The sequence below is a fragment of the Lactuca virosa genome, chromosome 3 (assembly GCF_052849685.1).
Source record: "Lactuca virosa cultivar CGN04683 chromosome 3, Lactuca_virosa_CGN04683_v6, whole genome shotgun sequence".
Taxonomy (NCBI): domain Eukaryota; kingdom Viridiplantae; phylum Streptophyta; class Magnoliopsida; order Asterales; family Asteraceae; genus Lactuca; species Lactuca virosa.
The window spans coordinates 225,660,419-225,732,507 of record NC_136428.1 but is presented as its reverse complement, the minus strand read 5'-3'; the positions used below and the strand labels follow the sequence as shown (position 1 = coordinate 225,732,507).

The 72,089-nt window shown below is 35.0% G+C and overlaps 2 long non-coding RNA genes across 2 annotated transcripts; one reads left to right on the top strand and one right to left on the bottom strand.

Moving 5' to 3' along the window:
• The first annotated feature begins 52,388 nt into the window (after positions 1-52,388).
• Positions 52,389-53,935, top strand: LOC145162855 (uncharacterized). Its single transcript, XR_013739385.1, has 2 exons — positions 52,389-52,462; positions 53,767-53,935. It is a non-coding gene; the product is annotated as an uncharacterized LOC145162855 (long non-coding RNA).
• Positions 53,936-62,647: 8,712 nt separating this feature from the next.
• Positions 62,648-65,613, bottom strand: LOC145162854 (uncharacterized). Its single transcript, XR_013739384.1, has 3 exons — positions 65,494-65,613; positions 63,794-63,885; positions 62,648-62,768 (listed from the first exon to the last, which is right to left on the bottom strand). It is a non-coding gene; the product is annotated as an uncharacterized LOC145162854 (long non-coding RNA).
• Between the last annotated feature and the right edge of the window lie 6,476 nt (positions 65,614-72,089).

The following is a 72,089-nucleotide window of genomic DNA, read 5'->3' as shown; positions in this document are numbered from 1 at the left end:
TATGGATACTTGGCTCGCACTATGAAATCGGTTATTGCTCTCTTTAGTGTATCCACACTAGCCACTAGCATAATTTCATGAACCATAAGACCCTTTATATAGTGTGGAGGATTAGGGTTAAACCCTAATACCCATGACCTTTCATTTCCTAGGATCCATGGGTTAAAGCTCCATGGACTATCCATGAAGACTTAGCCCAACCTAAATGAACTTGGCCCACTACACATATATATATCTAAGAGTCCATATTTAATTAGTTCCTTTTGATCACTTAATTAATTATAAATTAATTCTTGATCAATACTAATTAAATAATATGATTATATATTAATATATTAGAACTTATAATATATTAATATAAATCATAAATATACTATTCTCAAAAGACTATCCATATAAATTGTGTCGGTGAAGTGCAACCCAAATGGACCATGCCGGGTCGGGTCAAGTACATACCAAAATAGTTATGGACTGAGACATGGATTATAATCATTCTCTCTGTCCATTTGTTGTTTCCCGATTTTCGATTTATGATGACTGACTGATTGAACAAATCAAATCAGTCCTGGCTTGGCCAAGCACTCACATGTGTCATTGCTAAATCATCGAGGGGCCCACAGATATCGCTTTTATCCTGAAGGTAAAAGGAATGGATAAACTTCAACTCATATGGCTTGTTCTACTACTTGTTGAATCATACACAAAGACACGTTTTATAACATCGAGTTACCAAATGCGTTTTCGTGCAATCAATGTATAACCAACTCATAGTAACAACTCATATCTCTAGGTTTGAAGAATATAAGATATTATCGTCTCATGATCACTCGTGATAAAATCCTTGAAGTGATTCAAATGAGCGCGGGTTGAATCCAATACTTAGAACTTATGAGCACTCATGAGTGTTGTAGCACCACTTTGTCCACCAACTTGGACCTCTACAAACCAACCCATGACAATCTTGATTCATATCTACTTCCAACATATGACCGACTGTGGATGGTTTGAATAACTTAATCATTCAGGAAGAGCGACTTAGTTATTCTGGAAGTCAAAACATGCAAAGTGAAGCACAAGAATAAATGAATCAAATATGGTATCAAAACCTATGAATATAAATAAACACTTTTATTTATCACCATACTGATTACTCATTATTCATTGTTTCGGTTTTATCAAGTTTATACTTGAATTAAAAACACTAGTTGTCCCATGCTCCAAGCATGTACACTATGTTTTTCTTAAACAATAGCTTTGCCATACACCAAGTATGCACTCTATGTTTGTCTATGATCCTTACTTTGTGAAATAAACCAATTGAACATAATTTCAATGATTCTAATTTCATACTCCCAAATCCTTATCGAAAAACGTGAGAATCTCAAATTCCTATCATTTATCGAAATCTGTTTAGATTTTAAACTTATATGCACTGACCCTCCTGTAATGAATATGTATAAAGTCACAAAGACTTGTCAACAGTCATTATAAGGTATTCCAATGGAGATCAACTCCATGGAAACTAAGTCTCATATTCAAAGTAGATTGCTTTGGACAAGCTTCTTGCATTATGTTTTCTAATCTTACATAAATAACTTCCACCTATGGAGACAACTCCATATTCTCATTTTGACTATCACTTCTGAATAAGAGATGCCTCTTTTCAGAATATGTCAATATGGTCCTTCCAAAATTAGCACTATACTTCCAACTGTCCCTGAGCAACCAATCTTTGGTAAACCTCAGATTGTCCTCGACAATTGCTTAATCATTTTAGTCATATCCAATTCTAGACCTTTTCCCTTCTTAATGCCTCTGGGCATTTGGAAAAATTTAGAAATGACAAATATTATAGCACATGCAATCGATCCTGTACCCAAAGCAAATGGTACACGATTCACGATGTCTCACATAAAGACATGATTCTAGACCAGTCTTTTGCTACAATATTTTTATTTGCCATGTTTTCAAAATTTGACTATGAAGAGGGATGTCGTAATCATAATCGAATTTTGAGAACGCAATATATAAAATTTCCTTAAGTTGAACCAATCCAACATGAAATTCATATATATATTCTTGACTAAAGATGATTAAGGTGTCAATCTAAGCCTTTAGAACTGAAATGAAGTATATCCCCTCCTTTAATTATAGCAAAACAACTTTTTCAATCCCTGCAGCCTCACGAATTGAAACTTTTGTTTTCTATAATTAACATTGCTAACTTGCAACACTAACAATAATTATCATGCTCCCACTAACATGATGATTATTAGCATAACACTTATGCTCCCACTAGCTTTGACATGTACTCAGAAATCAGCTGGATTTCTGATACGAGATCCTTTGATAAAACTTTATCAAAATCATACACCTTTCCTTAGATAGCATGCATGTGTGTCTAAACAATTTCAGAACTATGAAAAGGGATGTCGTAATCATAGTCTCAATTGTTTAGACCTTTTGCCATCTGCTTCAAATCTACTTGGTGGAAGTGTTTCCTCACCATCATTTTCATGAATCGGAGAGGAACCTTATGACCCTTAGATTTTATGGTGTATGTGTTCTTATCCATGTGAATCGTCAAAACCATAGTCACAAGACAAGGATAATGACAAATCCAAACTCATATGGACTGAACTTATGCAATCTTAACTTCTTGCCACCTGGCAGTACAGGGCCTGCCATTGCTTCCAAGTTGTTATGCAACCAATTGAGAACTTTTAGAACTCCTATGCAAAGCCAACTTTAACTGGAATGGGCACAGAATATGTCAACACGATAGGTTATAAACCTCAAGTCGTGTGCTAGTGAAGAACCTCAGGTTTTATTCTTGATTAGTTCTTGAAATTCTTTTTAGGATCTTTAAGACTCCCACTATCCTCTTGACATATAAGACTATCTTGCCAAATATTCAAGAGATAGTGCGGATTCTTTATCAAGACAAACACTTCACACAATTGGCCTTAGTTGGTCTTTGTTTTATCCAAAACATCACAACTTACCAATTTCAAATGTACAAGAGTAGGACACTTTTACTCTTACATTTGACAAGTGTTTTAAACCTTTCTTTAAGATATGTCACTCAAGTTACAATCTTGGAGTATGACTCTAAGAATTGTTTTGGAACGAAGTATGACTCATCTTCCTGATCTAACCATTTCAACAATTCATGACTCCTCTTCTTAGTCATAAGAATGCACTAAGATGACCTTTAGAGGACTAATTGTGATATGATTTCTAAATCATTAAGATGATCACAAACATGATACTAAAGTACTCTCCCATCTTTTCAGATTTGAGAAACTTTTATCTTTCTGCCTAATTTGATTCTTCCCATTCGTTCTGCCATACATTGAGACTTTTCCAATGTTTCAGAATTATACTTAAACTTGTAAGTATAACCACATTTACTAAACTTTAGTAAATCAAATAGTCTTAACGAGCTTTGTGGTGGACATGACCAGTGCACAAGAATGTGTACTCGATCCCCTTAGTCCTTCACTTGACTCACACATCCATGTGAACAAGTAATTAGTCTTGATTTTCCAATGCTTGAAAGTTCTCATTCATCATACTATTCAACTTGCATGATTCCAAGTTTCGGTCCAATTGAAACTTGGGCGATGAGGAACTTTCCTGATTTGGTAAATTTAGACACTACCACAAATGAAAGAATCAAATCCATTTTCCAATATTGTTGTCAGTGGAATCATATAAGCAACAATTTTCCACAAATGCCATTGTAAGGATACTTCAAATAAATAAAATTAAACAATTTTATTTTATTTTAAAACTTTACGGAAAAACTTATCCTTACAATTCACATGGAAAATTGTTGTTATCTATTCCTTAGCAATATATCATAACTTCTTAAGCAACTGCTCAAAATTCTGATGCGATCGAAATCCACCTTCGCGATCAGAATTAGCATATACTTCCTTTAAGATTTCTCTCTATTCTTTGATTCTTAAAACATCAACATGTGACCCAGTCACATCATGTAATGAGGATCTCAGAATAGAACTTAATAGAGTTATATAATGGGCTCTACCTGATGTAGAGTCAAACTTATTGACTTTAACATCCTTAGGTAAATTTGGCAGCTTTGCAATCAACGCCCCTTCCTTTGGCAAAATAAACATATGGACCCTTTGGTAATGGGACTATCTCAGACTTAGCCTTTCTCTTTACCATTTGGTCAACCGGGTTGACTATGGCCAATCCATTTCCATTGGGGAGAGAATGCTTTTTCTGGATTTCCAGTGTCACCATTGTCACTGTCCATAAAGTTTTTGGGAAGTTGATATTCTAATCAAATTTGCTTTACTATCATTCCAAATCATTGCTGATTCAGCAGCACCAAGCAAATAGATATGATCATTAAGGTTCATGTCATAGTCTGTTTCATAGTAGTCCCAAAGGAACTCACTATGTGACTTAGAAAGTGATTGAACATCCAATTTTCTCAAGACTTTGACACCCAACTCTCCCGGCTTGTCAATATATAACTTCATCTCTAAGATGTGATCACACATAGACCTTGCTTGCCATTAGGGCTTGAGTGACCTTGAACTTGTGGGTTAGGGAGAATAATTGGAGGAGGTGGAGGAAGAGAAGTATGACTTCCATGAGCCAAACTCGGGAAGTCATATTCATTAGGAAAGCTTGGTTTGGGAAGATCATTGTTGTCTAAACCAGACATCAACAATGGGAGAAATTCACGTAAAGTTGATTTAAGTCCTTAATATAACACCCAATATGATATATTAAGGCTAGGACCCAACAAACTATTTCATAACTTGGAAGAGGGATGCCGTAATCCAAGCTATAAAATATTTGAAGGTAGGTGAATGACGATTCACCAATTTCCACCAAGATAAACGAAATGTATTATTAGGTTTTAATTGGTTTTAAAACTCCTAGATTCTTTTGAGATTCATTGAACTTTTCAATGGCATGTTTCAATCTCGAGTGTGCCCTTCAGGTTTTGTGACTGGGATGTCGAGGATCACAAAACAAGGTGTGAAGTAACCATGCAAATATACTTGGTACCCTTAATATTTATCCCTCAATCGATGTGCCGGTTAACCACACACGCTCCAACGATACTATGATAAACATTAAGTTACCCTTTGCCTACCTTGTTAAGTCCAGGTTAGTGTGCCGGTTAACCACACACGCTCCACTAACAGCTTAAACAAAGTGCAAAGTGTAATTTCATGGATTAACACCTTATTCACATTTTCCTAAGTAACTAAGATTGGGAATTTATAAGTGTTTAGTTACTTATTATTTATCATTATACTTATAATGAAGGGAGAATTATAGTCCTTGTCCTACCTGTTCGGCTAACGACCCTCCACCAGTCAAGGAAGCGGTGGGTGAGAGTGGACACCCATTAAACTGCCATTTTATAGGCAGTAACCTTATACCCCCCTTATAGACCGGCTTCGTGAATGAGGCCTACTAATGGTAAGACGACTTGCTCTTATACATATAATATATTAAACTTTTAATATTATAATAGTATAAGGGTGTATTTTAGACATTTAAAATACTTGGTGGTTTAATCTATTAATTAAATTATACTCTTAATTTAATTAAATTTAAACCATGTCATTATGGAATTATTAATTCTCTTTTAATTAAACACTTTAATTATCTATTAATAAAGTCCATAAGAGTTAATTGAATTATTCAATAAAAACATCATAATTCCAATTATTAAATTCAAAATTAAAATCATTTAATTAATTCTTTAAGTTATGAACCCAAGAGTTTAGAATTCAATTCTTTTTTTTTATCATAAAAAAACTTTTTCCAAATTCCAAAACTTGAGGGCAAGTTTTGTAACTCTTGAAAACTTTTGGATTCCATAACTTATGGAGTTAAATACTTGTTTTATGATGAAACTTTTCATGTTCCAGAACAAGTTATGGAATTCTTTAAAACATTAAGACCAAGTTTTGTAACTCCATAAAAAACTTTGAATCAATTTTTTTAAAAAGCTTTTCATATCCATAACTTATGGAGGTTTCAAAAAACTCTTTAGATCAAACTTTTAAAACTAATAAAATAATCATATCATTTTATCTTTTACTAAATTTGACCTAATTCAACTCATATAGCAAATGATTCAAATTTTCCAAATAATTAGTTTTTCACAAAAACAAGTAATTATCTTAAAATTTGACAAACGTCATGTTTTTTTTTTCCTTTTTTTTCAACTTGAAAATAAAACATTTGCATCAATATAACAGAAAACAACTCATGGCTCTGATACCACTGTTGGGTTTTGAGCATTCTAACACTCCTATGGTGTACATGCAACCCTATAAACCTTGGATCTATGTTTTTCTCTATTATACATGCAAATATTAACTATTCCAAGGTTTCATCCTAACTAGCATATTATGAAGCACCTATACTACAAAGTTCTAGTTAGATGACATACCTTTTGATGTAGCTTGATGTCTTCAAGCTTTAAGAGTTTAGCCCCAATAGTGTGGAAGCCTCAAATGGAATCACAAATCACCAAACACCTTGGAAAACCTTTAGAGAATATGGATACTTGGCTCACACTATGAAATCGGTTATTGCCCTCTTTAGTGTATCCACACTAGCCACTAGCATAATTTCATGAACCATAAGACCCTTTATATAGTGTGGAGGATTAGGGTTAAACCCTAATACCCATGACCTTTCATTTCCTAGGATCCGTGGGTTAAAGCTCCATGGACTATCCATGAAGACTTAGCCCAACCTAAATGAACTTGGCCCACTACACATATATATATCTAAGAGTCCATATTTAATTAGTTCCTTTTGATCACTTAATTAATTATAAATTAATTCTTGATCAATACTAGTTAAATAATATGATTATATATTAATATATTAGAACTTATAATATATTAATATAAATCATAAATATACTATTCTCAAAAGACTATCCATATAAATTGTGTCGGTGAAGTGCAACCCAAATGGAACATGCCGGGTCGGGTCAAGTACATACCAAATATAGTTATGGACTTAGACATTAATCCAACACTTATATCACGAGTTGTTACGTGCGACCAATTATTCTTGTATTTTTTTTATATTTATTAGTTTTTGCATCATACTGATTTCTTTATTTGAATGTTCTTATAGGTAAATAAGTCATGGAGATAAAGGTGAATACTTTATCCTTAACTTATTGCTTCTTCAAAGCAGAGTAGATAAAGATGAATATTGTTGTTTTGAATCAAAATCATAATCAGTATCACAAGATGAAAGAAAAAAAGTATATACAAGCTTGAGTTGGAAACAAACGAAATCGAAAACAAATGTATTAATCAAGCTGAACGAGATTAAATTGGCTTCATTTCTAAGATAATATTATTACACAACAATATCATAATACTACACAAAATTTTAGAATAATTCATATCAACACATAGTTTAGTAAATATTATCATAATCTTACCAAACCAAAATGCCTAGAATATTCATGTATTAAACTTTATTTTGATGTACTAGATCATCTAATTAAATAATACAGTAACATTAGAACTTAAATTTTACTAATCATAACAGTTAGAATACTCATATATAAAATGTATTTAATATGATTTATATTTTAAGCTAATTAATCAAAAAGATAATTGGAATAAATCTTCTATGCTTATCATCATAATCATATATTTCAACTGGATATGATTTTTTTAGAGATTCATAATCACATGTATTCAAGCTCTGATTTGTAGTAAAATGAAGTCGCAATTTCCATAATACGAAAAAAATAAGTTTCTTAAGGGATCTCTGGGGTTTTAATCGAGTGATTTGGATTATTTCTATGGTTTTAATCGAGTTCATGTGAGACCATCAAATTTGTGAGACAAGAGGACAAGATCTAAACCATACATCTAACTTGATATAAGGCTGAGATTAAATCATATTAAATGAAGATCAGGGTGGTGACACTTTTGTAAATACATAAAACTTTGAGATTAATGAAGGACACAGAGGGGCAGTACTGTCATTTGGATTTCCATTCTCTCAAGATTCCAAATTGACCAACTCTTCCACTTTCTTTCGCCCAGAACCTTCTTCATGATAAAACCCTAAATCACAATCAAGCTTGTTCAGGATTTTATTGAGATTACATTGGGATTTCTCGTATTTAAAACCCTACAAAACCAATTTTAATTTTAACTTTTTTGGGTTTCATCTCACTTATTTTGATTCATCTCTTTCGAAATTTATCAAGATAAAATCTTGATTACATCGCTTCTCTGATTCAAGCGTTTTTCAAATACATATCCTTCAGATTCGTGTTCTAATTTTGATTTTGATCAATTCTTCATCGCATAAAAGAAATCGACATGTTTTTTCTTCCCTTTTAATCTATTATCATGTAATCACCTAAATCCTAATTTCTTTTCAACCCTAATTGTTTTTCTTAAAAAAATCCATATTATAGCATCCCCATTTTATAATTCCAACAAATTAATGTTTCTTGATAATAATAGATAACATGTGCTTGTTGATAATACAAACCCTGATGATCATCATAATTTTGAAAAAATTGTTGTTGCTTGATAATTCAAGAATATAGCATCCTACAGAATATTGATGTTGCTTTATAATAACGACTTTGATCATCATCATAAACTTGATAATTCCACTAAAGTCTACACATTCTACAATGTTTTATTTGAATACTTTGTATATTTCAGATTGATATTTATTTTATATATTCTTGATTGTTATTATGCTATATTCTAGCCATTCTAATTATTATAATGTATGTTTTAGTTGAACATTCTACATATTCTGAAATGTTATTATGTGATATTCTAATTAGTGTATGATATGAAATGTGTGTATTAATATGAATTCTATATTTATGCTTGCTAATATGTGTTATTGTGAAAATTCAAAACCTTATAAAACATAATCATCGAGCTCAATTTTCATCTCTTCCTGAATCAACATGTTTTTTGTGATTATAATCTGTTTTAGATTTCATCATGATAAAACACTAAACTAGTTATAGAGATGCCTCATTGTAAAGAATTAGATTTCGATTATACACATGATTATTCTTCATTTCGCACAACAAGTATTGATTTTGTCTGTATTTCAACTATATCTTAGTAACAAAATTATTCTGATTTATGTAATTAGGGTTTATGATATAGTTATTCTAATTTATAAAGCAGGAACAATTAATAAGTTTTGTTCTAAATGCTATTGAATTATTCTCGATTTTTATTCTAATTATTCAACGATTATGATTTACGAAGCATTTTTTTCTGAAATTTTATACTATGGCTGGGTTTAGCAATGAATTTATAATGTCATATAATTTTGTTCTAGGTTTGCTAAGATGATATAGGTATTTGAACTATAATTTAATATCATATGTTATTGTTATTTTACTTATTAGTTGGATATTCTAGAAAAAGTTCAATAAACCAATGTTCCATAAGTTGATATTGTAGGTATTCTGATATGATGTCATATGTTACTTCATAAATTTATTTCTGTAAAATTTATGATATAGGTTTAGCTATGAATTTCAAAATTTTCCAATATGTTATAGGTCTGTTTCAACTATAATACAATCTTAGATGTTATTGTTATTTTGCTCATCAATTGGATATTCAAGAAAAATTTTATAAACTGTTGTTTCATAAATTGATATTCTATGTATTATGATATGATGTCATTGTTGGAATAGGTGTCTAAGCCCATAACTATAATTGGTATGTACTTGACCCGATAGTAGCATGGTCATTTTAGGTTTCCTTCACCAAAGCAACTTGACTGGATGAATTATGGAGAAAGAGGTTAATTATGATTTATTAATATATTATAGGAATAATATATTAAAAGAGAAATCATATTATTTAATTGATATTGGTCAAGAATTACTTTAGAATTAATTTTGTGGTCAAAAGAGATTAATTAAGTAAAGAGGACTTATATTGTAATTATAGGATAATTACAAAATGGGCTGAGGATCCCTAAGGATAGGGATGGATGAAATCTTATGGATAACCCATAAGGATTTCGTCCATGATAAGGATTTTGGAAGGATCTTATGGGCTGCTTAGAGCCTAAGCAACCGGATTAGGTCTTTTACTGAAACCCTAATATCTCAGCTATAAATAGACCCCTTCGGTATCACAATTTCGGCCACTTGAACCCTAAGGATCTTAGAGCCGAAATAGTATCCCTTCCCTCTCTCTCTAACACTCTCGAATTGCTTCTTGGTGTTTGTGATTGATTAGAGGTATTACACTTGTGATACTAAGGCTCTCAAAGGTTGAAGATCTTCAAGGTACAAAGAAAGGTATCATTCTAACTTGTTTATTATGTCAATTTCGAAATAAGCATGCTAGATTAGGGTTTATAAGCTGTGGATGATTATTGCATGTACAATTAGAAAAAATAGATCCAAAGCTTTAGGGTTTGCATGTGCATCATAGGATTGTTGTTATGCTCTAAAGCCATCAGTGGTATCAGAGCCTAGGCTATTTTTCGATTGTATTTGATGTTATGCTTGACTGTTCAAAGCTGAAAAAGTTGAAATTCTAAATCTGCTGCATGGACTGGACGAGTCCATATATGAACTCGACGAGTTCACTGTGAACTCGACAGGTCCAAGTCTGACTCGATGAGTTCGCGGGTCTGTTGGCAGATTTTTCGGGATTTTGACTAAAATTGGGTTAGGATAATTACCAAAAACGTTTTTGACTAATAAAATCCGATTTTTATTATTTGGTAATGATTATCCTCATCCAATTAGAAGATAATTGTCAAATAATAAGATAATTATTAGTTTATTTGATAAAGATTAATTATTTGTATTTTTTATTTGAATTATCTTGTAAGGAAAATTGAATTAGGTCAAATTTAGATAATGACAAATTACCTAATTAATTAAATTATTTTAATTTGATCTAGAAGGTTTTGAAAAGTTTCAAAACTTGCCCTCAAGTTTTGGAATTTAAATTTTAATTAAAAAGTTTTAATTTTGAAATATTTAAATTCTAAACCCTAGAGTTTTAAATGTTTAAAATTCTACCCTTATACTATCTATCCTAATAAATGAAAATCAATTTTTTTGAATGTCATGTTCATATTGAATTTGACATATGTCATTTTTTAAGAGTTTTTTGTATTATTCTTTTTTCCACTTGTCATTTTCTTGTATTTTTTATTTTCTTAAATTTAAAATCCCCATTTTAGTGAGATTTATATATGTAATGTATATTATTCTATTAAATTTCATAATAAATGTTCTACAACCTTTCAAATCTTCTACATTATATATTAAATTACTTACTGTATTTATTATATCCTTTGTATTTATTTAAAACTATTACTTTAAAGAATATATAATACTTATAATTTTATATTAAACTTTTCTTTTTTATAAACCCGTGTAATACACGGGTCTTACACCTAGTTATAATATTAAAAGATTAATAATTATATATATGTATAAGACAAGTCAGTCTTACCGTTAGTATGCCTCATTCACGAAGCTGGTCTATAAGGGGTGTTTAAGGAAGCGACCTGTAAAATGAACGCCATTCGGTATCCAATCTTACCCACCGTACTCTTGACTAGTGCAGGGTCGTTAGCCGAACGAGTAGGATAGGACAAACTAATTCCTCATTAATAAGTTTAATGATTATATAAAGTAACTAAATGTTTTCATAAAATTCTCAATCTTAGTTACTTTAGGAAAAATGTGAAAATGTATGCTATTCCATGAAATTGCACTTTGCACTTTGCCAAGTCGTTAGTGGAGCGAGTGTGGTTAACCGGCACACTAATTTGGGACTAGCAAAGGTGGAAAAGGGTGGCTCAATGTTTATCATAGATTGATGGAGCGTGTGTGGCTAACCGGCACATTGATTAGGTGATAAATGACATCGAGAGTACCAAGCACATTTCCATGGTTATTCACACCTTGTTTGTGATCCTCGGTATCCCAGTCACAAACTTGAAGGGCATAATCTAGATTTAAACATGCCATTGAATAGTTCAATGAATCTCAAAAGAATCTAGGAATTTCAATTCATCTAAAACTTAAAATCATTTTCGTTTTTCATGGTGGTATTAGTAAATCGTCATTTACCTACCTTCAAATTATTTGCAATTAGATTACGGCATCCCTCTTCTGAATTGTAAATAATTGTGTTGGGTCCTAGCCCTAATTTCTCATTGGGGTGTTTAATTGGGGATTCTTATCTAATTTAAACTTTGTTCCTTTTCTTTTTCAGATGTCTACTCCAAACAACAACGCTTCTGGATCAACCCCTTCTGGCTCATTCTCACTCATGAACTTGTGTGGGAAGGTGATCTTCGATGGATCCAATTTTAATGATTGGATCCGCAACATTCGCATGGTCACACGTTATGAGGACAAAGAGTATGCTCTCGGCAATGAGCTAAAAGAGATTGACCGAATTACTACAACTCCTGAGCAAATTACTACCTACGAGGCTCATGAAAGGGACGTAACAAAGGTCCATTGCATCATGCTCGCTATAATGATTGTTGAACTCCAAAATTCCTATGAGGACTACTACACATACGAGATGCACCAAGATTTGATGGAAAGGTACCATCAAAGTGCTAGGTAGGAGAGGTACGAGATCATCGCCTCGATGATCACTACTAAAATGAAGGATGGAGAGTCAATCACGACCCACTTGTAGAAATGCAAAGGTTTGTGGACCGCTTGCTGAAGTTGAATGTCAACTTTGATGAGGAGATGGACATAGATATCATTCTACACTCGTTTCCTCCTTGTTATGATCAGTTTCGTATGACCTATCGTATGAACAATAAGGAGGTCATTCTGAGCAAGCTTCAAGGCCTGCTAAGGACTGCTGAGAGTAGTCTGAAAGGCAAATCTTTTGAATCTACTCCTACTGTTGTTGCCCCTATCTTGGCTATTGGGCATGGAAAAGGGAAGAAGAGGAAGGCTCCTTGTAAGAGCCACAAGGGAAAGTCTCATGATGGATCCTCTTCTAGTGGGACCAGAGCTGGTTCTGCTGCCCCCTCTACCAACCCAAAAGAAGTAGAGTGCTTCTACTGCCATAAGAAAGGGCATTGGAAACGAAGCTACCCGAAGTATCTGCAGGACATCAAGGATGGGAAGATAAATCCCACCTTCGCAGGTATTTACACTATTCAATCTAATAACTCATCACATGCTAGTTCTTGGGTCCTTGATTCAGGATGTGGTTTTCACATTTGTTCTGATTTGTAGGGTCTAAGAAGAAGTAGGGATGTGGAGCATGGGAAGATGAACTTGATCATGGGGAATAGGAAAGCGTCGCCTGTCACCAAGATTGGAGTTTATTCTTTAGTTCTTAGTAGTGGGTTAGGTTTAGACTTGAATAATTGTTGCTACTCGTCTGAAATGGCGAGAAACATTTTTTCTTTTTATGGTTTGTATAAACAAGGTTTTAGATTTTCGTTTAATAATGAAATTGGTTCTATTAATGCTTTCTTGAATGGTACTTTCTATTTTGAAGCATTGCCTTGTAATGGTATATATGAAACTGTGATGGTTGTAGAAAACTTAGGAAATAATGTGTTGCAAATCGATTTGTCCAATGGTTTGGACAAAGCATGCTTGTGGCATTGTCGTCTTGGACATGTCAACAAGAAGCACATAGCCCAACTCCAAAAGGATGGAGTCTTGGAGTCATTTGACCTTAGGTCCAAGGACACGTGCGAATCTTGTTTGCTTGGAAAGATGACCAAGTCACCTTTCAATGGTACTTGTGAATGGGGTGAGGGTTTATTGGATCTCATACAGACGGATGTATGTGGGCCCTTTAGATCCACCACAAGGGATGCGAACCGCTTCTATGTGACTTTTACCGATGATTATAGCAAATATGGGTATATCTACTTAATCAAGAACAAGTCAGAAACCTTTGAAAAGTTCAAGGAGTTTAAGCAAAAAGTGGAGAATCAACTGGACAGGTAGATAAAGATGCTCCGATCCGATCTAGGTGGTGAGTATCTTAGTACCGAGTTCCACGAATATCTTAAGGAATGTGGAATTGTTTCGTAATTGACGCCGCCTAGGACACAGCACTTGAATGGTGTGGCTGAGAGGTGCAATCGAACCTTGTTGGACATGGTTTGTTCCATGATGAGTCGAGCTTCATTACCTATCTCATTTTGGGGGTATGCCTTAGAGACTACCGCCCATATCCTTAATCTAGTCCCAACTAATAAGGTTGCCAAAACACCTCACGAGATGTATACATTGAAGGTTCCCTCGTTGGCACATATCAAGGTTTGGGGTTGCGAGGCTTTCATAAGACGAGAGACTCACGACAAGCTCGAACCTCGTAGTGAGTGGTGTATTTTCGTCGGCTATCCACAGAAACCCTTTGAATATCTCTTCTATAGACCGAGCGACAATGTTGTCTTCGTTGCGAGGAGAGGGGTTTTCCGAGAAAGAGAACTCATATGCCAAGAGGACAGTGGGAGGCAAATTGATCTTGAAGAGCTTCAAGAATCAGGCGAGGAAGGAACCTCTAACACTGGCACTCAACCCAAGGAGGAAACTCTTGTTGAACTGGTTGACGAGTCCCAACCTCTTAGACGTTCCAGTAGAGTTAGTGTTCCACCCGTATTATATGGTTTCCATATAACTGTTGAGGGTGATACGTTCATTAGTGATAGTACACTAATAAATGTGGATGAACCTAACAACATCAAGGAAGTGGAAAGAGGCTATGGACAGTGAGATTCAGTCCATGTATGACAATGAAGTTTGGAACTTGGTTAACAGTGTACCAGGTCGTAAGATGGTTGGGTGCAAATGGATCTTCAAGAAGAAGATCGATGTGGATGGGAAAGTACACACATATAAGGCGCGATTGGTTGCGAAGGGCTTTAATCAAACTCCAGGAGTTGACTATGATGAGACCTTCTCACCAGTAGCGAAGATTAAATCTATAAGGGTTATGCTAGCCATAGCTGTGTTTCATGATTATGAAATATGGTAGATGGATGTCAAAACCGCTTTCCTAAATGGGAAGTTGGCTGAAGATGTTTACATGAGTCAGCCAGAGAGTTTTGTCGATGCAAAGCACCCTAATAGGGTGTTTAAGCTTGTGAAATCCATTTATGGATTGAAACAAGCATCTCGCAGATGGAATCTTTGTTTCGATGAGAAAGTCAAAGAGTTTGGTTTCTTGAGAAGTGAGGATGAGTCCTATATATATGTCAAAGCCAGTGGGAGTATAGTTAGCTTTCTCGTATTGTATGTGGATTACATACTGCTCATAGGAAACGACATCCCAACCTTGCGGGAGGTTAAGTCCTGGGTTGGGAAGTGCTTTAGCCACATCGCATATCGACAGAAAATATCACTTTATTTAGACATCGGGTAGAAGAGGGACTCCTTGCAGTGAAGATGATACCGTCATAGGATAACCCAACAGATCCCCTTACGAAGGGACTGAGTAGGGTTAAGCACTTGCAGCATGCTAGGAGTATTGGGTTGAAGGACGATATTAGTTTTAATGATTAGATAGCCTTTAGAAACATGTAATAGATAAATTGTAATTGACATTTGATGATCAAATAAAGGAGTATTATTTATAAGTAATGTTACTGTCTTGTGTTAATTATTTACTATTGTTTCACTTTGCATGTTTTGACTTCCTAAATAATAAGATTATTTAAACTATCCACAGTCGATCATACGTTGGAAGTAAGTATGAAAGAAGATTGTCATGAATTGGCTTGTAGACTGTCTAAAGCGTTTAGACATAGAAAAAGTTTGTTGCAACGTTCATGAGTGCTTCTGAAATAAGATTTGAGTATTGGATTAAACCCGCGCTCACATGAATCACGTCATGGAATTTAATCACGAGTGATTGTGAGACGATAATATCATATAGTCTTTAAACCTAGATATATGAGTTGCTGTTTACGAGTCGGTTGTGCATTGATAATGCGTAAACGCATCAGTAACTTGATGTTATAAAACGTATTGTTGTGTACAATTTGATGAATAAATAGTACAAGCATATAAGTCAAAGTTTATCTATTCCTTTTATCCTACGAGGTTAAAATCGATATCTTGGGCCCCTCGATGATTTGGTTTGACTTATGTGTTGGGCCCGGTCAGGACTAATGTAACAACGTAAATTTTCAAAACAATTTTTTTCATTTTTAAAACATAATTTCATTCATAAGATATCATAAGAATCCATTGTATCACATGTCATCATAATAAAACAAATCCCAAGATCTCTAATACATAAATCCCATCAGTGTGTACAGATCATGTCGGCGCCTTCCCGCGATCCTCACTGGTACCTGAAACATATCACACAAACACTGTAAGCATAAATGCTTAGTGAGTTCCCCAAAATACCACATACGCACATAGGCCACTCAAGGCTATAGCTCTACAAGACCTTCCGGTCCATGTGTCTCAGGGGACTTCCATCCCATAACTCTGATAGACCTTCCGGTCCCACTTCTATGACCTTTCGGTCCGTATCATCTTGACCTTCCGGCCCGTACACCGTTGACCTTCCGGTCCATATCATAATACTCATAACATAACATAGCACATACCTATCATATAACAACATACATCCCATACTCATCATAGCACACAAGACCTTTCGGTCACACATAATTACCACTCTAGGTAAAGTATAGTGAGAAGACTCACCTCGTACGATGTCGGATAACCTCTCGTGCTCGATAACCCGACCTAGCCTCCTCCTATCAACATAATAACATCTCTAATCAATACTTTCTCTTGTCCTCATTTCTAAGGAGTGGGTAGAAGACCATTCTACCCCTCTCAGATCTCTCTCTAGAACTAGCTTGACCAAAACCCTAAGGTCAACTGAAGTCAACTCAAGTCAACGGTCAAACTTTGACTAGACTCGTCGAGTGCACTCGCGTAACTCGGCGAGTCCAGTCCTCTTCCGAATCCTCATAGATCTTCACTCGACTCGTCGAGTTAACCTTTCACTCGACGGGTTACCACTGGACATGAATCGCGGGGCAACCCGACTCGACTCGTCGAGTCCCCTTATGGACTCGACGAGTTCCTTCCATGGCAACACTCAAATGACCTTCTGAGGTCAGATCTATTTCTCTAACTTATAGATCTGACCTTACCATACTCAATAATCACGCAAAGGTCCGACCTTTATACTCATGCAACGTTCAATATGCTTCCTTTGGTGAAATAGCCTCTAAAATGGCAACCTAGGCTCATATCTCTAATGGAATAGCATAAAGCAGGGAGGTTGGGGCTCTCTGGACCTCTCAAGGTCTATATCCAGAGTTTAACACTCAAAGGGACATCATAAGCATCATATCCAAGCCAATAAAGAATAGAGAAAACCCTAGATTCAAGGGTTCTACACCAAAACAGAAGAAGGGTTCGATTTAATACCTCAAAGATGGAGTTTCCTTGCTTGAAACCACAGAATAGCAACCCCCTTGACCTTCTATTGCTGGAATCCCCTTCTTCTTTGCGAAAATCACACCAACAAGGATTAAAATAGCCCTTCTCCTCACACCACACACTCAAGCTCACTAGGGTTTCTCTCTCTGGACTGGTAGCCGCAAATGAGGGCCATAAGGTCCCTTAAATAGGGCACAGGCCCGAGGATTTAGGGTTTCCACCCACAGCACGGACTCGTCGAGTCCACCCATCGACTCGTCGAGTCCGTTCTTTAATCCAGTCAGCAAATCGCGATCCTACTCGACGAGTCTAGGCGTCAACTCGTCGAGTCCCTCCTCATAACTCAAAATAAACAATTTAAATATGGTACCTGGAAATCCGGATGTTACAACTAAGTTGATGTGTTCAATTAAGTTCTATGTCAGACAAATCGGAAATCGGGAAACAAACTGCTAGACAATAAGTGTGACTATGTTCCATGTATTTGTCCACACGATATCTTGAGAACGGAGGACTATACGATCCCTTATCTAAAGGACGTGTCAGAGTTCGACAGCTGCTTTTGAGAGCTACGATTGCTAATCGGATTTTGAAGTCGTACTTGTATTTATAGTTATTAGACGTATCCAAGTGGGAGACTGTTGGACTAGGTGTCTAAGCCCATAACTATAATTGGTATGTACTTGACCCGATAGTAGCATGGTCCTTTTGGGTTTCCTTCACCAAATCAACTCGACTAGATGAATTATGGAGAAAGAGGTTAATTGTGATTTATTAATATATTATAGGAATAATATATTAAAATAGAAATCATATTAATTAATTGATATTAGTCAAGAATTAATTTAGAATTAATTTTGTGGTCAAAATTGATTAATTAAATAAAGGGGACTGATATTGTAGTTATAAGATAATTACAAAATGGGTTGAGGATCCCTAAGGATAGGGGTGGACAAAATCTTATGGATAGCCCATAAGGATTTCGTCCATGATAAGGATTCTGGAAGGATGTTATGGGCTGCTTAGAGCCTAAGCAACCAGATTAGGTCTTTTACTGAAATCTTAATATCTCATCTATAAATAGACCCTTTGGGCATCACAATTTCAGCCACTTGAACCCTAAGGATCTTAGAACTGAAATTAGTATCCCTTCCCTCTCTCTCTAAAATTCTCCAGTTGCTTCTTGGTGCTTGTGATTGATTAGAGGTATTACACTTGTGATACTAAAGCTCTCAAAGGTTGAAGATCTTCAAGCTACAAAGAAAGGTATCATTCTAACTTGTTTATTATGTCAATTTCGAAATAAGCATGCTAGATTAGGGTTTATAAGCTTTGGATGATTATTGCATGTACAATTAGAAAAACTAGATCCAAAGCTTTAGGGTTTGCATGTGCACCATAGGATTGTTGTTATGCTCTTAACCCATCAGTCATATGGTACTTAATAACTTTATTTTATTAGAATATGTAGTGTTTTATAACATTGAATTATAATTGTTTATGATTTCTTTAGAGATTATGTTGTAGTTTTATTGTTGATAGGTTTAGCTTTGAATTTCATAATTTTAGAAAATTCCATGCCAAATGTTTAATATACTTTACTGTAGGCATAATTATCATATACTCTATAATGGAATACAATATTTTGAAAAAATAATATATTACTCTATAATAGAATAAATGAGCTGATAATGTTCTCATTTTTATGTTTTTAGTTATAACTGGTTATGTATTTTGGTTTAAATAACATGAAATAAAATTCTTCTCAAGCTTTCTCGATTAAACCATAGAAATAATCCAAATCACTCGATTAAAACCCCAAAAAAACCCTTAAGAAACTTAATTTTATTTATATTCTGGAAATTGCGACTTCATTTTACTGCAAATCAGAGCTCGAATACATCTGATTATGAATCTCTAAAGAATCATCTCCATTTGAAATAGATGATGATGTTGATGTGCATAGAAGATTTATTCCAAGTATCTTTTTGATTATTAGCTTATAATATTAATTCTGGTAAATACGGTTTATATATGAGTATTTTAAGTATTATGATTAGTAAAATTTAAGTTCTAATGTTACTGTATTGTTTAATTAGATGATCTAGTACATTAAAATAAGGTTTAATACATGAACATTCTAGGCATTCTAGTTTGGTAAGATTATGATATTATTTACTAAACTATGTGATATGAGTTTTTTTTTTTTAATTTTGTGTAGTATTATGATATTTTTATGTAATATTATGAACTTAGAAATGAAGCCAAATTAATCCTGTTCAACTTGATTAATACATTTGTTTTTTATTTCGTTTGTTTCCAACTCAATCTTGTATATACTTTTTTTTTTGCTTTCATCTTGTGATTCTGATTATGATTTTGATTCAAAACAACAATATTCACATTTATCTACTCCTCTTTGAAGAAGCAATATAGTTAAGGAAAAAGGTTTCAAAAGAAAGCTCTCAAAAAAAGTAACATTGTTATTCCAATGAATACCATATAACATTTATTCCAGGTATTATGTTGATTAATTATTTTCTTCTACAAATTTAGTAAAAGGGTTTTTTCAATTTTAATATTCTTTGTATTCTTATTAATATAATCTAAGTTCAAATGTTATTGTGTTGTTTAATGGGATGATATAGTTCAAATATAGTGATATATGTTTTGCTATCTAAATATCATTTTGATCTTGTTTGAAACCAATAATAAGTTGGTTGTGGACAAAGGCTGATTGGAAAGATAATTGTAAGGCTCAATGGATAAAGTTAGTAATGAACGAGTCAATTATGGATAAAGAATTCTAGACATTCTGGTTTTGTTAGAAACTATTGGTTTTGAACATTTTAGAAAAGTAATGTGCAATATTATGGTATTTGATATATTATGAAGTTATGTGAAATATTATATAATTATTATTTATATTCTGATTTTAGTGGAAACAACTCGCTTTCAACCGTTTTCTTCAGTAATGTGTAATATATTATTTTTGACATTATGAATTTATTGGAAATAACTTGCTTTCAACCTTTTTGTTAAGTAATGTGTAATATATGATTTCATACATACCGATTTTATTGCAAACAAATTGCTTTTAACATTTTTGTTAAGTGATGTGTACTATATGATTTTATACATTCTGATTTTTGTTGAAAATGACTTGTATTGATCCTTTTTGTGAAGTAATATGTAATATTTCAGTAATACTTGATTAACAACGAAGTAATGTTAAATATTTTGAAATCATGTATCATATTCTGATTTTAGACTATGTAATATTCTAAAATACAAAATTAATGTTACAAGAATGTTGTTAGTTTAATGGTTAATGTTTATTAAGGTATAGTTTTCAAAATATTGTTCAATTTTGAATATGTATTAAATTTGGAAACACTTTGCTACCAGGAATGAAATTTCAGAAGGATTTGATAACAGGAGCATAGCGGTGCTTAGCATCTTAAAAGAGTCATGACAGTCATTTTGAAGGTCTCTATACACCTTGGGTAGACACATATGGATATCCCTAGATAATTATTGGAATTATTCTAGCTAAATACTTAATGTTTGGACCGTGGGACAGCTTGGGTTTAGAGGCTATCATGAGGAAGCACAAATCATTTATACTCAGCATAGTTCATTGTCTACTAGAAGGAAATGTGTAATATTATGGTATTATTCGTTATATTATAAGCCATTAAAGGCATCATCATTTTGGTGCTAACTTTCCAAGCTCTTCAAAGGAAGGACTAAAGTGATTTATTTGCTACAACAAATCAAAAGTATCTAAACCCTTAACCTTGAATTTCTTAATTTCGAATAGTTTTGTTTTTCAAAGTATGTTTCCTTCGAAGTGTAAGACATCGATCCTTTTAGGTTGCATGTGCCCTTCTTAATTGTTAAGTGTTTTTCCACATTGTGCATATTGTTGTAACTTATTAAACCCATCATAATATTCTAGGATATTCTAATTTATATGTAGAATATGCTAAAAGAATAATGCCTAATTAAATTTAGGCTTTTTAATACTCATTGATATGTTATTATTAGTCATTCTAAACGTTCAATATATAATATTATGTTGTTAATATGTAATATTCTAATGCTAAAGTGTATATTCTAAAGTTATGTTCTAATATGTAAAATAAACTTATATTTTTTAAATTCGCATATTATATATATATATATATATATATATATATATATATATATATATATATATATATATATATATATATATATTAGAATCTTAAATAATATAAGTTTATTTTATAAAAAGTAAAATTTTATGTTGCTAATGTATAATATTCTAAAATTATGTAATAGTATGATATTAATGTGTAATATTATGAAATTACGTATCTGATATATGATGTAATATTCGAATCATGGATACCCTTCCCTTCAACTATGTAGGAAACCAATATCACAAACATTTGAAACTAGTGACATACACATAAGCTTAGAAAATGAAATTAATGTTTTTAAGATAAATATAAACTTCGTCTCTAAGATTTGAAGGTATTCAAAAAACATGATAGTTTGAAAACCACATTTCATGTTAAAATGTACATGACTAGATTGCACCCATATATGGTATTTGATCAAAAATTGCACATATATTTGGTATTACATTATAATCAACATCTATAATCCAAACTAAAGTACTATCAGCTGAAATATATAAATTTGTTGCTTGAGTTAGATTTTTCTGCAACGTCATTACTTTTACCTACAAAAGTAATATTTCAATTAATAATTATAAACATTGTCATAAAACTATTAAAGTAAATATTATATTTATACAATGTTTTCTTACTAATCATTGTGTAAAGATTTATAAAAGAAATTCAATTAGAATAATATTCTATGTTATTATCTCTTAAAATACTATTTTATATTATGTGTTCTTTTTTAAATACAAAATATTTTAATAGAAAAGAATTCTATGTTTTTTTGTGATAAAATAAACAAAGATGATATTGTCATTATGTAGCTATTATAATTATATTCTACGGTTTTTGTGGCAAAAGAAATAAAATTGATATGTTGCTGAATGTTTTTTACTTCAATCAATATATTCTTGACTTTTTTTTTCAAAATCTACTAAAACTTCATTTTTCTCTATATGATGCTCTAATACTAAAGATCAATTTTTTACTTTTTGAGTCGTATTGCTTCATTTAAAACAGACTAAAAAGAAATTTGATTAGATTAATATTTTATGGTATTGTCTGTTAAAATTGTGTTATATATTCTATATTCCTCTCTACGTCTAGAATATTCTATTAGAATATTATTACAAAAAAACTCAATATCATAACACTAGTTGACTATTTCACCACATAAAACAAACTTTAATACAAATATTATGTTTTACAAGTGATTTAAACTTAACATAGATTATGATTTAAAAATTATATTAATGACATCTCAATTATAAAAAAAATGTTTGTATATAATGATAGTAACCCTCGATACATAATTTCAATATATTATACTGTAATATCAATGATATTACACATGAATTCATAATATTTCATACTAACATAATAATATTAGACATGTAATATCACAATATTACACATGTAACAGTTAAATATATAACATATATTGAATCAAATTAGTTGATTATTCCAACAAAAATAATCAAACTTCATTATATATCATTGCTTGTAGAATATCTGAAATCCAAACTAAAAAACCAATTAGTTGAAATGAATTCAATAATATAATAAGATTCTCCTTCGGCATCATTAATTTGAGCTGCAAAAAAATATATCAAACTATAAATAATGATTTTCAATTATTCTAATCAAAATAACGTACTATGTAAAGTAATAACAATAGGATGAATTATATTCTAAACACAATAATTTGCATACCGTTAAAAATAATCATGAAGCACACAATGTTAAGAACTTATATTTTTTATATTATAATTATTGTGAACTAAAAAACAAATTAAAGTATCGTTAGTATTCTAGAGTCAGAGATATTTGCAGCATTGGATTATCCGGAATACAAACTAAATCACTATACATCTCTGCATGTAGAATATCTGGAATCCAAACTAAATAACCATTAGGTGAAATGATTTCATTACTTGAGTTTTATTCTTCAGCGCCATCATTGATTTGACCTAGAAAAATTATTTCATTAATATTTGATTATTGTATAACTATTTACAAAATGATATGTTGGTGATTTTAGTGTCACCATGTCATTTTATATAATTAGAACTAACATGTAAGCTAAGGGGCTTCATAATTTGTACTCTAATATATGTACGTGTTTGTGCAGAGTGCACGCATGTATAAGATCGAATTAGAAGACGGTTCGACAACAATTCGGGGGTCCAGGGGCAGCGCCCCTAGCGGGGTCCAAGGGGCAGAACCCCTGTCTGGGGTCCTACTAAATCCTCATTAAAATCCGGATTTCCCTGACTTGCTTCTAAAGCAACCCGTGAAGGCAACCCTAAGAGAAACACTAATCTCATTTATTATATAAATGACTCTTCTCTTTGAGAAGAGAGACACAAAAAATCATTAGCTCTTTTTTTCTTCAAACAAACAGAGAATCTTTCTAGCAATCTGGATTACGATTTTTGTGCCTAGAATTGTAAGTGTCATGTTGGATTATCCTAGGTTGAATTTCTTGTAACCCAGGCACAGAGTAGAAATGTTAGTTCGGAAAGTGTTCACACGATCCAAGTGGTATCTAGATCTCCAACGTAAACCCTATTTCCTCCAACATTATATTGTAAACAAAATTTTTTGAGTATGTACGGACGTATGAGTAATGTTTTTCAATTATTCTAATTAGAATAATAGACTATGTATTATGTAATGTGATGAAACAGCACCAAATACCTCTTGTACTTCATGCTGAACCGATCCAAATATATCTTTTATTTCACATGCTATTGACAAACAGGATGGTGACTAACCTAAACCTTTCACTGAGATAATCAAAAAGAAATAAGGAAACATATTGAAAGCTTCAAGCATCAACATGGTTTTAGATATCACTGCCATGCTCACACCAATCTTTCAAACATGCACTATTTAGTTTATTTTTCTTAGTATGATGGTAAAAGAATAGCATTTACATCAACAAGAATATGATTAGATCATTTAGATGCAAACCAAAGGAAAATAAAATATTGATAAATACCTATTTCCATTTTGAGATTAGTTAATGTGCATGATCACTTGACTTTATATGACGATGCTTTTTTATCGTGCTTATCTTCAGCCTATATATGTAAAGTCCACACTTTAGAGCCTTAAATTGCTACCAAATAACATTTAATTAGGCTCATGTCTAGAGTTTAAAGGCATTGGAATTTAAGTATTGATTATTCTCTTAGGTATTTCATTAAACAGTTGATGTATAAAATAAAGATTTAATCTACTTCTTCTCTCATCAAACATATGGCACATCAATTGCTACTGATTATGAGTTGCTGAAATCACTTTTTTAAAAGTAAAGTTCAAAACTTGATACATCAAACTCTTTATTCATTCGGAAACTTCATCAAACAAGTAGAAAGCATGCATAGTTTAACATAATTTGTTCAAGAATAATAAATGTTTTGTACATACCTCACTAATTTGACAAAAAGAACACAAAATGACTCGAAGATTTGTTGTTTCTACTTGCTTTTCATCAATTATTATGTGCTAGAAGGTGGAGAAAAAACTAAAGTTTGAAACTGATGATCGATTGCTCAATCAATTGCTAAATCCTTTATGTGCGATTTCCGAAATCTTAGTACGAATTGTTGAACTTATGATCGATTTGCTAAAATCTTCATCTCAAGTGCTTCCAAACTCATCATCAGATAAATCGGGATTATGTAAGATCAACTTGATAAAATCTTCATCAAATAATTATAAATAGATGATCGATTGTTGAAATCGATATCCATTTTATAACATGAACATGAATAGATCTCAATCTGAGGCTTCTATGAGAAACGTGAATCGATCATCTAGGGATTCCTTGTAATGATACGTAATTATTGTATATTCATATAGATTGTCATCAAGAGTAATGGAAAAAAAACCTGGACAGTGACTAAAATACCCCTATAAATCTAATTAAATCAGTCTTAATCAGTTTTAATCATGTTTTTTTATGAACCACTTTATCAATTTTGGTCAAAGGCTGGAAATTGGTCCTCTTGTGTCACAAAATATTACTGGTCTCAAATAAACATCTCTCTCTCTCTCTCTCTCTCTCTATATATATATATATATATATATATATATATATATATATATATATATATATATATATATATATATATATATATATATATATATACATAAAGGTAGGCTTATATGTGGATGGACATCTATTGTGTAGATGTAGGAACCAATCAGATTTTAAGAAATATTAATTCTTTAATAAAATTAAATAAGGGTATTTTTGTAACTTTATGTTATAAACCAAAAATAAATGAAGATATATATGGAAAATCCCTAATACAATGGTCAGTTACCACTTCAATACCACCATGCTTAAACCTAAAATCCCACAGTTTTGCATCTCAAAAACCCTATTCGGTCAATCTCGGTTGCAACGACTCCCCCCGTTTTCCCGGTGCTTGTACCTTCAACAGAGATGGTAGTGTCACAGCCTAGGAGGGAAACTATGTCCCTTTCGTGTGTGTGATTCTCAAATAGAAAGACAACAGAGGCTACAAAAGTAATAGCATTGATTGTTGTCGACGGTGATCCTGCTGTTTACACTGTCTTTGATGACGTTCATCTTCATATTCATCATCACAACCTTATTATGCCGCCATACACCGTCTTCCATTGCGACACATGAGATTTGACCACCATTTCTCTTCTTCATCTCCACTACACAGATTGCAATCTTCGTCGGCATAAGGTTCGTCGCAGGACACCGGAGTTAGTGATGATGTCTCCTTTGCCTAAGTAAGCCTCCACCATTCCCGATCTCTCTTTATAACTCCATAATCAGTGATTCTAGTTGTTTTTTAGGTTTCTAGTAATAATGTTTTAGTTTTCAGATATTGATTATGATTGGAACTTGGAAATTATTTTTGTTTCTTACAAAATATGATAGTAACTTTTTAAATAGTTTGATGGGTTTTTATTTTAATATTTAAGGATTAGTGCTCTTAATTTTCCATGAGATGGTCATCCTTACGCATTGGTTATGCCCCAAATTGGTGACATCTCATTTTCTTATTGGTTAGTTTTTCAGCTCAAACTTTCTCTATATCAATTAATTGTTCAATCTTTTTTATCCCCTTGATTTTTGTAGAAGTTGTGATGTTACTGTTACTGAAATCGAAACTCATACGTCTTTGTTCGTTCCACACATGTGGGTTGTTGGTGTCACGACTTTCATCATTTACAATTCGTTAAGTATCAACTGATTTTGTTTTCTTGAATTTATGCTAATAAGAGTTTTAGGTGTATAGGAATTTAAAATAGTCTCGTCCCACTCAAGAACTTCTTTTTCCATTATTAATAGCTGCAACTTCCAATTAACATCCGTATTTATAAATCAAATTTCTTCAATGTAGGAACATATAATTAAGAAAAAAATTCACCTTGTTCTACAAAAAGTGTATTATTATGTTAGAATAATATATATAGAGTATTATATTCTGACATAATCATATAAGAATGATTCTTTTGGAATTATATTGAGCTTCTTAAAGTTGTCTTGGTGGTTCTTGCAGTTGGCTAATATTTTATTATGACTTTTGTTTTTCATGTTTCTTAATATGTTTCAAGCTTTAACTATGGATTGCTTGCCACCATTGAGTTTATTTCCTTCTACAACTCCATGCATAATGTTATTCTGACAGAATGTCAACGTATTTTGAAGTGATTTAGGGGTAAAACATACACAACACATTTAGAAACTAACCAAGAAGGTGAACGGAGATTCTTTCCAGAATGGCGGTTTTTTGCAGAAGATTTCAAGAATGACTGAATATTAATTAAAAAATAAAGTTTTGTTTTTATTCTTGGTTACATACATGTTGGAAATGCACTAAAAAGGATAGGGGATTCTTTCAAGAATTTCATGAATGTTTTTTTATGATTTTTATTGTTTAGATGTATTTTATTTTATAATTGTATGTAAGTTGGTTCTCATAAAAGTGTTTATAGATTCTATCAGAATATCGTTTACATCATTAGAATGCTATGTTATGTGTCTAATTCTTGGAGAATGATTTGTTTTAATGGACAAAACGTCAAGTTTTTAAAAATCAAGGCTCTATAAATTTATGGCCTCAATTCTCATAGAATATCATTGTTAGATAATAAAATCCGGTTATTATTAAAACTATGTTAAAATTGAAATTGAATTAATTTTAAAAAAATATATTTTTTAATTAAGAGAATTAATTATCCCCTAAAATCTAGAAATTATCTTTTTTATATATAGTATAATTGACTAAACTACCCTTACGATGAAATTTGTGATATTATATGATACACGTTATCCCATTGTAGTATCCTAGACTCTCAAATCAAAGTCATTTATTATTTTCATCAGTTGGTCCAGAATTGTCCCTACGAACCTAACCCTATATATATATATATATATATATATATATATATATATATATATATATATATATATATATATATATATATATATATATATATATATATATATAGGTGGGTTCAACATATCTATATCTATATCATTATCATTATCATTATCCATATCATTATATCCTTATAAAGGAAGCATTTTTCCTTTCACCACATTCATTTGAAACTCCCATGACTTATCAATTTATTTCTAATAATGATTATAAGTTGGTTAATAAGGTCAAATAAATATAAAACCTAACGTGTAATCATATATAAACTAAATTTCAATATTAAAAGAATATAATTTTCTAATTATAAAGTTATGTTTTTAACTTTTAACATATTATACTTAATTTATTAGGTCTAGTATGTTGTTGTATGTGAACCATTATCATTTTAAAGCTACGACTTTTGAACAATTTATATAAAATACTTAAATTTTTAATTTAAATATAACTTTACAGGATCAACTTAAATATAAATTTTAATTCAACTTAAACAACCTAAAGAATATTTTGTAAATAGTTAAAAGTGATAAATTGTAGTGTCTTTCTATTAATGATTATAATTTGGTTAATAAGGTTAAATAAGTATCAAAGTTAAAGTGTAATCATAAATAAACTAAATTTCAATATTAAAATAATATTTTTACTTCTACTTTATGTCTTTAACTTTTAACATATTATACTTAATTTATTAGATTTAATATGTTATTGTATGTAAACCATTATCAGTTTAAAACTACAACTTTTGAACAGTTTGGACAAAATACTTAAATTGATAATTTAAATATAACATTATAAGGTCAAATTCAATATAAATTTCAGTTCCACTTAAAAAATCCAAAGAATAATTTGTGAATAGTTAAAAGTGATAAATTATAGTGCTAAATGCAAAAACTAAATTGTAATATCAATTTAACTAAAATATTTCATAAAGATATTTTTATAACTGTTAAAAGATTTCAAATAAGTAGCTTAAAATAACTTGCAATGACAATAGTTAAAAATAACTCTATATAAATGATTATATTGTTACCTTTAAAATAAAAAAAATTGTTTGATCTTTTAAATAATTACAATGATAGAAATTAAAACGTTAAGAAAATAAATTTTAAAAAATTAATTAACAATAACAAAAATTATAAATAACATTAAACCATATATTATATTTAATTTTATTTATGAGTAACCTGCGAGTGGAGATCATTCAAAAGATTAAGATTATGCAGTTTTAAAAGATATATAGTATCATATAATTTAAAATAATCAATATATTATATCAACTTAGTACACGAATTACTATATCAAATTTAACAACAACATTATTGTTATATTTAAAAAAAACATATATTTGTAAAGATTTCAGCTATATAGATGTTTATGCGCAACGCGCGGGCATTCGCCTAGTATGTATACAAAGGAAACATTTTTCCTTTCACCACATTAATTTGAAACTCCCATGACTTTTCAATTTCTTTCTAATAATGATTATAAGTTGGTTAATAAGGTTAAATAAATATCTAACATAAAGTGTAATCATATATAAACTAAATTTCAATATTAAACTAATATCTTTATTTTTACTTATAAAGTTATGTCTTTAACTTTTAACATATTATACTTAATTTATTAGTTTTAAAATGTTGTTTTATGTAAACCATTATCATTTTAAAGCTAATACTTTTGAACAGTTTGGATAAAATATTTAAATTCTTAATTTAAATATAACATTAGAAGGTCAACTTAAATATAAATTTTAGTTCAACTTAAACAACCCAAAGAATATTCTGTAAATAGTTAAAAGTGATAAATTGTAGTGTCTTTCTAATAATGATTATAAGTTAGTTAATATAGTTAAATAAATATCAAACCTAAAGTGTAATCATAAATAAACTAAATTTCAATATTAAAATAATATCTTACTTCTACTAATAAAGTTATGTCTTTTACTTTTAACATATTATACTTAATTTATTAGATTTAATATGTTGTTGTATGTAAATCATTATCAGTTTAAAGCTTTAACTTTTTAACAGTTTGGATAAAATATTTAAATTATTAATTTGAATATAACACTACATGGTCAACTAAAATATAAATTTTAGTTCCACTTAAAAAATTCAAATAATATGTTGTGAATAGTTAAACGTGATAAATTATAGTGCTAAACGTAAAAACTAAATTGTAATCTCAATTTAACTACAATATTTGCTAAAGATATTTTTTATAATCATTAAAAGTTTTCAAATAAGTAGCTTAAAATAACTTGCAATAACAATAGTTAAAAATAACTTTATATAAATGATTATGTTGTTACCTTTAAAAAGAAAAAAACAATGTTTGATGTTTTAAATAATTACAATGATAGAAATTAAAACGTTAAGCAAATAAATTTTAAAAAATTAATTAACAATAACAACGACTATAAATAACGTTAAACCAAATATTATTTTTTATTTTCATTCATAAGTAACTCACGGGTAGAGGTCATTCAAACGATTGAGATTATGCAGTTTTAATAGATGTATATATTATCATATAATTCAAAGTAATCAATATATTATATCAACTTACTATACAAATTATTATATCAAATTTCACAACAATTTTATTATTATATTTAAAAAAACATATATTTGTAAAGATTTCAATTATATAGGTGTTTCTGCGCAAAGCGCAGGCATACGCCTAGTATATTTATAAATGAAGCATTTTCCTTTCACCACATTCATTTGAAACTCCCGTGACTTTTCAATTTCTTTCTAATAATAATTATAAGTTCGTTAATAAGGTTAAATAAATGTCAAACCTAAAGTGTAATCATATATAAACTAAATTTCAATATTAAAATAATATTTTTACTTCTACTTATAAAGTTATGTTTTTTAACTTTTAACGTAATATACTTAATTTATTAGTTTAATATATTATTAGATGAACCATTATCATTTTAAAAATATAATTCTGGAACAATTTGTATAAAATACTTAAATCATTAATTTAAATATAACATTACAGGGTCAACTTAAATATAAATATTACTTTAACTAAAAGAACCAAAAAAATATTTTGTAAATAGTTAAAAGTGATAAATTGTAGTGTCTTTCTAATAATGATTATAAGTTGGTTAATAAGGTTAAATAAATATTAAACCTAAAGAGTAATAATAAATAAACTAAATTTTAATTTTAAAATAATATATTTACTTCTACTTATAAAGTTATGTCTTTAACCTTTAACATATTATACTTAATTTATTAGAGTTAAAATGTTGTTGTATGTAACCATTATCAGTTTAAAGCTACTAGTTTTGAATAGTTTGGACAAATTACTTAAATTGTTAATTTAAATATAACATTACAGTATCAACTTAAATATAAATTTCAGTTCCACTTAAAAACCAAAGAATATTTTGTAAATAGTTAAAAGTGATAAATTGTAGTGATAAATGCAAAAAATTAAATTGTAATATCAATTTAACTAAAATATTTTCTAAAGATATATTTTTATAATCGTTAAAAGTTTTCAAATAGGTAGCTTAAAATAATTTACAATAACAATTGTTAAAAATAACTCTATATAAATGATTATATTGTTACCTTTAAAATCAAAAAACAATGTTTGATGTTTTAAATAATTATAATGATAGAAATTAAAACATTAAGCAAATAAATTTTAAAAAATTAATTAACAATAACAACAATTATAAATAACATTATACCATATATCATATTTAATTTTATTCATGTGTAACTCGCGGGTAGAAGTCATTCAAACGATTGAGATAATGAAATTATAATAGATGTCTAATTTATCATATAATTCAAAATAATCAATATATTATATCAATTTAGTATAAAAATTATTATATCAAATTTAACAACAACGTTATTGTTATATTTAAAATAAAATAACATATATTTGTAAAGACTTCAACTATATATGTGTTTCTGCGAAACGCGCGCGCATTCACCTATTAATTAAAATAATTTATAGAACCATATAACCATATTTTGAACCATTATATCAAATTAAATGTTTAGGGGTATGATGGTAAAATAACATATTATTTCATTAATACTTAAAATTTAATGTATGCCAAAATTATAGAATATTACTATAATTAAATCTTGATAAATAGGATCACATTACCGGATTAATATGCATTAATGAACATTTGTATTCATTTTATAAATTAATTACATTCATACACGTTCACCACTGAAAATTCATACAAAAGCCTGGAAATTATATGAATAAATCAGTTAATAATATATATTCATATATGAACATATGTATATAAACATGAATACCATTTGTGCAATATATATATATATATATATATATATATATATATATATATATATATATATATATATATATATATATATATAAACATTATATAAAATCCAGAAATTGATAAAGTTCATAACTGAACATACGTATACGTATATATACGTTCATAACTGAATATTATTCAAAATCGTATATAGAAGAAAATATGCACATGTTCTATATACAAGTTTTGTTACCTTCCAAACATTTATACAAAATCATATATGTTTAATATTCAACCTTCATTACCTTCCGAACATTTATAACCGTCATAAAATTATAAAGTCATAAGCATATTTTAAATTATGGGGAGCTGATTTTGCCACTGAGACTTTTTATCGATCCACTGAAATTTTAAAATATAGACAATAATGCCCCTCATTTTAATTTAGAGAGAAATATGATTTTTTTTCCAAATGGACACGCCCCTCCCCTGTTCTTCGTTCTTCCTTGTTCCTTCTTCATATCTTGCCATTAAATTGATTATCACAATCATAAAAAAGCAATGGAAGAATCCGTGCATTGTCGATCTGCGATGGTGATGGACTCATTTTCAGAGAATATGTTTACGTTTCTGATCCGTCCATCAAACACGATTTGCAAAGCAGTTGTAGGTGTTTGATTTTTAGAGACCGTAAAAGCAAGTTTCGGTGTAGGTAGTTGGGGTCGGAGTGCAGATCGACACACCATTTTATTTTTCCAGTGATGGTTGACATTCTGATCCGGATATTATCCCCTTCTGAGGATCGTGGGTTTGAGGCTCATCTCCACTAAGTTTTAGTAGTATTTTATATTCCTCTGTTATCTTTGTAGTGGGAATGTTTTTTTTTGAGCTTTCAAAACATAGAAGAATAATTACCCTCAACCGTCATCTGTCAATTAAAAGAGAAGAACCAAACATCTAGAAACTCCAAACGACGCATGGCTGATTCTTCATCCTGATTCCCAACACATCTTCAAGAGCTGGAATGAAATGCATCTTCGAATTCAAAAGAAACACTACGGATTTTGTTCTTAATCTGATGATAATACATATAAGGACTTTCATTTCTAAAAGCCATAACATCAACGGAAGAAAATAGTTGCCGGAGTTGATCTTGGTGGCGATGCTTTTACATTAACTATGGAGCTTAGTATAGATCATTTATTGATCATGGCGATCGTTATAGTGAGTTGTATGTTCGCCAGAGATAGTCGTTTTTCCAGATTCCTTCGGCAAAGTTTCAGTGACACTACAAGACTGGGTAATAGCGACGACGCCTGTCGCCGCAAAAGGTATGGGTTGTCGCCGGTAATACCTTTAGCGGCAACCCGTCGATGCAAATGAGTCGCCGGTAATACTTCGTCGCTAATGCGCTCCTAGTCGCCGCTAATAGTATACCTTCACTGCTATTGGTGTGTCGCCGCTAAAGCCTGGGTGTCGCCGCAAATAGATTGTCACCGCTAATACTGCAGTGTCGCCGCAAAAGGTGTCGCCGCAAAAACAATTTTGGTTTTTTTTAACATTAAATTTATAAAAAACAATATATCATTTATAAAATCTGATAAATTTTTATAGAAATATTAATCCATACACTACCAATCCAAAATATTAATATTAATCCACAATCCAAAATATTAATCCATACCACAACCTAAAGTATTCTTCCAAATTACAAAACATTTCATAAAATCCTAAAGTAACTACTCGTCCTCATCATTTCCTTCATTATTATTTGGTGGCGGCAATGAGCGAAACCACTCTTCCACTGCTGCAGAACAGGACGGGTCCTTTAGTATTGTTTGCAGCATTTCCAACTACAAAGAAAACAAAATATATTACCAACATATCATAATAGCAATATACTTTCCAAAAATTACCAAAATAAACAATTCCAACATATATAACTATGACCAACATATCATTATAGCATTCTACTTTCCAAATACACAACATATAGCATTTACTTTCCAAATAAACAACATATAGAATTTACACTTAAACGTACATCATTATACCATTCTACTTTCCAAATAAACAACATATAGCATTTACACTGAAACATACATCATACACAACATATCATTATAGCATTCTACTTTCCATGATAGCATTTACTTTCCATAACCAACATATCATTATAGCATTCTACTTTTCATTATAGCATTGGACTATATACTAAACAAACAATTACCAAAATATCATTATAGCATCCTACTTTTTTCGTTTTTCCATTATATCATTATACTTTTCAACTTAAACTAACAATTACCTGTGATTGTGGTGGTTCTTGTGTCACTGGTTGTTCCTGATCATACATAGCCACAACGGTAGGAGGTTTACGCCCAATGCCTCTGATATGTCTGCATCGAACACCCAATATTCTTTCAAAACAATTTTTTATATCAGTGGGTGTTAAACCGCTTGCTTCAGAAGAAGCTTTGGTTCGTTGGTTGATCTCCTAGAGTAAAGCATTCTATATTTTCAAAAAATAATAAAAATCATAAAAATTAGATTACTAAATACCTTTAACGATATAAACACTTATATGAAAAATACAAATTAACCACGTACATATTGTTGCTCGACTGCAGGACTACAAAATACCCCTTGGCGATTGGAATTAGCCTTACGAAAAGCTTCGATTCGACTGATATCCTATTTAACATTAAAAATTAGATTACTTATACTTTAAATAAACATTTAAATATATCATAACTTACTTCTTTCAAACATGCATTGTTGTACGAGCTCGACCCCCCTCTGTTTACAACTACTTGTTTTGCACAAACTTCTGTGTTTGACGCCTAACGTCTTAAAAATTTTGGCGTTTGAAAATGTTCGACTGCCTTCGCCCAATTTTCACGTGACATACCGTTGGGGGGGTTGTTAAATGCGGCTTGGATATCTGCAGGCCCATCGATTTCCTTAAAATAAGAATGGGCTTTACTTTTTCGGCCTCTGTAAACTTTTGCAAGACTTGAATCAATGCTTCGCGACAATTGAGCACGCTCCGGATCTATGTTAACCTTATCCAAATCAAATTTATTCTACAAATACAAAAAAGTTAGTTAATTAAATAACAATCACAACTAAACTTAAAATTGTATCCAAGTTACCTTTAGATGCACAACTGTTGCATTCCTTAATGTGGGGGAAACATTGTCCCAACCAGATACGTTGAAAGGGACGTTGTTGCACAAATACCTCCCAATTTCATGTGTGAACCAATTACCACACTTCCCGACAGGGTAATATGTGATCTCCCTGTCGAAATCCAAATCCACGGGCTTTCCCTTGTTTTCCCGTACCAACTTTCCTAGCTCGATATTTTTTGACATGCCCCTTCTTTTTTTTGGAAGCTCGGCTGAAAAAATACAATTCAAAATATTAGTCACGATAACTTATAATAAAATAATAAAAATAGCTAATAAATATATCATAATAAAAATTAACATCCTGTTCGTGTTGACCACGACCAAAGCCTACTGGAGGTGGTGGATCCCCGACTCCATCACCTCCATGTCCAAGCCCCATAACATCGGCCATCATGGCAAAGAGTATCGCCCAAGTAAACCTCATCTGTAGCCTGTAAATTACAAGATGTACAATATAGAAATACAATATGAATAAATTTTAGTTACCCTGCGAAATTGTAAGATATACAATATAGACAAACAACATAAATAAAGTTAGACAAACAATATGAATTAAAGGTACACTTCAAATAAAGTTTCTATTAGAAAAAAATACATTTGATTTTTTTAATCAGAATCTTCATCATATACTTCAATGTCTTCTTCATCAGTATCATAATCAGAATCGTCATCATCATAATCAGTCTCTTCCTCGGAAACATTATCGATTCTACCCGTTGGCGGAGGTACTTTAGTCTCGTCCTCATCGTCATAATCAACATTTTTTTGAGCTACATCAACATTTTTTTGAAAGTATTGTGAGAAGTCGATAAAAAGTCTAGCTCCAGATGAAAAGTTGTTTTGAACTATGTCAACATTTTCGCCCTCCACATTGTCGACATCTTGGACAGAGTCACTGTAAGCATTTTGGACACAGCATTGTCAGATGGTAGATCCCAAATACTTCGATGATTAACATGCTCGACGACACAACGAGGGTTGTTGTTTTGGTTTCTTCGATGATTAACAGGCTCGCGGATGTAGAACACTTGTTTGGCTTGTGAAGCATATATGAGTTGATCATCTTGGTACGCTTCTTTTTCTGTGTCGATACTGATGAAATTATCATCAGGAATATCTCCCGTATCGAACCACTTGCACCGAAATATTACATTCGAATAATCATATAGATATTGCACCTCCATAATCTCTTCTAACTGGCCATAATATTTCTCTCTATTCTCACCAACCGCTAAAACCCCAAAGTTTTGCGTTTTGGGTTGTGCATCACGACTAAGTACCATAAACCTAACACCGTTGACTATGCACGCGGTGTAAGTATAAACATCCATTTGAGAGTTTTCTTTTTCCATCTGATAAACCTATTAAACATATGTTGATGTGCTATGTATTCTTGATTCGTTATATTTATCAAAGATATTTGTTTGTTAATTATTATCACCTTTTCAAGAAACCAGTTGGGAAATTCAGTCTTTTCGTCACTTTCAGGATGTTCAGATTTGAATTTTCTATATTGATGAATATATATATATATATATATATATATATATATATATATATAATTGATGAATGGAAAAAAGTAACAATAAATAATGAAAGATAATTAAAAATAAGAACACTTACTCGATGTACTGTCTGACTTCTTGACAGCTATTCAATATAAACCATTCTATATTACGTTTCTCCCTTATATCAAGATGTTTGATTTGCGTTGCGCTTTTCGGTCGACACTTGGACTCAAACATCCAAAACTTTGTTTTTTCAATGACAACGTCTTCGTTTCTTTCAAGGCGATTGAATTGAGTCTGCACATCTCGAAGGTACATCGAAAATAAAATGACAAAGCTTCTTCAGCAACATAACCTTCAGCTATACAACCTTCCGGCCTCGCCTTATTTCTAATATATATATTTTTTTGTTTTTTCATATACCTTTCGAACGGATACATCCATCTCATACATACCGGGCCTCCGGCAATCGCTTCATCAGGTAAATGCAAAACTAAATGAATCATAATGTCGAAAAACGCTGGAGGATAAATCAACTCTAACTTGCACAAGATTCTAATAATGTCTTCTTTTGCTTTCCTCATATCCTCCACCTTTAGTGTTCTTGAGCAAATTTGCTTGAAAAACATACAAAGATCTACAATTGGTGTAGAATTTTCATTGTCCAATAACGCTCTAACTCCAGTCGGTATCAAACGTTGCATAAGAATGTGATAATCATGAGATTTCAACCCAATAATGTTAGTATCATTATCTAACACTTTCTTACTGATGTTAGATCCAAACCCATCAGGAAATTTAACATCTCTTATAAATTGACAAAAGATTTTGCGGTCAGGTTTCTTGAATGAGTAGCTTGCATGTGGTCTAGTGAACTTGTTACCCTTTTTTTGCAACCATTGATTACGCGGGATATTCAGATTTCTCAAGTCCTCATGTGCATTTGATGTGTCTTTACTCTTATCATTCAACATTGAAGTACCCAAAAGACTCTCACCCATATTTTTCTCGACATGCATCACATCTATGTTGTGCTTCAGCTGCAGAGAAGACCAATACTCGAGCTCGAAAAATATGCTACTTTTTGACCAGTTCAACTCGAATCCTTGTCGATCCATGTTTGCCTTGAGAGTGTTAGGATGTTTACCCGGTTTACGAAGTAGTATACGACCTATTTTCTCTTGTATGTCTTCATTAGTAAAGTGTTTCGGAGCGGTCTTGTCTCGGGTTGCCCGTTAAATTTCAAACTCATCCTTAATCGATCATCAATATCTAAGAACCGACGATGACCGATATAAATGACTTTATTTACTGCACGGTATGAGGGAGTGTCTTCATTGCAAGTCGGGCATGCTCTATGCCCTTTTCCGCTCCAGCTCGATAAACTACTATGAGCTGGAAAGTCGTTTATTATCCATAACAACATAGCTTTCATTGTGAAGAATGTGTTTGTCGCTGCGTCTTTAATACGTACGCCTGATTTCCACAAAAACTTAAGCTCTTCCACTAACGGCCTAAGGAAAACATCTATGTCCATTCCAGGCGCTTTAGGGCCGGGAATCAACAAGGCCAACATGAATGATGACTCTTTCATACAAAGCCATGGTGGCAGATTATATGTGGTGAGTACAACCGGCCACGTACTATGCAGATTACACATGTTACCAAATGGATTAAAGGCATCAGCTGCCAGCCCTAGACGTACGTTGCGAGGTTCACTCGAGAAGTCTGGGTAATCTACATTAATATTTTGCCAAGACTCTCCATCAACGGGATGACGCATCACACCATCTTCTGATCTCCCGCTACTATGCCATATCATATTTTTGGAAGTGTACCGTGAACAATACAAACGGTGTAGTCTAAGGGTCATTGGAAAGTACCGTAACACCTTATGAGCCACTTTCTTACCCTTGGTGTTTTTATCAATCCACCGACTCTCTTTTACAAACAGGACAAACTTGTAATGACTTGTGTTCCTTCAAGAAGAGAAAACAATTGTTTTTGCACACATGTATTGACTCGTACCCCAAACCTAACTTCTTCAGTTACTTTTTTGCTAAATAATATGAACGAGGAACCTTGTTGTCTGGTGGAAATGCCTAATGCAACAACTCAAGGAGTTGATCAAAGGAACTATCAGTCCATTTGTTGTTGACCTTGATATGCATCAGATTTGCTAAAAAATCAAGGAATGAATATATACAACCAGGATATAACTTGGTTTCGACTGTCTCTAACAACTGTTCAGAATCATCATCAACACCGCTACCCCCTGTATTCGAAGTTCCTTCATCGAGGTTTGTATCATTTTCTCTCGACTCCCACATAACATCGTCAATAACATCGTTCATCTCGTTACTTGGCGATACGACATCTACACCTGGAGGGATTAAAGGTTCACCGTGATATATCCACGTTTTGTGTGACTGACTGAAACCATATATACGAACATGACGTCTCATTGCTTTCGGATCCATGAAGTAACGATTATCACATTTCTCACAAGGACATCTGGTTTCACCTTTACAATCTAGGTGTAACATGGAAATCTTGACAAAAGAGTCGAGTCCTAGCTGGAACTTGGGAGATTGACGATGTGGATTAGTAGTCTAACTTTTATCAAAAGACATGATGCAACTGAAACATAATTTAGTGTTTAAGGTTTACTCTACGGCAAACAAAAATCAAGTAGAGTATTCATAAAGTCGATGATTCAAAAAGTATCCCAACATGGGAACACATGAACAAATAATCAGAAAAGGATAGAGTATTCAAAAAGCATATATATATATATATATATATATATATATATATATATATATATATATATATATATATATATATATGTATATATATATGTTGTTATTAATAACCTAATTAAGCTAAAGTTATAATTGATGGGTTTGAGCCATAAGTACTTTCCTATGTGCACATGCAAACCCTAATGCTTGGATCTAGGTTTCTCTATTGAGCATGCAATTTATCCAAGTCTTGCAAACCCTAGATATAGTGTATATAATTCGAATTTGACATAAGAAACTCAGATCTAGATGATTACCTCTTGTAGCTTGCTTGATTCTTCTTGTCTTGGAGCTCAGAGTCACAATTGTCACTCCTCTAATGTCTTACAAACACCAACTAGCAAGAGGATGATTTGGAGAAAGGAGAGAGGTATGAAATCGGCCCTAGGGTTTCAAGGAAGCAAGTGTAGCCGATTTCCACAACCCAAGGGGTCTATTTATACTGTGAGCTTCTAGGGTTTAAGCCAAAACCCTAATGGACAACTTAATCACCAAGCAGCCCATGGAACCTTCTGGATTAAGGCCATGGACGAAAATATGATGGACTCCCATCATAATTTCGTTCACCCCTTGCTCCATTAGGTTTCCCAGCCCAATAACTCAATTATCCAATAATTACAGTTCAGTCCCCTATATTTAATTAATCTCTTTTAGTCACCAAATTAATTCTTAATTAATCTATGACTAATATTAATTAAATAATATGATTATTACTTAAATATATTATTCATATAATATATCAATAAACCATAATATCTTCTCTCTCTTCATAAATCACCCTGTCAAGTTGCTATGGTGAAGGCAACCCAAAAGGACCGTGCACAACCGGGTTAAGTACTTACCAAATATAGTTACGAGCTTAGACACTAATCCAACAGTCTCCCACTTGGATAAGTCTAGTAACTACAAATGCAAGCCTAATCCGATTAGCAATCGTAGCTCTCAAAGACGCTGTCGAACTCTGATCTTATCAGTAACCTGTCCTTTAGATAAGGGATCGAATGATCCTCTGTTCTAGATATCATGTGAACAATTACATGGAACATAGTCATACTTATTCTCCATCAGTTAGTTTCTCGATCTCCATATTCATTTGACATAGAACTTAATTGAACACATCAATTCAGTCCTGACCGGGCCCGACACATAAGTCAAATCAAATCATCGAGGGGCCCTGATATCGCTTTTACCCTCTTAGGATAAAAGGAACAAATAAACTTCGACTTATATGCATTTACTATCCACTAATCAAATCATACACAACAATGCGTTTTATAACATCAATTTACTGATACGTTTACGCATTATCAATGCACAACCAATTAACAAACAATAAACCATATATCTAGGTTTTAAGACCATATGATATTATCGTCTTGCGATCACTCGTGATGAATTCCATGAAGCGATTCCAGCAAGCATGGGTTTATTCCAATGCTCAAATCAAGTTCATAAGCACTCATGAACGTTGTAGCAAACTATTGCTATGTCTAACACCCTTCAGACAATCTACACACCAATTCATGACAGTCTTCATTCATATCTACTTCCAACATATGAACGACTGTGGACCGTTCGAATAATTTGATTATTATCAAATAATTCAATTATTCAGGAAGTCAAAACATGCAAAATGAAACAATATGTAAATGATTAACATAAGACAGTAACATTACTAATAAATAATACTCTTTTATTTAATCATCGAATGTTAATAACAATTTATCTATCACACGTTTCTAAACTATCTAATCTAAACTATATTGTCCTTCAGCCCGATGCTCCTAGTGTGCTGCAAGTGCTTAACCCTACTCAGTCCCTTCGTAAGGCGATCTGTTGGGTTATCCTCCGACGATACCCTCTTTACTACGCGGAGTCCCTCTTCCACCCGATGTCGAATAAAGTGATATTTTCTGTCGATATGTCGAGATCTACCGTGATCTCTTGGTTCCTTGGTCAAGGCAACCGCTCCTTCATTATCACAGAAAATCTCCATAGGCTCCTTTATGGCTGGCACAACTCCAAGGTCTCCAATGAAGTTCTTCAACCATATTGCCTCCTTTGGCGCTTCGCTTGCTGCAATGTACTCTGATTCGCACGTTGAATCAGCTACGGTCTCTTGTTTGGAACTTTTCCAAGTCACTGCTCCTCCATTAAGGGTAAAGACCCAGCCCGACTACGAACGGTAGTAGTCTCTGTCGGTCTGAAAACTGGCGTCACTATACCCTCGCACCTTTAAGTCAACACTCCCACCAAGGACTAAAAACCATTCCTTGGTCCTCCGAAGGTACTTAAGAATATTCTTGACTGCGATCCAATGTGCTTTGCCAGGGTTCCCTTGATATCTGCTGACCATGCTCAAAGCGAAGGCCACATCAGGGTGAGTACAAGTCATAGCATACATGATTGAGCCAACTGCGGAAGCGTAAGGTACTCGGCTCATCTCTGCTATCTCGACTTCAGTATTCGGACTTTGAGTCTTACTCAACTTGGCATTAATTTGGATTGGTAATTCCCCTTTCTTTGAATTTTCCATACTAAAACGTTTTAGTACCTTGTCCAAGTAAGTATTCTGACTAAGTCCTATTAGTCTCTTACTTCTGTCTCTCACTATCCTTATTCCCAAAATATAGGAAGCCTCTCCGAGGTCCTTCATAGCGAAGCACTTCCCGAGCCAGGACTTAACCTCCTGTAGTGTCGGGATGTCATTTCCTATGAGTAGTATGTCCTCAAAATACAATACGAGGAAGCTTACTATACTCCCACTGGCTTTGACATATACACATGATTCATCCTCACTTCGCAGAAAACCAAACTCTTTGACCTTCTCATCAAAACAAAGATTCCATCTGCGAGACGCTTGCTTAAGTCCATAAATGGACTTCTCAAACTTACACACTCTATTGGGATCCTTTGCATTGACAAAACCCTCTGGCTGAGCCATGTAAACATCCTCAGCCAACTTCCCATTAAGGAAAGCGGTTTTGACATCCATTTGCCATATTTCTTAGTCATGAAATGCAGCAATGGCCAGCATCACCCTAATAGACTTTATCTTCGCAACTGGTGAGAAGGTTTCATCGTAGTCGACTCCAGGAGTTTGAGTGAAACCCTTCGCAACCAACCGCGCCTTATAGGTATGCACATTTCCATCCACGTCATTCTTCTTCTTGAAGATCCACTTGCACCCGACCGTCTTACGAACTGGTACATTGTCAACCAAATTCCAAACTTGGTTGTCATACATGGACTGAATCTCGTTGTCCATAGCCTCTTTCCATTTCGCAGACTTCGGGCCTGCCATGGCCTTCTTATAGTTGTTAGGTTCGTCCAGATTCACTAGTGTACTATCACTAATGAATGTATCCCCTTCTGTAGTAATATGAAAACCATAAAACTGGGGTGGAACACTAACCCTTTCGGAACGTCTAAGAGGTAAGGACTAGTCAATCGGTTCAACCGGAGTTTCCTCCTCAGGTTGAGCGCCAGTGTTAGAGGTTCCTTCATCACTCGACTCTTGAAGCTCTTCAAGATCGATTTGCCTCCCACTGTCTCCTTGGCTTATGAGTTCTCGCTCTCGGAAAACCCCTCTCCTCGCAACGAAGACAACACTGTCACTCGGTCTGTAGAAGAGATATCCAAAGGATTTCTGTGGGTAGCCGATGAAAATACATCGCTCACTTCGAGGTTCATTCTTGTCGTGAGTCTCTCGTCTTATGAAGACCTCGCAACCCCAAACCTTGATATGTGCTAACGAGGGAGCCTTCCCTGTCCACATTTCGTGAGGTGTTTTGGCAACCTTCTTCGTAGGGACTAAGTTAAGGATATGGGTGGCAGTCTCTAAGGCATACCCCCAGAATGAGATAGGTAGTGAAGCACGACTCATCATGGAATGAACCATGTCTAGCAAGGTTCGATTATTCCTCTCAGCCACACCATTCAACTGTGGTGTCCTAGGTGGCGTCAATTGTGAAACTATTCCGCATTCCTTGAGGTAGTCGTGGAATTCAAGACATAGGTACTCTCCACCTCGATCAGATCGAAGCATCTTGATTTTCCTGCCCAACTAATTCTCCACTTCTTGCTTGAACTCTTTGAACTTTTCAATGGTTCTGACTTGTGTTTGATTAAGTAGATATACCCATAGCTGCTATAATCATCTGTGAAAGTCACATAGAAGCGGTTTGCATCCCTTGTAGTGGATCTAAAGGGTCCAAATACATCTGTATGTATGAGATCCAATAAACCCTCACCCCTCGCACAAGTGCCGGTGAATGGTGACTTGGTCATCTTTCCAAGTAAACAAGACTTGCACACATCATCGTCCTTAAGGTCGAATGACTCCAACACTCCATCCTTTTGGAGTTGGGATATGCGTTTCTTGTTGACATGTCGAAGAAGACAATGCCACAAGCATGCTTTATCCATACTATTGGAAGAATCCACACACAACACATCATTTCCTAAGTTATCTACAACCATCACAGTTTCATATACTCCATTACAAGGCAATGCTTCAAATATAAAACATTATTAAGATAAGCACAAATAGAACCCTTTTCATTATCAAAAGAATATCTAATGTAACGACCCAAAAATCAAGGTTAAAAATTTCATTTTTAATATAGCCAAAACTTAGATATCATTTATTCCAAACATTCCAAAACATCGTTAATTAAAACATTTATCAGAGTTTATCCCAAAATCATTTATTGCGGAAAACATAGGTGTGCGCATTGCGATCAATCCGAGCCCTTCTTTTCCAAATCAATGATACCTGAAACCAATAAACAAAAATGTAAGCACGAAGCTTAGTGAGTTCCCCAGAGTATACCCCACACAGTCCACATAATCACATAATCCATATTAGGTATAAAAGTTATACAACCATATCAATGATATACATATCAACATATACGGATGTCGTGGGCTCGTCCACATGGTCTTACTCCAGGATGCCATGGGCTCTCCACATGGTCTTACACCTAAGTGCCATGAGCTCTCCCATGGTCTTTGATAGGAAAGCCATGGGCCCTCCACATGGTCTTACATCCAGGTGCCATGGGCTCTCCCATGGTCTTCCATGCAAGTATCACAAAGACAACTAGCATACCACATAATCACTAGCATACCACCTATACATGCATACCTGACATAGCAGTAGTGAATCTACACTAACACTACAACATAGTAGGAAAGCCATGGGCTCTCCACATGGTCTTATATGCAGGTGCCATGGGCTCTCCCATAGTCTTCCATACAAACATACCACATATACCACCAGCATACTTCCTAACACATAACCAGCTAACATGACATAAAATACAACTTCAGCTAATATACCACATATCATAAAATGGGCCGGCCTTGGTGCCTTAGACCCATTGGTATGGTGAGGAGACTCACTTCACACTGCAGAAGCTTCCCGCTTGAATTTCCTTAGCTGCTGCCCCGCCATCTTCCCGAGCTGTCACTACCAATCAATATACCCAATTAGCAATTGGGTCCCATACCATAATCCTTAATCCTTGCATGGGGTAAAATGACCATTCTACCCCTGGCCCAGTATGATCCAAAACTAAGGCCCACACCCAAAACAAAAGCCCAACACTAGGTAGGCTTTCCAATCCCACTAGTGGCCCACTAATGGCCCAATTTGCTAATTTGGGCCCAAACCCTCTAATGGGCCTTACCTTAAGCCCAAACATATTCCTGGCACAAAACATCTGACTTCTGATGGTCCACTAAGGTCCAAAGGCCCAAAGTCCACTGCTTGGCCCAACCTGAGGCCCCAAATAGTCCAAGCCCATAATTGATGAGTACGCGGGGGCGTACTCCCTTGTACGCTAAGCGTACTGGCTGAAGGTGGTGTACGTTGTGCGTACCTGCATGTACACCCAGCGTACTCCTCTGTTAAGCTACTTTTTCATTAAGTGCTTAATACTCCATTCCAGCAGCTACAATTACAGATCCAAGTCCTCTTCGACATCTTAATCCATAAAGTCGAATGCTTTAAGCCTTTGCATGGCTTAATAACTCCCAAACACCAAAGATAAATTTCTAAAGGTCAAAATCACTCCTAAAATCTCTCAAAACTTCTTAATACCTTAAGACCCCAGTCCAAACTCCCATATCTGATTTCAAGGGACCTCTTAAGTCATAAAGTTTCCAACTTTATGACTTAGCATAACTCAATGGGGTCCAAACCAAAACCCTAAGTCCCAAACTTCATCAAATGACCACTAAATCATGCATGGAAGGTTTATACCCATCAAGATCTAAACTTTGTGACTCCATAACCTCAATAAGGACCAAATATAGAGCTTCAAAGGTTCTGGAGTAACTTCTACCCACAAGAACCACCACAAAGGGACCAAAACCATAACCAAAAACCACCTTGCTAGATCTACATGAAAGAGTTGTCAAGGTTGAGACTTTATACCTCCAAAAGCTTGGAAAGTTGATGAAGGTTCTGGATCTAGAAGCTTGACTCCAACCATAGCTTGATCACCAAGTTCCTCCTTCTTCAAGGTCCAAACATAACAAGTCATAACCCAACTAGATCCACATGAGAAAGCCACCAAGATCCAAACTTTATACTTTCTAGAGTTATATCAATATGATTAGGTCTTGGATCTACAAGCTACAAGCCAATCAACGCTTCCTCAAGGAACTCCTTCTTCCACAATAAGCACCAAAAACCCACTAAATCACCAAAAATCTCAAGAATCACTCAAATGGAGGCTAAGGGTCGATTTCTAGGGTTTAGAGGGATGGAGGCTAAAGATATTAGGGTTAGGTCATGAGATAATGAGCTTAAATAGGCTCCAAGACCCTAAAATAGGGTTCTGATCTGACTGGAGTATGCCCAGCGTACATATGGTACGCCCATGGTACTCCTGGGAACCTTTGCGACCATTCTGGTCAGTACGCCCAGCGTACTGCCTTCTTCCTTAGTACGCCCCACGTACGTTTTGTGTACGCCCCGCGTACTCGGCTAAGCCTGAAAACCACGAAACTTCCGAAGGCCATAACTTCTTCGTTATAAACCCGATTCTGACGATCTTTATATCCACGAAAAGGTGAAGAGAAGCCCTACACTTCTAACAACTCAAACCTTTCTTAAGGCCTTTCGAAAAAAATTCATTTTCCATAAAAGCCCGAACTGACACTTTACCGAAATACCCCTAGGCTCCCAAAATACGAACCGAACACCCGGATCACTTCTAATGCATCACCCGCACCCAAATGGGCCTAGATCTTACCTTCCCAAGAGCCAGAATCCTAATAATGACCGACCTTCGAGCCACAGCCTCAGACTAGGAGTCTATTCGGAACAGAGCGTTATAACTCTCCCCTACTTAAATTAGATTCCGTCCTCGAAATCATGCATCACCACCCCGACATCCCAGACAACCTAAGCAACACCGACACAAACCCGAGAATACCACATCCTTCCCAAGGCAATTGAAACCAACCCTCGTAGGGTTCTAGAACCCGAAGATGAACGAATTCCTTGCAACCTGATCACACCTGCTCCATCTGAAATCTGAAGTTTCGAGATGGTCTGTCTCCCTGACAGACTGCCCACATGGAATCATCATCGAACTGATTCCATAAGAAAACCATCCTAAGTAGAATACTTTCCACCCGTAATACCTTGAGGCTTCCAAAAGAGCAAAATCACCGTTCAACTGCGACTATCGAAAAAAACCAGTAATTCCACACACAGACCCCAAATCACCGAAGTCGCCCCTACTCCTCTTGCTGTCACACGGATGCTTTCCTGGAGAACCCCCGGGGACCTCCCTGGTCCCAACCTGTCTACCAACTGTCCGGAACACCATACACCTACCCGATTGTTGAGCCCAAAACACACTCAACAGTCCCCTGCGACCTTCGAAGGATACCTCGTCTAACCAAAACTGCCCTATCTCCTTCAATCCATTTGATCCATCTGATCGAGATAGGCTGACAACCTGTCGCCACTGAATCCGACGTAAAAAGGTGAATGCTACCAGAATAATTGTATTCTTGTATCATACCCGGTCTCCTTCGACCTACCGTTCCCTGATTCCAATTATGTTGTGACCTACTCACAACCTCGCGAACTGGCCCACCCTCGCCTACGTCATCCAAAAGAATCTGTGAATGCTACGGCTACACCCGCAGACTTACAACACTTCCAACACTATCCAACAACCTCGTAAATGCTACGGCTACACCCGCAGATTTACAACACTCCCACCCTAACTAAACATTAGTGAATGCTACGGTTCCCCCGTAGTCTTACAACACTTTCACCCTTGCTTCTGTCCTAGATACTTGAACGGTTCTCCCCCACTTAGATTCAACTAATCCGCTCGGCACATAAAAATTGAAGGATTCCCAATCCTCCTTACGTTCCAATACTCACCCTACTGACAACCGGTGCTTACCAAAGCTAGCGCACCAAAAGTAACTCTTCCCAAAACAACACAACTTCTGAAAACCAACTAACACTTCTTGAATCCCAACCATGTCAATGACTCCAGATGCTAAAAAATGATATCACGCTCAAATCTCCAAGTCCAAAGGACGATTGGTCTAACCAAAACCTCAGCAACAACCCTCTCTTCCCTTGGCAATCCCGATGGCTCTTCCAAACACAAATACTAAGGCTTCTGAAACTAGTTATGATTCCCTCGCACAAGCCCTTGATACAATCCCGACTACACCCAAGTTGACATTCGAATACTGGGTATCTATTGTATATAAGGAGGCAACCTCGTGCTACTCCACCAAATATCCATGGTATGCAGATGACACATGACTCTTCTTGAACATAATCAACTCAACCACTAACGGAGATAACAACCCCAAAATAACTGGAGCAGATGTACTCACTGCTCCTCTCTGATCATCAGACAGTAGACCTCCTTGTCGCCCAATTGATCACAACGGGAATATAACGGGCTTGCCCCTATGAGCAATCCCTGATGACGTGGCCGAAACTGCTACACCTGTAGAAATCCAGATCACTAAACAGATTCTGACAATGACTCGGAGAAATCACAGTACCAGCGGAACCTGATCTGCGAGGTACTTCCGTCTGAAGATTCCTCAAACATTCATTGGCATGGCGACTGGCATCTGAAAACTCTTTCTAAATCAGAAAATAGCAGATAACCGACCCGAGTTCCAACTTATCACAATTCCAAAGTGATGCAAATTCCCGACATCCACCTGAAGTGGCAGAAGATATCATATCCGCAAACATCTGAAGGAATCCCGACCACCTACTCATGTGTTACCTCGACCACCCTGAGAACATGATGTAACACTTCATTCGAGTCCCAACGAAAATCCCAACCCTTGGAATGAAACTCCATCGTGCATTTTCCACAAGCGTTACACTGAAATCGGACTACTAGCCTCTCAAAAGTGGATCCGAAATTCATGGGTCTCCACCCGAGATCCTCCACTAGATTCATCTGACCTAAACCTCTCTCATCGAGGCTCTCCCAATTATTTTCCGCCCTCGGATCTAGGATCCATATCATTCAGGGTCTCGCACCCCAACACGCTCACCCACTCAATCTTTACGGCTGAACTGCAATTGCTAGTGCAACCTCTGCTCTAAACCGGCTACAAACCACTCCCAGGACATGGTCTCCAATCCCAAAGTGCCATAAATTGCATAATCAATCCTTGCCGCATGATATAAGAGATCCAAGGCAAACTCGAAACCCTAGCAGTCCTTCCGCTAACTGGCTCACAACGGAGCCGGGACCAAACCTTGGTCCTACCCATGCGTGTTCATCCTCATCTTGGCAAAGCAGTTATCCCCACTATCAGAGCATACCTAAGAATTCTCCTTCCCAGGTTTCTTAGATTCTCCAAGACTTTCCCCGATTCGAGTATGGATCCTGTGCTTTCAGTAGTACGGGCCCAATACTACCTTCTACACCTATCCATACTTTCCTCCGGAATCATCCCGAATCCTCTAAGTCACCTACTCCCATGATGTACCAAATGTCTGCTAAACAACAGCACAATATCCACCGAAGCACCTCCTAGGCTCCCCCTAGGTTCCTAACCCACCCAGTCCTCAGCTGCTGAAAGATTCCTAGTAATGTCAACTAGCTACCTTATGAATATAGCCATATGTAGCAGAGATCATATAATCCTTCAAGTAAAAGACTCAATCCTAGAACGGTTAGACTCAAACAAGAGCTGCGCAATAGGGCCAAATCCACCACTCTGAGATTATCTAGCCTGTGCCACATGTGACCTAGCATATTCACTTAATAGCTAGCTCACATTGCTAAAAGTCCCACAAAGCACAAAGCAAGCAGCATCCGGACAACGGAAAACTAACCAACATATTCCAATCAAACAATTCTACCTATACATACAATTCACAATCAGGTGACTCATGTCACTAATCTCATCCTAGGCTTACCCTAGGGTAATCCCCGACCCACGAACTATCATAGAACATTCGGCCCATAAACCACGACCCATGATGTCCACATCCACCCTCGCTCTCGGCTGCCTTATGCATGCAAATTATACACAGAACAGGATCTAATAGACTGTCGAATAATAGACTCTACCCTAGGACCACAATGTGACATCCCGAAATTTAGGTCTGAGTCTGTAAACGGCTAGTTCACCGCGGATCTTTTGTATCTTGACCGATTGAATTTACATGCTTATTGTAGTAGAAATATAACTTATTTTCAAATGAAATAATATATGAAATGATATCCTATCTCAAATTATGGAAAATGTCGACCGAAACTTAAAGCGCAAACTGTATCTCTGGTTAACGACGGAATATATATATATATATATATATATATATATATATATATATATATATATATATATATATATATATATATATATATATATATATATATATATATTGTTCGTGTTTTTGAAACCCTGGAATTAAGATCTGTTACATGACACAATCAGATAAATTTCACGACATCAAGAATTAAACACGCGAAGAAGAAATCTATTTCTAAGACAAAATAAATGTTATGCATTTAAAATAAATAAATAAATAAATAAAAATGTTGTAAACCAATACAGCCCACATCTCTCCCTCTCTCTCCTACGTCTCTATCAATGTTTTGGACTTTGTGAAAGTCAAACCTCTCTCCTTTGAGGCGGTGCAAAATTTCTTTTCTTGAACTGAAATGGTAGTAAGCTTAAAGGGTGAAAGTGACCAAGTTTTGTTTGTTTGTCGTCGGACTAAACCCACGATTATCTTAAAAACTTCATCCTCCCACCATTGTTGGATCGTTCAACACCACCTCACCTCTATTTTCCTCCCTCTCATTGATTTTCTGTCAAAAAAAAAGGGAAGAAGAAGAAGAATCAAGGGCTGCCACCCTTGACCACCCACAGCCACCACCTTCGTCGACCTTCCTCATCCATCGTAAGTCGCTCTCCCTCTTTCTCTTACTTTTACGTTCTTGGTTGGTTTGTTCCCCATATACCTCAACTAGCCCAAGAAACCAAAACCTTGTTGTTTTACTTTGAGTTTTCTTCACAGTGGCCATCAAATCTTTGCCTTAATTCTTTCGTCATCATAAAGAAAAATTTCAATCATAGTGGGTCACACCAAGAGGTGTAAACCCCATTGAATAAGTTCAAACTTTTGGTAACCCATGCATGTGGGGTTCGAAGGAATGCCCAGGAAGAAAATTATATATATTTTGTTGGGTTTTAATATCATACGGATTTAAAAATGTTCCCAGTAACCATTAGCTCATTTTTGTTTATATATGTGGATTATGTATATAAGCTTCAACTATCGTCAAGAAAACCAAAGATTTTGTAGTATTTGGGTTCTGTTAAAGCATATGTGAGACCCAGGTCGTTATTTATATATATATATATATATATATATATATATATATATATATATATATATATATATATATATATATATATATATATATATATATATATTTTGTGTGTGAGTGTTTGTTCCGTGAAGATGCAAGCCAAAAATAAGAATACTGTGCAAACTCACATTCATTTTAGTTAAAACAAACCTCAACGTTATGAAAACTTTTTATTAAGCCCTCCCCAACTTTGACTGTCATTTAAAGGAAAACAACCCCTCACTTATCAAAAACGTTTTCACTTCAACCCCTATGGTCTTGTATCTTACATTTTGTTTGAAAATAGAAGAGTACTAGGGACCCACTGTTTCAATTGCTACTCTCGTAAAAAGAACAGGAGAAGCAAGCTCAAACTTCCATTTCAAATAAATTTAATTAGCCCCTCCCTTGGAAATGTTAACAAAATTAGTCCCACATTCTCAAACTTGATGTAAATTAGTTAAGATTAGCCCCTGGTTTTCAGAATACTTTGCAAAATCAGTCCCTGGAGTTTGATTTTGGAAAAATCAACCCATATACTTTATTTATTTTAATAAAGACCACTCCATACCTAATAATTAATACCAAAACTACCCTTTTGGTTTATTAGGTAATATAAATAAACCCGACGATTCGTTTTGAGGGCACGGGACGTCAAGAAACGACTTTCACGACAAGTTTCACCCTCGAGACTCGTTCACGCTTCAAGGGTGAGTGTTTACGGCCCCTTTTTAATATTTTTGCGCTTTGGGGGAGAATACATGTGCTATATATATTTATTGATCTTGATAAACACTTATCGATTTCAAAACTAGTTTATAAATATTATTTCGTTAAATAATATTTTATTTACAAATAAACTAGTAATAACTATGTTTTAAGTATATATGTTACAACTGTTTTTTTTTAAATAATACAATTAGTCGAGACAAATGATGTTTGCATACAAAATATCAAGATTTTATGACAAAATATGTTATAAAGCTTATGTTATAAAAAGTTACCACCTTTGTAGTATTTCAAGTTCATATCAAACATTCATATACGAGTTATCAAACTCTTATCTTGAAATCATTCATGTACTGTGTACACTACCATGAGATTATTACTTATTTGAACGAGCATTACACAATTTTATGGATTTTCTTATCGAGTATAACCGGCTTTTCATGACAAACTCTAGTTAAGGGCCTTATGAGTGAGACATTATTCATTACCCTAAGTGAAAACAAACACTTAGAAGACCCACACCACTATAACCGTTAATCTTCGGAGCTGAGATACGTATGTATAGATCTATACGGGTTGACACCCCCACCCGTGGTTGCTAGCTACAACCTCGACCGATCAATCGAAGCGGGTGATAAATATCTAAAATAGTTTTACGACGTCCAATGAAGCGTCGTAGGGGTAGGTACAGTCACATAGCTCGGTTATAGGACTCACTATAAGCGTTAACTAGATCTCATAATCTAGAAACCACGGATCTGGTTTCTCTGATTATCAAACATTTTGAGTATGGATTTACTCACGGTTCTCTAAGTACCAAACATTTTCAGTATGAATTTACTCACAGTTTCTCTGATTACCAAACATTTTGCTTATGGATTTACTCACAGTTTCTCTGATTACTAAACATTTTGAGTATGGATTTACTTACGGTTCTCTGATCACCAAACATTTGAGTATAGATTTACTCACGGTTTTTTTCCGATTACCAAACATTTTGAGTATGGATTTACTCACGGTTTCTCTGAATACTAAACATTTTGAGAATGGATTTACTCATGGTTTCACTGATTACCAAACATTTTAAGTACGGATTTACTTATGATTTCTCTGTCTATCAAATATTTTAAGTATGAATTTGCTTACAATTTCTTTTTTTCAAACATGGTTCAAACTACAAAAAGAGTACTTTTTAGTCTTTTAAAGTATCATTACTGCGGTTAGCAGAAAACCTGTAAACTCTCACCAACCTTGTGTTGACCCTCAAAATTTCATGTATTCTTAGGGTATCACCAAACGAGCTCTCAGTCAGAAGATTAGTCATGGATTTCAGGCGACCTAGTTTATCTAGTTTTTGTTAAATCGGCCTATCTGTTAAGGCAACTTTATGAATTTATTATTATGAACTTTGTATTCAAATCTTAAAGTGTAATGTAACTGCTATGTTGTTATTTTTGTAACTTGTGATGTATATTCAATTTGCTTGTGATCCATGAATTAAGTCGCACAGCCCGGCGTATTCCGCCGCCTCGGCCGAGGGTGTGACACACAACCAGACGAGGAACAGGAAATAAGGCCAAATCAATTATTCTAAGGCTATAAGATCCTAACCGTATACAATTTTAAAACATACACTTAGCAGTTACAAATACCAATAATCCTTCTCATTCAAGCATGACATCCAATATTTCCAAAGCTACCAGCATCACATATCAGGCCAATCTATCACTGACTACTCAGCACTAGCATGCAAGTCTACCAGCTCATACAACATGTAAAGGCATCTCTCCTAGCCCTAACTAGCATTCGATTCTCATATTCATAAACCAAATCATAACAGATAACGTATATGGGTATTCTGGGGAAACTTACTTGAGCTCGGCTGATTGCATGCACCACACCCTTTTCTTTTCTTAGAAAACTTTTCCTTGAAAACATTTTTCTTTTAAAAACTTTACAGATCTTCAGTTTGAGTTCAGACACACCCGAAAATGTGTCTGAATCCCTCAAACCAAGGCTCTGATACCAACTTGTAATGACCCAAAAATCAAGGTTAAAAATTTCATTTTTAATATAGCCAAAACTTAGATATCATTTATTCCAAACATTCCAAAACATCGTTAGTTAAAACATTTATCATTGTTTATCCCAAAATCATTTATTGCGGAAAACATGGGTGTGCGAATTGCGATCAATCTGAGCCCTTCTTTTCCAAATCAATGATACCTGAAACCAATAAACAAAATTGTAAGCACGAAGCTTAGTGAGTTCCCCAGAGTATACCCCACACAGTCCACATAATCACATAATCCATATTAGGTATAAAAGCTACACAACCATATCAATGATATATCCATGCATATCAACATATACGGATGTCGTGGGCTCGTCCCCAGGGTCTTACTCCAGGATGCCATGGGCTCTCCACATTGTCTTACACCTAAGTGCCATGAGCTCTCCCATGGTCTTTGATAGGAAAGCCATGGGCTCTCCACATGGTCTTACATCCAAGTGTCATGGACTCTCCCATGGTCATCCATGCAAGTATCACAAAGACAACTAGCATACCACATAATCACTAGCATACCACCTATACATGCATACCTGACATAGCACTAGTGAATCTACACTAACACGACAACATAGTAGGAAAGCCATGGGCTCTCCACATGGTCTTACATCCAGGTATCATGGGCTCTCCCATGGTCTTCCATACAAACATACCACATATACCACTAGCATACTTCCTAGCACATAACCAGCTAACATGACATAAAATACAACTTCAGCTAATATACCACATATCATAAAATGGGCCGGCCTTGGTGCCTTAGACCCATTGGTATGGTGAGGAGACTCACCTCGCACTACAGAAGCTTCCCGCTTGAATTTCCTTAGCTGCTGCCCCGCCATCTTCCCGAGCTGTCACTACCAATCAATATACCCAATTAGCAATTGGGTCCCATACCATAATCCTTAATCCTTGCATGGGGTAAAATGACCATTCTACCCCTGGCCCAGTATGATCCAAAACTAAGGCCCACACCCAAAACAAAAGCCCAACACTAGGTAGGCTTTCCAAGCCCACTAGTGGCCCACTAATGGCCCAATTTGCTAATTTGGGCCCAAACCCTCTAATGGGCCTTACCTTAAGCCCAAACATATTCCTGGCCCAAAACATCTGACTTCTGATGGTCCACTAAGGTCCAAAGGCCCAAAGTGCACTGCTTGGCCCAACCCGAGGCCCAAAATAGTCCAAGCCCACAATTGATGAGTACGCGGGGCGTAATCCCTTATACGCTAAGTGTACTGGCTGAAGGTGGTGTACGCTGCGCGTACCAGCATGTACGCCCAGCGTACTCCTCTGTTAAGCTACTTTTTCATTAAGTGCTTAATACTCCATTCCAGCAGCTACAATTACAGATCCAAGTCCTCTTCGACATCTTAATCCATAAAGTCGAATGCTTTAAGCCTTTGCATGGCTTAATGACTCCCAAACACCAAAGATAAATTTCTAAAGGTCAAAATCACTCCTAAAATCTCTCAAAACTTCTTAATACCTTAAGACCTCAGTCCAAACTCCCAGATCTGATTTCAAGGGACCTCTTAAGTCATAAAGTTTCCAACTTTATGACTTAGCATAACTCAATGGGGTCCAAACCAAAACCCTAAGTCCCAAACTTCATCAAATGACCACTAAATCATGCATGGAAGGTTTATACCCATCAAGATCCAAACTTTGTGACTCCATAACCTCAATAAGGACCAAATATAGAGCTTTAAAGGTTCTGGAGTAACTTCTACTCACAAGAACCACCACAAAGGGACCAAAACCATAACCAAAAACCACCTTGCTAGATCTACATGAAAGAGTTCTCAAGGTTGAGACTTTATACCTCCAAAAGCTTGCAAAGTTAATGAAGGTTCTGGATCTAGAAGCTTGACTCCAACCATAGCTTGATCACCAAGTTCCTCCTTCTTCAAGGTCCAAGCATAACAAGTCATAACCCAACTAGATCCACATGAGAAAGCCACCAAGATCCAAACTTTATACTTTCTGGAGTTAGATCAATATGATTAGGTCTTGGATCCACAAGCTTTAAGCCAAGCAATGCTTCCTCAAGGAACTCCTTCTTCCACAATAAGCACCAAAAACCCACTAAATCACCAAAAACCTTAAGAATCACTCAAATGGAGGCTAAGGTTCGATTTCTAGGGTTTAGAGGGATGGAGGCTGAAGATATATGGTTAGGTCATGAGATAAGGAGCTTAAATATGCTCCAAGACCCTAAAATAGGGTTCTGATCTTACTGGACTACGCCCAACGTACATATGGTACGCCCAGCATACTCCTGGGAACCTTCGCGACCATTATGGTCAGTACGCCCAGCGTACTCCAAGGTACGCCCAGCGTACTCCAAGGTACGCCCAGCGTACTGCCTTCTTCCTTAGTATGCCACGCGTACGCTTTTTGTACGCCCCGCGTACTCGGCTAAGCCTGAAAACCACGAAACTTCCGAAGGCCATAACTTCTTCGTTATAAACCCGATTGTGACGATCTTTATATCCACGAAAAGGTGAAGAGAAGCCCTACACTTCTAACAACTCAAACCTTTCTTAACGACTTCCGAACAAAAATCCATTTTCCACAAAAGCCCGAACTGACACTTTACCGAAATACCCCTAGGCTCCCAAAATACGAACCGAAGACCCGGATCACTTCTAATGCATCACCCGCACCCAAATGGGCCTAGATCTTACCTTCCCAAGAGCCAGAATCCTAATAATGACCGACCTTCGAGCCATAGCCTCAGACTAGGAGTCTATTCGGAACAGAGCGTTACATCTAAAACCTTGTCTATATAAACCATGAAATGAAATGATGTTTCTTGCTATATCTGACGAATAGCAACAATTGTTTAAATCCAAATCTAATCCATTACTAAGCACTAAGGAATATATTCCAATCTTGGTGACAAGCGACGTTCTTCTGTTTCCCATGATTAGATTCATCCTTCCATGCTCCACATCCCTATTTCTTCTTAGTCCCTACAAATCAAAACATATGTGAAAACCACATCCTGTATCAAGAACCCAAGAAGTAGCATGTGATAAACCATTAGATTTAATTGTGTAAATACCTGCAAAAGATGGCTTGATCTTCCCATCCTTGATGGCCTGAAGATATTCTGGGCAGGTTCTCTTCCAATGCCCTATCTTGTGGCAGTAGTGGCACTCTGCCTCCTTTGGGTTTGAGTTGGGTTTAGCAGAACCAACTTTGGTTCCACTAGAAGAGGTGCCATCTTGGGACTTTCCCTTGTGGTGGCCCCTTGAGGGAGCCTTCCTCTTCTTACCCTTCCCTTGCCCTATTGCCAATACAGGGGCAGCAGCGGGAGTTGGAGTTGATGCAACAGATTTGTCTTTGAGGTTGCTCTCAGCAGTCCTCAACAAGCCCTGAAGCTTGCTCAAAGAGACCTCTTCCTTATTCATGTGGTAGGTCATCGGAACTGGCTATAGCAGGGAGGCAATGAATGAATGATGATATCAATTGCCAGCTCTTCATCGAAGTTCACATTTAACTTCAGCAGGCGATCGACATATCTCTACATCTTTTGCAGATGAGCGGTAAGGGACTCTCCATTACCCATTTTGGTAGTGATCATCGAAGTGATGATCTCGTACCTTTCTTGCCTAGCGCTCTGGTGGTAACGTTCCAACAGATCTTGATGCATCTCATAGGGGTACTTGTCCTCATAGGACTTCTGGAGTTTTGCAGTCATAGTCGCTAACATGATGCAATGGACTTTCTTGGCATCACGCTCGTGGGCCTCATAGGCCGCGATCTCTTCAGCGGTAGCAGTGTCGATGTCAATCCCCTTTAGCTTCTCATCGAGGACATATTCTTTGTCCTCGTAGCGAGTGACCATGCGAATATTGCGGATCCAATTACTGAAATTGGTCCCATCAAAGATCCCTTTCCCACACAAGTTCATGAGTGAGAACGAACCAGATGAGTTTGAACCAGAAGCATTGTTGTTTGCGTTCGACATCTGAAAGAACAAAGTTGATTAGAAACGAATTTCCCCAATTAATCACCCAAATGAGAAATTAGGGCTAGGAACCAACAACATTATTCACAAATTAGAAAATGGATGCCGTAATCTAACAAGTAAATAATTTGAAGGCAAGTGAATGTCGATTCACTAATTCTCCACCATGAAAAACGAAAAAGAGATTAGGTTTTAACTGTATTGAAAAACTCCTAGATCTTTTAAGATTCATTGAACTTTTCAATGGCATGTTTAAATCTCGATATGCCCCTCTAGTTTGTGACTGGGATGCCGAGGATCACAAAGCGGGTGTGAATAACCATGCAAATGTACATGGTGCCCTCATTGTTACAGTCACCTATTCGATGTGCCGGTTAACCACACACGCTCTATCGAACTATGACAATCAATGAGTCACCCTTTGCCACCTTTTCTTAGAACCCAATTAATGTGCCGGTTAACCACACACGCTCCATTAACGTCTTAGCAAGGGTACAAAGTGTAATTTCATGGAATTGCATCAAAGTCACTTTTGCCTAAACTAACTAAGATTGGGAATTTGGTAAAAACATTTAGTTACTTTATATAGATTCATTATACTTTTAAATGAGGAAAGTTTGCCCTATCCTACCCGTTCGGCTAACGACCCTCCACCAATCAAGGAAGCGGTGGGTGAGAATGGGCATCCATTAAACGGCCATTTTATAGGCCATAACCTTATACCCCCCTTATAGATCGGCTTCGTAAATGAGGCCTACTAACAGTATATATATATATATATATATATATATATATATATATATATATATATATATTAATCTTATAATACTATAAAGTATAAGGTTGGATTTTAAAACTTGTAAAATTCTAAGGTTTGAAATTTAAATAGTTCAAATTAAACTTTTAATCACAAAATTTAAATTTCAAAACTTGAGGACAAGTTTTGAACTTTTCAAAACACAAAGGATCAAATAGCAAATAATATAAATTAACCAATTAATTTAATGATTATCTAAATTTGACCTAGTCAATATTACTTGCAAGATAATTCAACAATTAATTCAAATAATCAATTATTATCAAATAAGGAAATTATTATTTAAACAATTGGTAATTATCTTTTGTTTTGTTAAGGATATTGTCAAACAGGGGATAAAATTCGGATTTTATTAAACCAAAACGATTTAGGTAAGAATCCTTAAGCAAAACAGTAAGAAATCCCAAAAATCACTCTGACAGACGCTCCGACTCGCCGAGTCCCTTTATGGACTCGTCGAGTTCATCCTACTCGTCGAGTCCATAATGGGACTCGCCGAGTCTGTCAGTCAGGGGGCAGAAAAAACGATTTTTCAAAGCTTGAACAAATAAACAAGGCATCAATTCAATACAAACCAATCAAGGCTCTGATACCACTGATGGGTTTGAGCCATAAGAACTTCCCTATGTGCACATGCAAACCCTAATGCTTGGATCTAGGTTTCTCTATTGAACATGCAATTTATCCAAGTCTTGCAAACCCTAGATCTAGTGTATATAATTCGAATTTGACATAAGAAACTCAGATCTAGATGATTACCTCTTGTAGCTTGCTTGATTCTTCTTATCTTGGAGCTTAGAGTCACAATTGTCACTCCTCTAATGGCTTACAAACACCAACTAGCAAGAGGATGATTTGGAGAGAGGAGAGAGGTATGAAATCGGCCCTAGGGTTCCAATGAAGCAAGTGTAGCCGATTTCCACAACCCAAGGGGTCTATTTATACTGTGAGCTTCTAGGGTTTCAGCCAAAACCCTAATGGACAACTTAATCACCAAGCAGCCCATGGAACCTTCTGGATTAAGGCCATGGACGAAAATATGATGGACTCACATCATAATTTCGTTCACCCCTTGCTCCATTGGGTTTCCCAGCCCAATAACTCAATTATCCAATAATTGCAGTTTAGTCCCCTATATTTAATTAATCTCTTTTAGTCACCAAATTAATTCTTAATTAATCTATGACTAATATTAGTTAAATAATATGATTATTCCTTTAATATATTATTCACATAATATATCAATAAACCATAATATCTTCTCTCTCTTCATAAATCACCCTGTCAAGTTGCTATGGTGAAGGCAACCCAAAAGGATCATGCACAACCGAGTCAAGTACTTACCAAATATAGTTACGAGCTTAGACTCTAATCCAACAATAATGACCAACATTAAGTCACTAAAAGTATGTTGCTATTAATTTGGTTTTATAATTAATTTAATTAACTTAATTTTATTTTATAATTAATTTAATATTTTCTTTTTTGTTATTAGTTTTTTTAACATTAATTTAATTTGATTTTATAATTAATTTAATTTAATTTTAATATTAATATTAATTTGATTTTATAATAAATTTAATTTGATTTTATAATAAATTTAATTTGATTCTAGGTGTAACTTAATTTGATTTTCTAATTAATTTAATATTTCTTTTTTGTTATTAGTTTAATTTTTTAAACTAATTTTATATTACTTTAATATTAATATTAACTTGATTTTAAAACTAATTGAATTTGATATTACAATTAATTTATTATTTTTTTATTGATTTTTTTAAAATTAATTTAATTTTATTCTATTATTAAGTTAAAATTACTAGAAGTACGTTGCTATTAATAACCTAATTAAGCTAAAGTTGTAATGACCAGCATTAAGTCACTAACAAAATTAAGCACTTTGATTTTAAAATTAATTTAATTTTATTTTATAATTAAATTAATATTTTCTTTTTTGTTATTAGTTGTTTTTTACATTAATTTAATTTGATTTTATATTTAATTTTATTTTATTTTAATATTAATATTAACTTGATTTTATAATTAATTTAATTTGATTTTATAATAAATTTAATTTGATTCTAAAGGTAACTTAATTTGATTTTCTAATTAATTTAATATTTTATTTTTTGTTATTAGTTTATTTTTTAAACTAATTTTATTTTACTTTAATATTAATATTAACTTGATTTTAAAACTAATTGAATTTGATTTTACAATTAATTTATTATTTTTTATTGACTTTTTTAAAATTAATTTAATTTAATTCTATTATTAAGTTAAAATTACTAGAAGTACGTTGCTATTAATAACCTAATTAAGTTAAAGTTGTAATGACCAACATTAAGTTACTAACAAAATTAAGCACTTTGATTTTAAAACTAACTTAATTTTATTTATAATTAATTTAATATTTTCTTTTTTGTTATTAGTTTTTTTAACATTAATTTAATTTGATTTTATAATTAATTTTATTTTATTTTAATATTAATATTAATTTGATTTTATAATTAATTTAATTTGATTTTATAATAAATTTAATTTGATTCTAAAGATAACTTAACTTGATTTTCTAATTAATTTAATATTTTCTTTTTTGTTATTAGTTTAATTTTTTAAACTAGTTATATTTTATTTTAATATTATTATTAACTTGATTTTAAAACTAACTGAATTTGATTTTACAATTAATTTATTATTTTTTTATTGATTTTTTTAAAATTAATTTAATTTTTTTCTATTATTAAATTAAAATTACTTGAAGTACGTTGCTATTAATAACCTAATTAAGTTAAAGTTGTAATGACCAACATTAAGTCACTAACAAAATTAAGCACTTTGAAACCATATACAATACACTACTAGAAGTAAGTTGCTATTAATAACCTAATTAAGCCAAATGTATACATCCAATTTGCATATTCCAATTTTATACAATTAAGCCAAATGTATACATCCAATTTGCATATTCCAATTTCATACAATTAAGCCAAATGTATACAAAGTTATACATCTAAATACAAAATCAAACAAATGTATATATACATCCAATTTCAATTTCATGCCAAATTTCATTTTTAAGCCAATGTGGTATAAACATAAATAAGAAAAACATACACAAAATGCATAAACACTTCCCACAAATCTAAAAAAACATATACAATCCAACAAAATGCACAAACACTTCATAACTCAAAATCCAAAGATAATCACTTAACAAATTTGAAAATTACTAACAATTTATCATCCAAATTAGCACCAAAACAGAAAAATAATAGAAAATAGGAGGAATTCGACCTTGAATGTGGGCAATTTCGGAATTGAGCTCAAGGGTCGCCAGTTTTGGAGGTTTTGCGGGAAGGTGTGGCGGTCTTGTGGCGGCAGGAGGGGCTAGCACCGGTTTTTACCTTCGTCCTCCACCTAGTCGTCTCGTCCAACTGGTCAAAGTGAGAATTAGGAACAGAAACGAGAGAAGGAAACGAGAGAGAACAGAGAAAATGTCACAGAAAAGGAAGCTGGTAGGGGTTATTTGTAAGGGGCATTAGCGGCGACGGGCAATAGCGGCGACACAAAGGTATTAGTGGTGACACTAGGGCAATAGCGGCGACACCTTAGAGGGAAAAGTCAGCGCATTTTCACTTTCCTCTACAACCCTTCGATTGAAGACAAATCGGACGGATGTGGCTAATTTGACGCGGATCGCTGTTAGTTAGCATTAGCGGCGACGCCTATAGCGGCGACGCAAGGCAATAGCATCGCCGGTAATGCCAACATTTCTTGTAGTGTGAGTTGCAGGTTCTCTGGAGAGTGTCATCGCTAATTGTCGGTGTATGTGAGTGTGTGTGTGTGTGTGAGAGAGAGAGAGAGAGAGAGAGAGAGAGAGTGGTTGTCGGAGATGGTGACCGGGAAAGATAGTAGACGGTTGCAGGGTTCCGACTTTTGAGTGAGAGGAGCGGAGGTTTAGTGGTGGTGGGAGGAGGGAGGCGATAGTTTAGAGGATATCGGCACCGGAGATGGTGACCGGAGGTGGAAGAGTAGTTCAAAAAAAAGGGAGGCGGAAGAATTTGACTTATGTGTGTCTGTAACATACTGTAAATGAGATGAGGGTATTATTGTGCATATATTAGTGTTTCAATGGATGGATAAAAATCCTATGTGGAAAAATCACTTCCCTAAATTATGTGATAGAACACTATATTAACAAACGATAATTGGTTATAAGCTACCATTATCTTAACAAATCTATAAATCCAAATTAATTAAATAACTAATAAGTGATTTTATACATATGAAAGTACAATTTAGAGTGAAACCTGCAACATGGAAGGTTCTTTTCACGATTACCGCCAATCTAAAGTAATGTTTTTTTAAGATTTTTACAATCAAAAATATTTATATTTATATTTTAATATAACAAAAAGAAAGGATTCATATTAAATAAATACCATGCGTGAGTCGACGCTTGGATCCACGGTGGTCGACGATGGTTATTAAAATGGGGAAGGAGCCGGCAATCGATTTCTTGGATATAAGGTTCCTGAGCATGAAACGTATGAAACGTATACACATTAGCTTCTTTCAGTTTAATATCCTTTTCTTTAGGTATTATTAAATTCGAAAAAACAAATTATTGCCATTATATTTTTATGTGTATGTAATCCAATAGACTAGGGTATATATATAATTTTATTGTGCATCATTTTAATCTGATTCATTGATATATAAATTCTAGGGAAACAGAAAGGTCATGATCGGTTAACCAAGTGAACTAATTGCCTAGTCACAACAAGCAAATAAATAGATGAGAAAGCCAATTATGGATTCTAATTTGACATAACATTGCTTTGATCCAAAGTAAATCCAAAGGAATATATAGGATTCAAATATAAAGGTGACTCTCATGTCGTCCAGGCATCCACCACTCCTTTGTTCCAGGCTTAAATTCATCCAACAACCTAAACCAATAACCATCTTGTGCATGAAGCAGTGATTTAGTATCTTCATCAAGTTTAAAACCTCTTTCTTTCATTTCCTGGATAAGCGTCTTCTGCATACAATGAATCCTTAAAATGCCCCTTTAATAAAGTATTATAAGTAGCAACATCAGGAATCTCGCCTGTAGACCTCAAAAAATCCAGATATCGCTTTGCTTTTGTAACTTCACCTATTAAACTATACCCCTCAATGAGTGATTTCTATGTCTCTACATAAGGATAGATAATCCACTGGAGAATGCCCTCTGCATCTTGCAAGCGACCTATCTTGCAACATACACGGACATATAAATTACGTATCTCCAAATCCAGGAAGCCAATGTCATCCAATTCTATAAACAGAGTAGCGAGGTCTTGGTAATGTGAAAAGGTGCACAAGCTATGAAGCATGCAGCTGAAAGTGGTAACACGAGGTTTAATGTTTTTGCGGAAGACCAACTCTCTGAACAACTTTAAGGCCTGATCTACCATATCATCCTTACAAAGACGATGGATGATGGTGCTATATGCCATCAGACTAGTATCATAGTCTCTTTCACCTGTCAGCTTAAACAAATTAAGCAAAGCAATCGCCTCATCATTCAGGCCAATTTAGCAAAGGCCTTTAATCATATTGGTGTACATGACTCCATTAGGATCACAAACTTTGTTTCTGATCAGCTTTTTGAAGAATGCATAGGCTTCGGGGACTTTATCTTCAAGGATGAGTCCATCTAACAGTGCACTGAACGTAAATACATCAGGTACAACACCACATTTGTAGCCATACCCTAGGACTGCAAATCCTTCCCTGGTGCTGTGCATTTGGCATAAACACTTTATCACAATGCTAATAGTGAGCGCATCAATAGGAGCACCTACGCTGTTCATTCGTTGAAAAATCTCAACCGAACAAGAATAGTGTTTCTTTTTAGTAACAGCTTGCAACAACTCATTGAATCTAGCAACCGGTGGCAGAGGCTGCCGGTGTGTAATTTCATGGAACATATCGAGGGCATCATCACAATTAGTAATCCTGTGAAAGATAGATCTACGACGACTGGAACAGGAATTTGAATGAAACGAAGCTACAGCCGTTATTCCGGTACCTACTTCTACCAAAGCGGAAGGACTTCTGGAAGAACCAAGGGAAGAATGAGTGAAGAAGTTACCTTTGAATTTGAATTTGTTAAGGGGATGGTAGATCATAAACCAAACGACATTTTTGGAATTCGCCATCACCGCTCTGCAATCCAAAATCAACAACACATCGACCAAAATACGGCGTAGGGTTCATCTGTATCCCAATTTTACAAAACATTCCGTAAAAACTAAATTACAGTCTTGGTTCCTGTGGTTTAAGCTTATTTACCTATTTAAATATAACATTACAACTTAGTTTAAATATAAATTTTAGTTTAACTAAAAGAACTAAAAAATTATTTATAAATAGTTAAAAGTGATAAATTTTACTGTCTTTCTAAAAATATTATAAGTTGGTTAATAAATAAATATCAAACCTAAAGTGTAATAATAAATAAACTAAATTTTAATTTTAAAATAATATTTTTACTTCTATTTATAAAGTTATGTCTTTAACCTTTAACATATTATACTTAATTTATTAGATTTAATATGTTGTTGTATGTAAGCCATTATAAGTTAAAGCTACTACTTTTGAATAGTTTGGACAAATTACTTAAATTGTTAATTTAAATATAACGTTACAGTGTCAACTAAAATATAAATTTCAGTTCTACTTAAAAACCAGAGTGTAACACCCGGTTCTTGGTACGTATTTAAATTCATGTAGTTTCATGTTTTGCCCTGGGACTCGGCGAGTTGGAGGCCCAACTCGTCGAGTAGACTTGATTTTGATCGGGAGGTTTGGTGACCTACTCGACGAGTCGGGGGACCAACTCGACGAGTAGAAAGCTGTGTGGATGAAACCCTAATATTTAGGGTTTACACCCGATTTAAACAACTTATCTCGTCCCAAACCAGCCTCCATCATCCCTCTCACTTCTAGAAGGCCCTAACTCGAACCCTAGCCATTTATTGAGTGTTCTTGAGCTTTGTGGTGCCAATTTTGTGTGTTTGAAGTTTAAGGAAGAGAAGGAGCTTGAGAGATCAAGAGGAAGTAAGTAGATCCAAAGGTTTGGGCACATTTCCAGCTTATTTGAGGTATAAAGCTGAAACCTTGACCATCTAACTTTTAGATCTCTAGTTAGGGCTCATTTCTACCCCTTTCCTAAGCTTTGTAAGGCCATATTCGAGATTGGGTGTGTATCATGGAATTACACTTCGGATATGGAACCATTGAGGGTTCCCATGACATAAAGGTGCCAACTTTATGGCTATGGGAAGCCCATGCAACTAATAAACCTCTTTTCTTGGCTTTTTGAGCCAAATACCCCATCCATGGACACCAAGTTTGTCAATTTATGTACAATATGGACCCTAGGAGGTCAGATCTATGGTTTAGATGCTTTGAGACCCACTGAAATCGACTGTATAGTTTTGGACAAAGAGGGACTCGGCGAGTCGTTCATGGTATTCGGCGAGTCGGGTCGTATTTCCCCATAAAATCCTTCTGTTGATGAACCAGATGCTAAGCTAGAAGAACACTCAGTTTTCTAGGCTCATTAGGGACCTGGAAATCATGGAACTCGGCGAGTGTATTAGCGAACTCGGTGAGTTCAAGGCAATGTCGCAACCACATAAAGATGGACTCTACGAGTTCAAGGAGAACTCGGCGAGTCACAGACTAAGCACCTTCATACGGATGAAGATGAACTCGACGAGTTCAAGGATGAACTCGGCGAGTCCGTTGAAGAAGGTCTAGATGTTCTGTTGAAGGTAAACTCGTCGAGCTCTTGCTAGACTCGACGAGTAGGGACGGGGTTGTAGCATTCTGCGGACATGGGGACTCGACGAGTTAGTGAACCAACTCGGCAAGTCTAGTCAACCAGATGTTGACTTTGACTAAAGTTGACTTGACCAGGGTTTTGACTTTGACTTTGACTTGGATTTGAGTGACCCTTTTAAGGGTTATGAGTATGAAATGATAATGTAGAAAGGATGTTATGTAGGGATTGAGGAGTCGAGAAGAGTCGATTTTCGTACCGAGGACACTGCAAACACTACACGACATTGAGGTGAGTTATATTCCAGTAGAAATGGGTCTAAGGCACCAAGGTCGGCCCACTAGTAGTTTATTATAGTTGAGATGATTGTCTTTGTGATAATCGTCTGCTTTGCTACTACCTGGTATGTTTATGTGTTAGCATGATATGATATATGTGATAGCGGTAGTAATAAGGGGAATATTCCCCGGTTACTGGTCAATAGGGCCAAAGGGGTAGTTCAGTACCAGCTATGCTAGACAGTATGATTATGTTGCGTTAGTATGCGATAGTAGTAGGGGTGAAATAGTCTCCGTAACCGTTTGAGATAAACCGGAGGGGAAGGACGGACACTCCGGTATGTCTGACAGGGGCAGGTTAGGCACCCCGGTATACCTAGCAGGGTAGGTCGGGCACCCAGATATGCCTGACAGTATGTTTATAGTAGGGTATGTGGTATGATGGGGGAACTCACTAAGCTTCGTGCTTACAGTTTATAGTTTTGTTTTCAGGTACCTCTTCAGCGAAGGGGAAGGAGCCGGCACGGTAGCAGCGCATCGCACACACTCCTGATTTTTGCACTATGATGACCTTAGGATTGTACTCTAACATTATTTGGAATGTTGATTTGGAATTAAATGATTGTTGATGCTTTGGTTTCCTTCCAACTCTGCGAATATGTCTGTGTCACTCGACACTCACTGAGGGCAAGAGTGAGACAATGTTCTTCATTCAAGTGTTCTCCCTCCCCGAGCTCTTCTTGCATCTTCCTATACTTCGCTTGAATCTTATCCTAAAATAAAGAAAACAATAAACATACATTAATTAAAAGAAATAAACATACATTAAATTTAAACACTAAAATAATAATAATATACCTTAAAAAATTATAAGAATAATAATAATACTAACAACAACAACAACAACAACATATTTAACAACGTATTAACTTCGTTTATTACTTAACTAATCATTATGTCCTTGCGGTGTACACCAACCTTGTAACATCCAAATCCAGGTATTTCATTTTACGCCCTTGATGTATTTAAAGTTGGCAAAAAAGGACCCTCCGTACGCTGGCGTACATGTATATAGGCTTAGCGTACACAAGTGTGTGAATCGGGTAGCCAAAGCTCGTACGCGGGGCGTACGAGGCCAAAGGCTAAAACCCTAATTCTCGGACTTGAGCCTTATTTAAGCTCATTTATGACCTTTCTTCCTTACCAACCTCCACTGTCTTTAAACGTCCCTAAAATACTCGTTACCATTGAGAGTGATCCTTGAGCTTGAAGGTGCCAAAAGTAACCCTTTTTGGTGTCTTTGCAAGAAGAAGGAGGAGGTGAGCAAGTATTGGATGTGGGAGAGCTTCTAGATCCTGACTCTAAAACATCTTGAGGAGTTTTTGGAGGTAAAAAGCTCATATCATTCTAATCCTTTTCTAGTTTGAGTTAGGGTTTGGTAATAAGTCCATTTTTGGCCCATGGATCCTCTCTTTTCAGTTTGAGCAACTCCAGAGGTTATAAATGTTAGGTATGAGTTCATTTGGCATGTTAAAAGCATAAAAATGCTAACTTGATGGTTGTTTTGGCACCATGCATGAGTTTAAGATCTTAAAGGGAGTCTTAATAGATTAAATGAGGTGTTGGGTTCCCATATGGCATGCAAAGGCTTAAAGTTGCCAACTTTATGCCTTAGGACCTTTAAATGACTAAGATCTGGAATTAGACGAAGTGGCTGCATGAATTAAGCACTTAATGGCTATATGTGCAAAACAGCTTGTACGTTGGGTATACTAGTTTATACGCTGCCTGTACCGCCAAAGGACCTAGTACGCTAAGCGTACTAATGATGTATGATGGACGTACGCTTCCAGTGAGTTTTGGGCTTACATTGGGATTTTGAGCCATTTGGGCCCTACTTAACATTGGGCTTGGATCTATTAGAGTAGTTGGGCCTTTGAACTTGTTATTGGACTATAGGTGGCATGGTTGGGCCTTTTGGGCCTTGTGGCCCATTATTGTTTTGGACCTTGGATGTTAGGCTCATTAAAGAAGAAAGACTTTTGGGCCTTATTGGAGGAGTTTGTACTTATGGTTTTGGCCTATTCCTTGAGTTTGTAACTTAATTCTAATTAGGATAACTTGTGTATATTAAGTGTGAGATTTTTGGACCGCTAGCCGAGCAGTATTTTTATCAGCAGTCTCAGGTGATTCTTTTCACTATATTAATGGGTCGAAGGCACCAAGGCCGGCCCATCATATGACATGAGGATTGATAGTTGTTATGTGTTTATTTGTATGAAGACCATGAGGGTAGCCCATGCATTTGGATATCAGACCATAGGGGTAGCCCGTAGCATTCCAGGTAAAGACCATGGGGGTAGCCCATGGCACTTGGATGTCAGACCATAGGGGTAGCCCAAGACATTACAGGTAAAGACCATGGGGGTAGCCCATGGAACTTGGATATCAGAGCGTGGGGGTAACTCATGGCATTCCAAGTAAGGACCACGGGGGTAGCCCATGACAATTTTACGTATTTTGCATGGTATTCTGTGATTGTATGTTTCAGATATTTCGAGAATTTACTAAGCTTTTGCTTATAGTTTATTTTGGGAATCCACTAAGCATTCACTCTCCAACAATTTTTGCACTTAATGATTTCGATACTCTGATCTTTTGACATGACTTGATGTAATGGATTTTTGGAAACAAATTATGTTTGTAATTCCCATTTTAAAAATGAAAATTATTATCTGATTTTGGGTTGTTACAAGTTGGTATCAGAGCCTTGGTTTAAGAGATTCTGGCACATTCTCGGGTGTGTCAGAACTCAAACTAAGAAATTATAATCTTTAAAGAGAAAAATAATTGAATTTTTTCTGAAAAAGGTTTTATTAATGAAAAGGGAGAGTGAAATGCGTGTAATCAACCGGCCTCGAGTAAGTGTCTTCCCAATTTATCCATGTTTGTGTGTTATGATTGGTATGCTCAATATGTGGAATTGCATGCTAGAGTAGGGCTAAGGATACCATCAGGAGCTACATGATAGAATTTTCTGACTTGCGTGATGCCTTATAACCTAGGAAGATTTGATGCTTGTATTACTTGAAATCGAGGTTGACTCTGTTAATTGCTAAATGTATGCTTTCAAAGTTATATACGATTAGGAATGCATAACCCTAGAATGATGAATTATGTCTCATTTCCTATTCCTTGTTTGGTTGTAGACTTAGGGTAGAAACTTGATTTTACACTCTATGGGATTCTATTTGTGTATACTTGCATGCATAAGGAAACATGCGGTATTGATTAAGGTTTCTGGTTTTGTGAGGGTTGAGAAATCCTAGGAGAATCTAGGATGTATATGTGTTATGATATATGGGTTATATTTTGGAGTATAGTTGGGTGAATTGGAGGTATCGGGTTTGATCTTGAGGAAGGTACAGGTAGGTGTGGAAGGTAGTATTGGGTCCATACTACTGAAACCACAGGACATGTACCTGAGACAAGAGCAGACTTGGGAACTCTAAGGAGTCTGATGAGAAGGAACCCCCTTCAACGTTATTTATCGAATTATTTATCGAATATTTTTTTCCCGTGTTGTATTTCAGTTGAGGATGGTGATGACTACATGAGGGGGATCAGGTTCATGATTAGGTTTTGCTTCGGGTTCGGGTTTCAGTGTGGACCCGATTGATGACAGGGTGCACGAGCTTATCACAGCCGAGGTTACGTGCAACATCCTTTATGCTACCCGGATGATTTTTGGTACCATCAATCAGGGGATTATGGAGATCATGGAGGAGTGACTCAGATCATTTCGAGCCGAGATTGCCACGGGTCAGATCGGGACTCGAACTCCCTCATTCTGGAAGTTCAAGGCGTGTGGAGCACCTGAGTTCTTTGGGGTTAAGGACCCCATCACTAGACGCCGTTGGATCGCTGACATGGAGAATGATCAACGCACGAGGTTTTGTCCCGAGGCGGCAAAAGTGGGATCCGCGTCCTGCATGTCGAGGGACCGGGCACGAGACTAGTGGGAGGAAGTGACCCGTGAGGTAGGGACAGTGAGAGTAACAGTGATGACATGGGATGAGTTTGTTCAGAGGTTTGATCGGGAGTTTGCACTGGCCATTAAGGTGCAGCGGTTGGTGAGTGAGTTCCAGGACCTTCACCAGACCACAGACACTGTGGCGGTGATCACCGTCAGATTCAGGGAGAGGGCACTGTTAGTTCCGCAGTATGCTGCGGGTGAGGAGATGAAGAAGATGAGATATCATGCCATGCTGATGTTATCCGAAAGTTCGTGAGCTTTTCAGGGAGCAAAACCATGAATGACATGGTTGAGATGACCTGGGAATAGAAAATCGAGTTGGAGCTCCAGACGAAGTGGAAGCTGGAGCAGGTTCAGTCAGCAGTGGGTCAGCCCAAGAAGCCTAAAACCTCTGACACTTCTAGCAGAGGCCAGCAGGGTTGGGGCCGTTGTGCCAAGTACGTCAAGCCACACCGTGGGGCATGCCGGGTAGTAGGCCCGGTATGCTACGATTGTGGTCAATCGAGCCACATGAGCAGGGAGTGCCCCAAGAAGGGATTGATTTGTTTCCACTGCGACCAGACCGACCATAAAAAGGCTGATTTTCC